A 72,089-nucleotide genomic window follows, 5' to 3' on the forward strand; every position below is an offset into this window, starting at 1 on the left:
TGTCTTCCATTGAGGATCTGTATACTGCATGAATCAAAAAGAAGGCTGTGAAGATATTTACAGACCCCTCACATCCTGGACATAAACTGTTTCAACTCCCACCCTCAAAACAAGGCTATAGAGCACTGCACACCAGAACAACTAGACACAGGGACAGTTTTTTCCCCCCGAACGCCATCACTCTGCTAAACAAATAATTCCCTCAACACTGTCAAACTATTTACTGCATTACTATTACTATTAATCTTCTCATAGTTTCTATCACCCATCTCCTCCTACTTATGACTACAGGACTTAACTTTGTTGCTTGCATCCTTACGATTTATATTGTTTCCTAGCATGATTTGATTGCTTTTTTTGTACTCTATGACTATTATTAAGTGTTGTGCCTTATGATTCTTGACGAATGTATTTTGTTTTTTTATGTATACTGAGAGCATCTGCACCAAAGACAAATTCCTTGTGTGTCCAATCACACTTGGCCAATGAAGAATTCTATTCTATTCTACTCTACTCTATTATTCTATTCTATTCTGTTCTTCTATTATGTTCTATTCTACTCTATTCTTCTATTCTATTCTACTCTATTCTATTCTTCAATTCTATTCTACTCTATTCTTCTATTCTATTCTATTATTCTATCCTATCCTATTCTTGTATTGTATTATTCTCTTCTATATTCTAGTCTATGCTATTCTATATAAAAAAAGTTCCATCATCACCTCCTTTAAGGGTTGGGGGGGGTGTCTACCCCCCTCCCTTGGAGCCCCACCCACAGGCTGCTTTAAAAACTGGCTGGGGAATTCTGGGAGTTGGAAGCCCAACCCCTCTTATAATAAAAGTTACCAAGGCTCACACACTGCCTGAAAGGGAACGTTCCTAAAACGAAGAGCACATTTCGCGCCGAATTCCCAATTCCAGAAAAAGGAGGAGGGAAACAAGCAAATAACAACAACAACAACAATAATGCATTTAATGCAATATCAGAGAAACCCACCCACAAGCAGCCGACCCTCTGCAGCAAAAAAGGCGACAGCGCACGCGCAGCCGGGGAAGCCTGGGAGGGGCCGCCGCTCCTCCCTCCTTTTTTTTTTTTATTTTTTCCACCCCCCCAGGCTGCTTTGCGCCGGAGCGTGCTTAGCGGCGTTGACGCCTGCGTGGTGGCCGTCCCAATAGAAAAGGGCGGAGCTTCCCGTCGTAGCGCAAAGTGGGCGGGACAGGAGAGAGGGAGAGAGAGAGAGAGAGAGAGAGAGAGAGAGAAAGAAAAGCCAGCCCCTCCTTTTCCTCCTGCCCCTCCCCGCCGGTCTCGCGCCTTTCATTTGCCGGCTGCGCCGCTCGCGTGACGCCGCAGTTGCTGCCGCCGTTTTTTTCCTCTCTCCTCAGGCGCCTCTCGCTCTCTCTCGCTTCTTTTCTCTCTCGCTCTCTCTCGCTTCCCTCACGTCGTCTCCATGGCCAACTACATCCACGTCCCGTCGGGCTCCCCTGAGGTACCCAAGCTGGACATCTTCGTCAGCGAGAGGGACCCTTCGGGCGGCGGCAACCCGGGTTACCGCTACGGAGCCCTGGAGCTGCTTCGCCGGCTTAGGCCCGGTTGGAAGCCCGAGGAGGTGACGTTGAAGGTAAAAAAAAAAGGGGGGGGGAAACAGCTCAGAGGGCGGCGGCCGCTCGCCGGCTGCCAAAGGGGGCGCGGCGGCGGGCCCGTGAGGGGCTGCGGAGGGAGGGCGGGCCCGTGATGAAGCAAAGCCGGGTTTCTCCCCCTCGTCGTCGTCGTCGTCGTCCTCCTCGGTCGCCTTTCTCGGCGCTCCGAGGCTGAGCACAGCCAGCCAGGCCTCGCCGTTCCCCCACTCGGGCGCCCCTCGCAGAAGGCTATGCCCGCCCCAACGGGGTGCGGTGGGAGTTGGGAGTCTGGCGGTGCTGGAAGGCGGCGGGGAGGGGAGAGGGAGAGGGAAGGAGCCAACCCCTCTTTCCTCAGGAAGCCCCCCTTGGCCTTACACACAAACACACACACACACACACCGGCTCGTTCGCCGGGAAGAGGAGAAGGAGGAGGGAGGAAGGAGGCAGGCACCGCCGCCTCGTCGTCGTCTTCTTCTTTCTAGCCGGCCTACGAGACGCGTGTCAAGGGAGCTTGTCTGGAGGTTGGGTGGGGAACGGAGCGGGTCTCGCCTGCCCGCCTTTCCCGTTTCTCCTCTTGCTTTCCCGCAAAGGGGGGAAAAGGAAAGAAAAAAAAGGGGGGGGGAATTCCTTCTTCTCCCCCCCCCCCCTCCACACGCCCAAACTGGGGAGGGTTGGAAGAAGTTGGGCAGGGCTTTTCCCACCCATCGTGTCGAAAAGGATGATGTAGCTAGGGATGGGGAGAGACACAGAGAGAGGGAGAGAGTTTGGGAGGCATGAATGTGGGGTCTTTGCTACCCCCTCCCCTCAAAAGCATCCCAGTTCTGTTAGTGGTGAGAAAACACACAAAGTTTGGGAGGAATTAATGTGTGGGGGGGTCTTTGCTCACCACCACCCCATACCCCAGTTCTGTTAGTGGTGAAAAAAAGACACACAAAGTTTGGGAGGCATGAATGTGGGGTCTTTGCTCCCCCCCCCCCCCGTTCTATTATTGATGAGAACACACACACACAGAGTTTGGGAGGCATGAATGTCAGGTGGTTGCTTACCCACCACACAGCATCCGAGTTCTGTTAGTGGTGAGAAAACACACACACACAGAGTTTGGGAGGCATGAATGTGGGGTCTTTCCCCACAGCATCCGAGTTCTGGTAGGGGTCAGAAAGCAAGCTTAGCAACATGCCGGCTTCTGGGAGTGTCATCACAGCAGCCCCTATTTTCATCTCTTTTCAGGGAAAGTGACCAAAAGTGAGAGTGTGGTGTAAATGCAAAATTCTCATTTATTTATTTATTTTCGCACCCATTGTCCTGGTCAGCCTTCTCTTTCATTAAAGAAGTATTGGGTTCTGATGGAGTTTGAACGGTTTTCTTCAGTTGACCAAGCCTCAGTGTCTGCCTGAGCTTTTGCATCACAGCTCTGTTAATCTTTAAGATGCGTCTAGATTCACGCTGTTAATCTTTAAGCGTTAAAGCTATTGTTCTGCCATTGTCATACACCATACACGTGCACATCTTGGTGTAACACATCTTGGTGTAACTTGGTGTGAATGACGAAGAATGCAGGGTTTCCTGATTGTTTGATGCAAGTGGGTCTCTCCCATAAAGAGAGAATATGGGTAGTTTAGGATTGAACTATGGAGTCCTTGGTTCTCTCTGGGCTTGGTGGTTTAATGTTACATAGTTGGGTAATGGAAACATCTCCAGGCAGACAAGATCAAAGAGCACCAATGTCTCCACAAAATAAATCCCTCTATATTTTAAAGTTATAATGGTATAGATATTGAATGTAAATTAGAATGCTTATTGCAGCTGCAAAATAAAACATTGGCCTTTCCAGAGATAGCTGTATCTATCCAGGAGCTAATCACCTGGGCAAGCTTAGGCCATCACCTTTGTTTCACTAAAATTTCATTTCTTGAAGATGTGTCTAATATGGACAAAAGCTGCATTCCTAGCCTCTCATAGTCTGAAAATGGCCCACTGTAAATGTAGCCTTATATTCCTGCCTCACTTATCTGATTTCTTTTGTTCTACATGTAAAAAATGTTTCTAAAAATGTGACTTGTTCTCAGTAAAATTTCATATGGGTGTTAAAGTAATAATGAAAGTTTAAATAGTATATAATTAGTTTAGATAGCAATTATATTTCAAAAGTTAAAAATAGTGCGTAATAAAACTCTGAAACAATACAATTAGATTACAGTAAAATGTTTTCAGGGTCTGGAAAAAAGTTTATTATAAATGTAGTTCATAGACAACAAAAATTAAGCAGCAAGATTTATTTTTTTAAGTACTATGATGAGGTTTGTGATAACTTTTTAATGACTTGTTTTTTAACCACATTTTCTTATGAAATTTTTGATATCAAAATTTATAGAACCTTTTTGAGAATACAAAATATTTTTAATGTAATAATAGACTTTAAGTGAGTCAGTTAGCTATCAGATATACTGAAGAATTTATCCATGTTGCATATTATAGGGAGCACTGATTTCATATACTTGTTAAGTGCTAAAAACATTTTAATTAGGGTGCTCTGAAGGAAAGTAAAACTTTGTAAAGCATATAGTCCAAAACATTTTTCCTATTGGTTTTAAGCTCCAGAACATTATATAATCTCAAACAATGGCTTTCATTTACATCCAAATTTATACAAATTGAACATGTATAAATTTGGATATGTTTGAAATAGATACATTTGCACTTTCTTTTACAAGCAGACATTATCTATTACAACACTAATTAATTGCATTTGTTCATTCATATTGCTGTTTCAATGGTAATTGCTTCTATGCTTCAGTGACCATATTTAGAAAAAGATACCAAGTAGAAATGATAATTTTTTTATGTTAGGTGATAATGAACGTGGTTACTTTGGAAAAGGATAATTTACTGAATTATATCAATTTAGGAAACTGAGTGTTACTATGAGCTTAGGCACTACCTATTTTACTGGTTTCAGCTAGATTTTACACCACACTTGCTGAGAGGCAGCAGAAACAAATAATATAATGATAGAAAAATAGGTTGCATATTGTAATTGTAGTTTTGTTCTGCTAAAAGGAACTAAAAGTCATCACAAGGTTGAGGTTCACAATAAACAAGCAAAGAAGAAATAATGTACTTAAAGCAGTGGTGGAAACCTGTACCCTTGTAGGTTTTCCTACAACTCATCATGGATCATTGAATCACTTTAAACAAGTTTGCAACCTTTTTTCTTGTTTAGATCAAATATTTACACTATGTGTTTTAATTTTGATATGTTTATAGTTTTGTTGAAAATCAAATTATACACACACACCTCTTTCATACCAATCATACCTTTAAAGTTTAAGTGTCTGCTGGCCCTTGTCAGGAACTTACAAATACCATGATGAAGTGTTTCAAAATCTGTAAAATACACTTCTACATTATACTTATCTTTTAATAATGAATATTGGTGTCTTATTCAAAGTATTTTAAGCTATAAAGCTAAACATTTACAAAGCATTTAAGTGAATTAATAAAAAATACCTTGTTTGTGACTAAAGGCTGACAATCTTTGACGTGCCAGTTACTTATAAACAGGAGTATGCTTAGGGCAAGAAAAATGTTAGAAAATATGTTATGCTATTAATAGCATACATATTGCTTAATATACTGACTTGTATTTTACATCATGCCATAGCTGCTTTGCTAGGATCTAGTATCTAGTATTGTGTTAGACATGAGTCAATTAAATACTCATCACTACATGAGACATGTGAAATACTTATTTGCATCCCGCCTTTATTTTTATAAATATCTGAGGGCATACCTAATATTCCTTCTTCCTCCTATTTTCCCCACAACAACCCTGTGTGGTGTGTTGGACTGAGAGTGGCTGGTTTAAGGTCACCCAGTTGGCTTTCATGTTTTTAGATTAGATGTGCAAAGGTAATCCATCAGTGAATGTGGCTTTGTATTGAGGTCTAATGATAGAGTAAAAAAGGTGAAGGATTTTACTCCACTAGTCGTTGGTGACTATAGGGGGGCAGTGCTCTCTGTTTCAAGGCCATTGAGCCAGCGCTGTCTGAAAACATTTCCGTGGTCACGTGGCTAGTATGACCTCATGGGGTGCTGTTACCCTCCCACCAAAGTGGTACCTATTTATCTACTTGCTTTTGCATGCTTTTGAACTACTAGGTTGGCAGAAGCTGGGGCAAGGATGGGAGCTCACTATTTTAATGATAGTGTATACATGTAGAAAAAAAATGGCTTGCAAGCATCATAAGAGCTGTTAAGATTCTTGATGGCATGAAAGAGATGCTAAGGAGCCTTAAGGGAAAGAGTATGGCTTCAGCAAATGACCTTTCAATTTCAATACTATAGTAAATTCTTTGGTTAAGAATGAATTAATACAAGATGAGATGCTAGTTTTTTAAAAAAAGAAAAGCTCTCCCCCAAAAAGCAGCCTTTAAGAATCTCAAAGTAATCCTAAATCACACCATCATTATAGCTAAATTTCAGCAGACAGATGTTAGGTCAGAAACTGCAATATAAAGGTGGGAATGGAAGCATAAGAACCTTGAGAAACTACCAATTTTACTTGTAAACTTGCATTCCATAGAATTGGCCCTGATCTACTCATTATGTCATTACAATTTTTGGTTCTGATAGGTAGGGAGTATATCCATATGCACATACACAAACTGAGAACATAATTTAAAAATGAATTATATGTTTTATTTGTAAAGGTTTGTGTTTGGAGTCACACAGGTGAGATGGGAAATACAGGTAGTCCTTGACTTACAACAGTTCATTTGGTGGCTGTTCGAACTTAAAGCAGCACTGAAAAAAGTGACATGGCCATTTTTAACATTTACAACTGTTGTGGCATTCCCATGGTCATGTGCTCAAAATTGAGACACTTGAAAAATAACTTACATTTATGACAGTTGCAGTGTCCCAGAGTCATGTGATCACTTTTTGTGACCCTCTAATAAGCAAAGTCAACGAGGAAGCCAGATTCACAGAACAACCTTGTTACTACTAGAGAAACTGCAGTGATTCACTTAACAACTGTGGCAAGAAAGGTTGTAAAATGGGGCAAAATTCATTTAACTGTTTTGCTTAGCAACAGAAATTTTGGGCTCAATTATGATTGTAAGTTGAGGACTATCTGTAAGGAAATTGGATAAATAAATAAATAGTTTTTTCAGCCCAAAGGTGTTGAGCGGCTAATACTATATTCCAGTTATAATAATTAGACTTAAAACAACTCGGTGGGTAACACTGGTTCACTAAGCGCCCTCTCTCTCCAGCCTGCGGAACAGTTTGCATAAGCCCTGAAGAGCTACATAGCTGGGCTGTGTTCTAGTATGTCGAGAGAGGCAGGGCATCTTTATTTCAGAGTTAAGCTAATCCAAAAAAGGAGCTCTATAGCAGAAGGTTGTGTCCAGGGGGTCTGTCACAGATGCTACAAGGTGGGTTTTTTGTAACATGATCGTCCTGTTTTTATTGGATAGGCAGCAAATGCTAGAAATATTAATAATTTACATGCATATATATATACATATATTATATAATGAGTTAGTTTTAGTAGTTTCTAGTTCATTTGATGCAAGCATCTTTAGCGGTAATTTTGCATTCTTGAGTAAAATTATTTTTGCAAATAGACTTTATAACTCTTTTGTAAGCTTTGTTCACTGTTACTTGACATAAATCTATGGTATGCTATACAAAATGTGGAGCATAAGCATCCAAGTGAAACATAATTGCACTGTAAAAGAATAACTATGATAAAGCCTGGGATTCTATTATCTTAAATAAGGGAGAAAACAAATTATATTTTCTGTGTGTGAGAGAGAAATGGCTAGGTTCCTATGGAAATGCTTGCTATCTGTAGCATAAAGATAGGGGTATGTCAGGATTGATGTTTCATGAGGCAGGTTATACCAGCAACCCATTATTTTCTCTTCTATTAATATTCTCTCTTGGCAACCATTTCTTGAGCTTCTCGCACTTGGATTTACTGACATCATAGTACTGGGATAGTCAGAAAAGTACCACAGCAGCCTCTGCTGTCTGAAATATCTAACTGCCGGGAGGGGGGTGGGAGGAGAGAGGAGATACAGAAATATATTGTGGAAAAGTGTCACAAACATGTTCTGTATTAAGCAGATAGAGTGTTTATTACATTTCTTGCCACAGTTGTTAAGTGAATCGCTACAATTAAGTTAGCAACATGGTTGTGTTAAGTGAAACCACTGAAGAAGAGATCTAGTCCTAAGTTTTGGGTTGTGGCTTCGTCATTATTTCTTTTAATCTAAACTAAATAAGGCCCTCTTGAATAGATATCTACATTTGTTAATGGGCTGGCTGAAATCCAATACATTAAAACTTAAACTGATGTTGGATTTATGTTTGATTCAAGTATTGAATTTCACTACATTCTCTTCCTTGCCTAATGACTTTGTTGTTAGCATTCTTTCCTTTTTTTCCTTTTTTGTTCTTTCTATTTACTGGTACTCGATTTTGCTCTTAATAAAATAATTCTCTTTATTTGACAGCATACTTTCACACTTAGTGAATCTTTCTTTAATTATATTTGTTGCTATTGAGTTACGGTTATTCTATTAGACTAATAAATTTTATGATAAACTGGACTCTATAAAGTGCCATCATTTACAAAGATGTTTAAATTTAGCTGAGACATCTCTAAATTAGGAAATAATTTTACTCAGCTGTATCCCTCAAAGTGGGTTGTGTTATTGGTTGAGAAAAGTTAAATCTTAGACAAGTTCAGCATAACACTAGTGATTATGCAGAGTATCCATATCCATCCTGGGAAGAACATGGAAATGGTTTGTTTTGCTTTTACTTTCCTGATTAACATATAACCTTGGTTAACAAATGACTTAAAGTCTCTCAGTTAATTCTTGCCTTATGACCACAATAGAGTCCAAAACGTCTGCTGCCAAGCAAGATCGTTAAATGAGTTGCACCCAGAGGTGGGTTGCTCCCGGTTCAGCTGAACCGGTAGTGGTGGTTTCGCCTGGGTAGCAGAACCGGTAGCGACTCAGGCTGGCCACATCCCTGAACCCCGGTCTCTTATGCCATTGTCAGCATGTTTCTGCGCATGCGCAGGACAATTTTCAATCAATTGTGCATGCGCGAGCAACGTGTGACAGCCGTGCGCGAAGCGAACTAGTACCAACCGGTACAGGAACGCACCCCTGGTTGCACCCCATTTTACAACCTTTGCCACAGTTAAGTGAATCATAGTGGTTAAGCATCTCTGGCTTCCCTTATTGACTTTGCTTGTTGGAAGCCAGCTAGGAAGGTTACAAATGGCGATCATATGACCCAGGGACAGTTCAGCTGTCATAAACAAATGCTAGTTACCAAGCACCCAAATTTTGATCACATGACCATAGGGATGCTGCAACAGTCGTGATTGTGAAAACTAGTCATAAGTCACTTTTTTCAGTAGTGGTGTAACTTTGAATGGTCACTAAATGAATGGTTGTAAATCAAGAATTACCTGTATTAGCCAGGCCCAATCCAATTTACCTTCTGAACTCGGAAAAGGTCAACCAAATTCTGCCACGCAAACTTCTTTCAAGGCCGTAACCAAAACATAGCATAACAGTACTTAAGATATACAGCTATTTCACTAAACTAATAATCATTGTTTTTTCTTTTCAGATATTTACAGATGGAATCACAAATAAACTCATTGGCTGTTACGTGGATGAAAAAATGGATGATGTTGTCCTTGTTAGAATTTACGGGAATAAGACGGAACTCCTAGTTGATCGAGAAGAGGAAGTGAAGAGCTTCCGTGTGCTGCAGGCCCATGGTTGTGCACCCCAACTTTACTGCACCTTCAGCAATGGCCTGTGCTATGAGTTCATGCAAGGAGAAGCTCTGGATCCAGAACATGTTTGCAACCCAGAGATATTTCGGTAAACATTTTGGAATTCTTTTTTTACACACAATTTATTCAAAGAGGTTGCTAGCTACAATACCTTGCTTGTAGTGTTTTTTGATTAAATAAATTTATCTCAATTTCCAGAGAAATCAAGTGAATTATTGTTCTAAAATCCAGTTTGTTAATAGCTTAAAATCTTAGTTAATTAATGGTGTAGGCTTTAATGGATGAAACATCTTACACAATTATTCCAGTATCACCTTTGTTCTGCAGTACTGTTTTGTGCTTGAGTGATAGTGTAGCTTTTATGTATTTTTATTGTCAAATATTTTTTTTTAAATTCAGACCATGTCTTGAAATAACATTGTATTTTATATAATTTTATTGCATTTAAAAAATTTTATTAGCAATTATGAGTCTATAGATTTTATTGTTGTGCTTTCTGATCAAAAGGCTGTAATAAAGGTTTAATTTGATTTAGCAAATCTGCCAGGGACTTTCCTCATTTAGCTTTATTTATCGTCTAACATATTTTTCTAGCTTGAATTTTATTGGTAAAATACTCAAAGCTTCTTAGAATATCTTTTTCTTAGTCATTTGCCCCAGCTTGCTGTAAATTATCCCAGAACATATGTAGGGATATTTCTCTTCAAATATACATGGTTAATATTTTCAAGTTTCAAGTTTAATTTTATTTATAGGCCGCCCAATCCCGGAGGACTCCTGGCGGCTTACAGTGAGGGGAAGAAAACAATAAAAGAAAATAAAAATAGACAAGTTAAAAACAACACAGATACATTCGTTTCAGTCGGGGCTGGACCTCAGCAATGGGGTCAACAGCCCCAGGCCTGCCGGAATAGCCAGGTCATTTTGTACACTATATACAATTTCTTCCACGGTAATTGAATCAGCTGACTTTAGAAAAATAAATTTCTTATAGGTTTTACTGCAAAGAATCAGTTTGGTTTTTGTGGTGTGTGGAACTATTGGTATATTATACAGTGGATCCTCCTTGCTCTTTTGTGGATAGCCCTGCTTTTACAAGAAGGAAAATGGTATTCCTGTCCCCCTTTCTAGCTATCTGCATTTTGCAAAAAACTTATAGGCCTAAAGTTCAGGTTTTATCACCTGGTGGCTTCCAGGTGATGAGAACACAGAATCATCTTTTTGGGGTAGAAGCAATGCAGTTAGTAGAAAAATAATTTTGGGTTCCAGTCATAACCTAACCCTTCTGAACATTATGGAAGTTCTCACCATGGAACAGGTGATATTCCAGCCATCAAGATACACACCCATGTAATTAATCGTATTGAATTAAAGTCCTTTCTGGTTCAACATCCTCTTTCATGCAGCTATTTATCAAATATACAAGATTTTTTTTTAAATAACTACTGTGAAGTTTCTCATTTAAAACAAAATAATGTGCTAATTTCCTTCTTCTGTGCCATTGCTGTCCTAATAATATACAGCTAGCTGATTTCTCATTATTCTGAGCTGAGATTGATAAAAGCCAATGTGTTTGTAATTACAATGATTTTTTTTAGTGTAATTTTCATTTTACAGGTAATTCTCTAGTTATGAATGTAATGGAGCCTGCCAATTAATTACATTTGTAACTCGAGAATTCATAGGAGTGAATAAGGTAACTTGAAAGTGATCATGCATTTGCTATTCCAATATGTGAGTCGTTAAGTGCACGAGGTATCTCAGGGTGGGGAAGCCATGGGGGGAGCTAGTGGTGGAACAGGCCACCCAAGCCTCCCCGACCCATTGAGATACCTTATGCTTCCCCCCCTTCCATCCTGCTGTGCTGGGTTCATTTATCCTGCAAAGATCTGTCTCTTCTCTGCCACGCATCTGATCAGCTTGCAGATGCTTTTTGGGCCGAGAGTGAAATGTTCTCGGGGCGTGATCTTGAGTGACTTCAGACACCCATCCACATTTGCAGAGAATGGGTGCCTGAAGTCAGTCAAGATCATGGCCTTCAGAACATTTCACTTTTGGCCCAAAAAGCATTTGCAAGCTGATCAGAATCTAGAAGGGAAATCATCCTGGTTTCCTCTCCCTCAAAGGCAAAGAAACTGTTGCAGAGAGGAGACAGATCTTTGCAGGATAAGTGAGTCCAATGTGGCAGGATAGGAGAGGGAAGGAGTTGTGGGGAGCTGGGGGGAATAGGTGAATGTTGCAGTGCCTCTGTGGTCGTTCGAAAGGGTGAATAACTACCATGGTGCTGCAACATTCGTAATTTTGGGACTTAGACATAAATACTTGGGGTTATTGCATAACTTCAAACGGTCACTTAGTGAACTGTCGTAACTGGAGGATTACCTGTATTTCAGACTGATAGCAAGACAACTTGCTAAAATACATGCTATTCATGCGCACAATGGATGGATACCCAAGTCAAACTTATGGATAAAGATGGGAAAGTACTTCTCTCTTACACCAACAGAATTTGCAGATGAGGAGTTGCATAAGAGGTAGATACTTTCAACTATCTATGACAATTATTTCCAAGCTCATACATGAATATATCTCAGTATCACTCTCTGGTTTAAAAATGTAAAGTGAAAGTATAGTTTTAGAATATGTGGAGCTTAGAAAATTTTAACTTGCACCACCAAAATAAGAGAATCTTCATAAAATTCTGAGAAGTATCCTTGAAACTTTTTTTAACCGTTCTCAAATTCTAAAAGGTTTCTACAAGATGTGCCAAGTCGTCAAATTCTACAGGATGAAATGGCATGGATGAAGGAGAGACTCTCTAACCTAGGTTCACCAGTGGTACTTTGTCATAATGATCTTTTGTGTAAAAATATCATCTACAATGGAAAACAAGGTAGGTATGGAACACAGCTGTAAGTAACTTTTAAAAATTGTTTTATATTGCCTGATATAGAGCAACAGCTTGTGGAGGGTGGACAATTTCAAATCTATTTTAGAGTATTTCTAAATGTTGCTTATAAATTGCTTTAATAGCCATAACTGATATTTTAATATATGAAGATTTATAATATTTATAGTAAATATTATATTATTTTCCATATTGATATTTTTATTCTGTGTAGACAGCAGCAATTTAAGCATACATTGTTGTCTTAACTATATCTTTGATGAGTCTTGTTATTTCTGATAGCTTTGAGAGCAAATGTCTCTAGGTTATTGTGTATTATCTCTGTATTCTGAATTATCAGATATATTGATGTCCTGGAGGAATTCTGCATGGTGAAGTATCTCAAAAGATACTTTGCAAGTCTCTGTTTATACCTGCTGATGAGGTACATAGGTATCCTTAAAGTTGAGCATCTGTTTGTAAATATATTTTCTGTTGGAAGTATTTTGAAAATTGGCTTTTTGTCTTAATTTTCCATCAGTTTCAGAGGCATTCAACTTGAAAATAATTATGTCAGAATTGCCTATAATTTATAACATGATCCAATGGTATTAAAACATTTTAACATTTACTGTTTTCAGTGACATAACTTGGTTATTTGATAATAATGTGGACAAGCTAGCAATGCATGCCTGTTTCCCTCCCTCCTTTCATATTCATTACATTTTGGAATTGCATATATCCCAATTCAGATTATGGTCTTAATATAACCCTAAGACCGAAAGCATGGTTTGGAGTTCTCAAGACCATTTGAGATATCTTTATTTGCGTTAAAATCAGTACAAATGCAGTACTGGAATAGAGAAGAAAATTACTTTTGAGGTAATTTTATTTCCCATTCCAAATTCAAAATACAACTTCTGTTTAACCAGCATTAACTTGAACTAAGACCTTTGTTTGAATTAAATAAATCAACAAAATTCAAAAAAGTAGGAATTGGATGGGATGACATAAATCATAGAACATTCTGCCTTGAAGCTGATGCTTGCTTTATATCAGGGGATAAAAATAAATAGAATATCCCCCTTAAATTGTTTTAAGTAAAGTGCATGGAACTTTTTAATATTTTCTCTTTCTTTACTGGTATTGAAATAAGCAACTCCTTAAAAACTTGAAGTAGTATATGAAATTCCTAGATGAACACATGACTTCAGATTTCTCAAGTAATTATAAATATTTCAAGTATTGATAATTTTCTCCTATGTGGAAATTATACTTCTAAGCAAGCCATACAATGACAGTTACATTAGCTTTTTTTTTTTCAGTTGAATCCAAACTCTACATTAAAGAGACACCAGTGAAATTATTGCTTTTTCTTTTGACCCATCTGTGAGATTTTAATCACAGCCAGAAATTAAATGCCTCATAGCTCTTCTCTTGCAGCCAAGACCCTTACCTGTTGATACGCTAATGTGACTTATTGGCCATCTGTCTAGATTACTCTCCTTAGATTTGATGTTGAGTCCTCATGTAAGCTTGCATAAGAGATGTGAACTTAATTCATATCACTGAGAGTTATTTCATCAAATCTGAGGAAAGTGTCTCTTCTGTAGAGCTGATGGAACTCTTTTCAAACAAGTATCTTGACAAACAGTTCAGAACACTATCAAAGTTTCTAGGCGTCACATGCCTACTTTTGAAACAAATCTGCTGTCATTTTCTTTTGTGAACAGAATGGAGAATAAATCAGTGAGAGCAGTACATCATTTAAGAGCATTTCTACAAAAACCAGTGTGTGAGTGTTTAGTATTTGGGAACAGGGAGGGGGAGAGGGAGTATTCTCAATATGTAAAATTGCTTGCAACTTTTTAAAGGGGGGGAAAGTACCAAGCGAATATAGTAGCTAGAGTGTACCATTAAAGCTGACGTGTTTAAATGTTGCAGCACAACACATACACAGTTAGGGCAGAGTACAAGTCGATTATGCTATGGTAGTTGAAGTTAACAAATAATAGCCCTAACTATTATTTGTTAGTTCTGATTCTGTGAGCAACCCCATATGGTGCTTATTACTTCTACATTGCTGAAGTATGTATTGCTTTAACCTTGGAATAAGTAAACTGGAAAAAAAACTGTGTATTGTCTTGTACTTGGCAACAGTATTTATGAAACTGGTAACAGTATTATAGAGGAACCATTTATTTTTGCAGTGGAAACTCAGCTTTAACTTTAACTTTTGTGCTGTGGAAGGTAAATTCTTATACAGTGCTGTTAATATGTCATTCATGCTGAAATGTTTTGCAGGCTACTTGAAATTTTTTTTTTTAAGATGCACGATGCTCTCTCCTTATTTCTATTATTGACTTAATTTGTGTCAGTGACAAATCTTTTCCAGAGAAAATTGTTTAGATAATTTTTAAAGAAATGTAAGAATGTCTACAGAGGAGTATGAATCTGAACCAACTGATTTGTTTAATCTATGGTTTTGTGCAAACAGATCTGGATCTAGAAATCATGTTTTTTAAACTAATTACAAATTGTCCCAACTCATATTGCGATATAAGCAAACAGTTCAGATATAATGCTAAACAAACCTTAATTTGATTGCTTCCTCTTCCTCCTGTAGTGCAGCAACAAGGAAAAAAGAATCAAAGCACATTTGTTGTGACTCATTTATTAAAGCAACTGCAGGAAACATTTAATTTCTAATTTAGTCTTGTTATGCACTTTTTTTTACTCAAAGGACTTGAACTTAAATGTTACTAGATCATTTCAAAATGTGATTGACTATTCAGTTGATCTTTGTCCATAAAAGCTTATAAACACCTTTTAAAAGTATAGCACAACTTACAATTACAGTAGTTACCTGAAGTGCTTGCAAACATGTGTGAAACCCCTGCCCCATTTATTAAGAAGAAAAAATTAATAGGTCAGCAAATTTGAAGATGACTTTTCCTTTTGGAAATTTAATTTTTTGGGGGGATAAGGGGGGTAGTAAGTCTTCCTTTTGGATAAATAAGTAAATAATTCCTGCAAATGTTATAATTGAATCCAGTTAATAGGCTGTTAAATAAGGTTTAGGTGGCAGATGTGAAGAGAAATTTAACTGTAGAATTAAAGAGGAATGTGCAATCATTTTTCAAGAGCATTTGATGTCTTAATTTTGAGTTGTATTTTTTTTTTAAAGCTTCCTACTGGAAGATTATTTTATTTTAATGTTAAAATATTTTATATTTTTTAATTATATAAAACAGAAAAAGAGCTATTAGTAAAAAATATTGCATTGTCTTATTAATAATAACAAAGTGTTCAAATACAATTCCAGTTCCAATGCATCTGATGTCTAAACATCAGATCTAAATAACAGTCCAAATTTTTCCTTTCTGATTACATTTGTATATAAAAGCTTATCAGTGCATTAATCTGTTAAATTTAGTCACTGTAGCTTACCCAGTTGAAAATTAATACTTTTTAATGATCTCTAAAGATATAGTAAACCAAATATATTCTTAATGTGCCTTTTAAATTTGGTCTTTGGTACTTTCTGAATTCAAGCTAGCATCAACATTTTTTAAAAAATAGTGCTATCTTGGCTTACATACTACATCTATAATTATTTCTGAAAAAAATAACAGGCAAAAGTGCATTAGTGCTTCACAATTAGTAGCAAGTACTCAAAACTTTGAAGAAGTGGGAGTAGAAGACTAATTTTGACATTCAGTTTTTAATTTTCCTGAAGAAATACTCATAATTTTGACTACAGATGCAAGCTATTCGTATAGTTGTTTGCATCCCTGCTCTGTAAGAGGAAATAGACAAAGGCAATTAGCCCGAACTATTTTTGCATAAACCTTTTCTTTCGCTACATGCTGGATAGTCACATTGCATTGAATGTGTCAGACACCATAAACAGAATTTTAATCAGGATTTTTAAAAACATATTTGGAGTAGGGCTCTAATTACTCTGGGGATTTTTGGGGACCATGCTACATGCCATTTCCGTGAATATTTGGGAAACAACGCCTTTGCCTGTAATTATGATTCATTATATCAATTTTAAAAAAGCCCAAAGACTATTGCATCCAAATGATAACATTATGTCTGGAAGCAGCCCCTATTTCCTTAAGCTTCAAAATGAAACCGAGCCATGCATCTTGACGGCAGTAATTGAATTTCTTGCAAAACTTAAATTTAAGGCTGAGTTCCACTGTAATGTCAGTCTGTCAAAAGAAAGACCGGTGAAATGCAGAACTTTTCTCTTTAAAGTTTTGTGTCTTGTCAAATATGAGTTTGCCAAATTTTCTTCATCTGCTACAGATTAGGTATGCCATTGTTGCTGCCAAGTGGCGGCGTGCACCGTGCTACTTACAGGCACTGACTGGAGGTATTATCGCATCACTTGTTCGCATGCACCTCCCCCTAGGAGAGCACGGAGCCTGGTAACAGCCTCATCTGTATCTTAGCTTCATTTTCTTTCTTTCTGTCTTTTTGTTTTTATTTTTGTTTTGTAATATTGTTAATTATAACTGAAAGGTAGCAAGGGATTTAACGTATGGTGATAAGAGCATTGCAGACATAATTAACGTAGTATATCTTGAATACAAATAATGTTTGATTTACTTAGTATTGTGCATGCAGGCTTTTCACCTGCTACCTTTATTGGTTTTTGTTTTTTTTAACTGCAAACATTTGGATAAAGTATAATTCTGTTAAGGGTTAGCTGTATTGGATGGCAAAAGAAGAGTTAAACTGAGCGTGCATTTGTTTTTAATGAATCATAAGATGAGTGATTTGGGAAACAGGATTTGTTTAGGGGCCATCCAAAATATTTTCTGATTAGCCTGTAGGGTATAAAGTTCTCCCTGGCTTGTAAGATACTATTGTGAGAAACCTCTATATATGTTTTAACTATATTAGTTTGTTCCACCACCACCCACCCCAACTAAAAAAATATCCTAGGTCTTGTGGCATCTTAAAGTTGACCACATTTATTATGTATCTGATGTGAATTTTTCTCAATTAACTGTAATTGCAAAGAATCCTGAAATACGTAATGGTAGGTAGAATATTTGGAATATAGACCGACATATCCTCAGCCCTTTTATGGAACTATATTTCCCAGAGCTTCTTTGGAATGACTGATGAGGATTGCTGGCAATATATTCTAGCAGTGAGAACATTTAATGCCTCTACTTGCACTGCATAATGTAAACTACTTTTTATGATTGTATCGCCACATATGTGATATATTAAACACATTTAAGGTGAAGAAAAGCAGTTTTAATTGTTCAGGGGTTCAAAGTTCATAATCTATTGCTTGGAAATATATAGTGCTGCTTCCTTTTTTCACATTTTAATCTGAGATATATGTCAGGAGATATAGGTCAGGATATAATGACAATATGAATTCATGTTTGAATACAACCCATATGGCTTCATGCAGGTGTTGTTCTGATAGTAGGTAAATACTTAGGGAAGATGTGCTGTACTGTAAGCAAAATGAATACGTTTTGTATAAAGGAAGCAAAATAACAGCACGTATACAGTACCCCCTTTTGCAAAATGATAAGCATTCTATTAAAGAACCCCTTGCCTGTAACGGTACTAACTTATTTTGTGTTCAGCCCTGCTAACATTGGATGAGGAATAGTTTTAAAATGGTTTGAATATTATATTTAGAGACCAAGGCCTCCCAACTAATGGAATTTAAGATAACTGATGCCCCCCTGTGGTACAAAAGCAGAGGTTCTATCCCTAAGTAATTAAGAAAAAGGTATCTTTGATAAAAGAAGTTTATTCTTGTTCGTTAAAACAAAACAAAAAAAATGCAATCTTGGAATTTCCTAAAATGCATGCTATACAGAGCACAGCAGAGTGGAACACACTGGCAGATATTAAGGGGCACAGTGCAGATTCATAGCGCTCCGCTCTTACTCTTACCAATTTTATTTTTGTGTCTCGTGTAGGTGATGTTCAGTTCATTGACTACGAGTACTGTGGATATAATTACCTGGCTTATGATATTGGGAACCACTTCAATGAGTTTGCAGGTACGGTAGTAACCTGGCTTCTAATGGCTTGGACCATTAGCGCTGCATCAGGATTGGATGAGTGCCTCACAATGTGCAGCTGTACAAATGGAACCACTTCTCAGATTTCTTGAAGCATCTTTTGCAAGGCATGCGCAGGTGCTTTGAGACTTGTTCCGACTGCTTCCATGTGTTTGCACACATAGCTGCTTTCCTGGGAAGAAGACTCAATGACCTAAGATAAATCTTCCCTCTTGTCAGCCTGCAATGTCCCTGGACTTCCTTATTTCCCTTTCTTCATTGTCCCTGTAGTGGAAGCGAGGAGTCTTCCATTGAGAATTTAATACAGATTTTTGAATTCCTGGGAAGAAAGAGTATGTGGCCCATCCTTGGTTTCAGAAGCTCACGGGGACAGCCTTCCCCCATAGAATTGTGGGGGGAAATGAGAGGAAGAAGGAATACATGTACCCTTTTTGCTCCTCCACAAGGAGATAATGTAGCAGGTATTCCTGCTGAAGCATTAAAACTCTTAATTAGGGCTATATGAAAGCCTGTATGAATATACTCTAACAGAGCATTCTTTATGGTCTAATACACCATTTCCAGCTATGAAAATTGGGTCATAATGCATGTGAAATTATGTAAAATTGGAAGCTGTAGTTATGTGCACTTCATGCTCCATTTACTTAGAGGAAGGAATGTAATCTGCAAAAAAGAAATACCTAGATTGCAAAACTGTTTTTAAAAGTCCATTTTGATACTGCCCCTCCCTCCATTTCCAAGATGATTTACAGAACAAATGGGATTTTCCATTTATATCTGATTTGCTTCTCCTTAGTATTCCTGGGAGAAATGCAAATTCTTTTTCTTAGTATTGCTGCAGAGTCATCTTGAAATAGAAAGAATAACAGAATTGGAAGGGACCTTGGAGGTCTTCAAGTCCAACCCCCTGCTTGGGTAGGAAACCTTACACCACTTCAGACAAATGGCTATACAATATCATCTTAAAAACTATTTAAAAATATTTTGATTTGGTTCCCATCTAAGGAGGCCTCAATCTGCTTTTATAAAATGATATATCTTTGTCTTTTCTTTTAAAATATCACAAGGATATCTTAAAGTACTTTTGTGCCAATGTACAATGTGTTCTAAAAATATTTTCTATATCTGTGGAAGCTGCTCGTATTTTTAAATAACTTTGCATTGGTACCTTGAATTGACCTTAAAAATCCTTTTTGAAAAATTCTTTTGGGAGGACTACGTTTTAATTCTTTATTATGACCATTGGGCAGAATTCAAATAATTTCCAGCAAATTAAATAGAACAAAACATTATAATTTACAGCTAGATCATGATGTAATCAAAGTCTGTCTAATTTTACCAACAGTATAGCAAAATTGGGCTTTACTCATTGAAGTTGAACCATACTCATAAAAGTTATATAATAAATAAATCAGAATTGCCTGAGCATTTTGCTAAGTAAAGAGCAATAAGGATTACATTGTTATCAAAAATGCAGTATAGTAGGACAAGAACTGTTGGCCAGTTTTTTTTAACTAATTGCTAGGCTTGCACCTGTTGCCATGTTATTTTGGGGTTTTGTTGGGCCACATTTTGAATTCTGACAGTATATGTACGGTATATTTATCTGCTGTGAAATATACAAATTGGAGAAACTAATAAAGAAAATAAATGAATGAGGTGAGGAAAATATGCCTAAATCAAGTTTATATCTATGCTATTCACTACTTTATATTTTTAAGAGCCATCTTTGCACTAAATCCATATGCTGCTTCAAGCATTCTGTTTTATTTTTGGCTGCTAAAGTAGCCTCTAGCTTTGAATACCAAGCTCGCAAAGGATATGTAAGCAATCCTCGAGTAAAGCTTAAGTTTGGTAGTGCTGTATTGGCCAATTTGTGTCAAAACTTGATATTGTATAGTAGGGAATGCTGCACATGACAGCAGGTTCCATTAAGACTGCTAGCCTAGTTTCCATCTCTTAACTAAAAAAACATTATGCAAAGAACATGCTTTGTATTATTGCTCTCACAAAATTGACGCTATGGTAATTATGGCTGTGATGAAGATATATCACTAGCTTTTTTTGTGGAAACCTTATCTTTAAGGGGTGAATATTTTGAGTCTCTGAACCTGCCCTGATGACTATAGAGATTTTGAAAAGCGGGCTCGGGATTAGGAGCAGGGGGATGCAGAGCACAAGATGAAGGCAGAGAGAAAGTGAAAGGTGAAATAAAAAGCTGCTAGACTTCTATTCAGGCTTGAAAGAACCCTTGAACTCTTCAAAAAGGCTCTGAAAAATTTGCTATTCCCCTCTGGCCTTCAAATAAGAATGTTGGATGAGAAATAAAGGGAACAGTTATTGTATAAGAAAAGAAAAGGGGTTCCTAAATTTCTTCAGTTAAGACTGTCTTTCTGGACTAGTTTATTGCAGAAGGCAGAACCAAAATGTCTTAATCTTTTTTGTGGGACATTATGACTTAATATTTAAATAGAGTGAAACTTGAAATGAGACCATGCTTAGATTTAAACCCTGCCTGTGGAATTTTTAAAGCATAGCAGTGAATTTATTTATCTTTCTATTCCTTTCTTGTGTCTAGCAGTTGCCTCCCAACTGCTCTTCTGCCCACCACCACCCTTCTCTGCACACAGTCAGAAATCCCCTAGTACACCAGAGGCAAAAAAAAAAAAAAAAGCTTTGGCTAGTCAGCTCCCATTTTCATTTTATAAAAATATTTCTTAGAAGTTAATGCCTAAGGAATTATTGGGGGAAAATACTCTTAAGGCAACTACTTTGTTTTTTCCCCCTATCTATTTTTAAATACAAATAATCTTAAAAAAATAAAGAATGGGAAGTTTGATGGGTACTAAAGAATGTTAGGTGCTAAGACATGGATCAAATGAGTGCATACTTTCTGTTTCAGATTCTGAGATAAATAAAGAGCAAAGCTGAACACGGGAATAGAGAATTTGTTGTTATTATTTTGAAATTTCAATTTTTCTTTTTAACGAGTTACTGTTTTGTAGGAGTGAGTGAGGTTGACTATAACCTCTATCCAAGCAGAAAGCTGCAAAGACAGTGGTTGAGATCTTACTTGGAAGCTTACAAGGAATGTAAAGGCTTTGGAAGAGATGTCACTGAAAAAGAGGTTGAGGTACTTTACGTCCAAGTGAACCAGTTTGCTCTGGTAAGTTTAGATTTTATTTTGCTAACACCAGGACTGGGTGCAAGAGATCTTGACAAGATTTTCCATCCTGTTGTTCATCTTTCGTGGCAGTGAAAATTCAATGATTTTGCTTCTAGATTATAGTTGGTATATGCCAAACCTACCAGGAAAAAGAATGTTCTGTAGGATTGTGGAATGCTTGCTTTTTCCTCCAGGTCATACTTGTTGTGCAAGGGGTGCTTTGGGGGAGTGTTTGTGGAAAAGTTTTCAAAAAACTGCTCAATTACTTCAGGTATGAGAGTTCACAGGGAAAATAAAACATTCTCAAATTTTCCAGAGCAGGACAGTATCTTTCATGTGTCTAAAAAGGATGGTCATGATTTCTCTCTTGCGTTGGCCATACCAAATTTACAAATGCTATGCTTTTGTCATCTTTACTACTTCAGTGAAAATGCTTGTCTTTTTTCTCCTTAATTAGGAGCAAAAATAAACATTACTGTTGGGGATTTTTTTACATATTGAACAAGTGGGTTTTTCAGCATGGTCACTGTGATTTGCACACATTGTTTATGTATTTATGCTAAGCCCTCTTCAGAACCTTCTAGATTTTATGAAATTATTTCACCGGCGCCTTCTACACTTTCTACTCAAATTTCAGTGTGTTTGCGACCAGCACTTTCTCAGCACATTCATATTTGAGGTGATCATCCTGGTACTGTATCGAGTCCTTGGTGCTCTCTGAACTTGGTTGTTTTCTTGCAGATGTTTCATTACCTAAACTAGGTAACATCATCAGTGCTAGTCATCAGTAGCCCCTTCATAATGACCTCCAACTCCATTATCACCAGTTCCAGCATAAGACTGTCCAATTTATGCTATTCAATCCTCACTAGCTTTTTTTGGGGGGTAAACTATGAGTTCATCTGAGAAAAGAGGTCTGGGACAGCTGTGATCTATCCTGGATTACTTTCTTACTCATCAGGATAGTCCAAATTGAGACTTTTCCCTTAAGTTATATTGAGACTATCAAGATTGTAATTGGCCATCTCATGATTAGTCAACTTCCAAAGGGCCCATTTCTCTTAGTTCAGTTGCCTCCCTACCCACCAGGTCCTCTTTCATAATCCCCATTTCAACCTCTTTGAAATCACCTAATAGCAATAGCACTTAGACTTGTATATCACTTTACAGCTCTCTCTAAGCGATTTACAGAGTCAGCATATTGCCCCCAACAATCTGGCTCCTCATTTTTACCAACCTCAGAAGGACAGAAGGCCAAGTCAACCTTGAGGCTGGTGAGATTAGAACTGCCAAACTGCTGGCAGTCAGCAGAAGTAGCCTGTAGCATTCTAACCACTAAACCACCATGGCTAAGATAGAAGCAGGTGTGTCCAATTTCCTTCATGTTCTTGGTCAAAGGCATGATTGCTGCTCAATCATGTCTTTGACCAAACCACTTGATACCTTTTCCAAGTATCTCTGTGTTAGTCACAGGAATCTTCTCAAATAATTTTTATTCAGACAAATCCTGTATTTCAGATACAACCAATATTCTTTTGGCTTAAGATCTTATCCTTAGTGAAAGCTACATCTACTAAGTTAGCTTCAGATTCTTTCTATTGCCATCAATCCATGGGATCTGCTCCATTAATTTCTAAGCAGAACTTTTGCTGATCTATCTGATCTACATCCATTAGAAAGTTTGTTCCTACAACAAATTCTCTTGCTGTCTTCGCAGAGGATAAAATACTAAGTTTAAAGTGATATTGTTCCCATTCTCCAATTTCTAGTGCTTTCAGTCTTGCTGAAGACCCTAAGATCTCCTAGGCAAAACCACGTCTTGTATTGCTGATTTTGCAGTACAAAATTTGATTAATGGAATAGGAGATACTTTTTCTTATAGCACTAAATTCACATATTATATTGGGTCCATTTTATTCATGCTCTCACCATCATTAATATTTTTCATGTGTGGATAAGGAAGGCTGGAAAATGCATAGTTTCAGATGTAAGTTACACGCTTAAACAGATGTTTTCCCCCCTCTATATTTTCAATCATGCAAAACTGCATCAACTTTTTGTATGAGGCAAAACCCCTTTGCTCTATCATTTGCTGGAGATCAAGAGGCAAATTGTCTGCTGGAAGACATCCTTCCAAGGAGCAATTAAATACAATTTGTGATGTTGCTGATTCAGCAATCAAGGGTAGGTGTCTTCTGTCACACTGCATCACTGTGACTGACTCTGCTCCAACAGTGGTGATACATTTCATCTCCCCTGCATGGACTTAAAATAGCTTCTCCTCTCAATCCTACTCTGTGTACTGCTTTATCAGGTACAACCAAGATTATTCTAGTGATGGTATGCACAAGTGTTAACCACGTTGGCTTGTTTTCTTAAGTACATTCCTAACTAGCCTCTATGTTCTGCTATTATCGTGAGATTAAAACCAGATTATTTGGAATGTAGTTATTCATAAAACAGGTAGTGTTAGATGGTGACTGTAGGATCCCTCTACAGATAGTCCTTGGTTTACTTCATTTGCTTTTCTTCACCACAGAACACACAAGCATTTTACAGCATCGTCCACATATATAAAATAAATAGGTTGTGCAATTTGGGAAGAAGTAATTTAGGAGTACACAGCTTGAAGGAAGGATCTGTTTTGTGGTCATTAAAGCAGCTATGTCTGGCTCCAGGCCAGGGCAGCTGCTGTGAGGCTCCAGGGTATGGATACAGACACCGCTACTTCAATGATAGTCACCGACAATTGTGTTTACGCTGCCATATGTCCCAAAGTACCTATTTCCAGTCAAAACCAAAGCATCCATAGAAAATAGGAATCAGTGTGCTTTAATTGCTTGCTATCATCTGTACACAGTTCATTTGCAGAGAAAGAAAAAGTTTCTAGGGCTTTATCAGGTTGCCACCATGTCTATTCTGGTCATGGTATGCACAAGTGCTAATCACGTTGGCTTGTTTTCTAAAGACCTTCCTAACTAGCCTCTATTTTATGCCATCATTTTGAGACCAGACCCAAATTCTTTGGAATAGAATGAGTTGGAAAGGACCTTGGAGGTCTTCTAGTCCAACTCCCTGCTACCATTTCAGGCAAATGTTTGTAGTTATTCATAAAAGAGGTGGCATTTAGAGGATGACTATTCTACAGGTAGTCCTTGACTTACGACCACAATTGAGCCCCACGTTTCTGTCGCTAAGCGAGACATTTGCTAAATGAATTTTCCCCATTTTATGACCTTTCTTGCCACAGTTGGTAAGTGAATCACTGAAGTTGTTAAGTTAGTAACAATGGTCAAGTGGACCTGGCTTCCCCTTTGGCTTTGCTTGTCAGAAGGCCACAAAGATGATTGCATGACCCTGGGACACTGCAACTTGGATAAATTCATGTCAATTGCCAAGCATCGGTTTTGTGCCAAGCTATGGCACAAAACCGTTATGCTATGCCAAGCATAAGTTTTGATCATGTGACCACGGGGATGCTGGTCATACGTGTGAAAAACAGTCCCTTTTGTCAGTGTTGCTGTAACTTTGAATGGTCACTGAACACATTGTTGTAAGTCAAAGACTGCCTTACAATTCCTACTGAAATATAGCATGAAATAAAATATGGCACAAAATGCTATAGCTCTCAAGATAGCAAACTCACTTAAAAATAGCTAGTAATGTAAAGTGTTGTAGGAATAAGGCCATTTCCCTATACCAGGAAGTGCTTGAATATCTTCTGCTACTTGAAAGCGGTTTTATTGTTAGAAATACATCTTGCCTTACATTTATGAAGGCTTTACAAAGTGTCTTAAAGAGGTGCTCTACGTAATGCGTTAGAAGAAACAAATTACCTCTCTTCAAGAGGTAATCCCTCCTTTTCGCGACTCACATAGCTACTTTGAAGGCTGGCCCCATCTGAGCAGTTGAGTCACTAGCAAAGTGGCTGAGTGTGCCCAAGCTTGCAGCAGAATGGCTGTGTAGGCCTTCCAAAGGATGCAGATACTCCTAGGGAAGATGATTTACTAGTGCTAGCATGCAGAGCTGCTTAGGAGTTTGTGAACCTGTTTGAATTTTCAATATTTCTGTATCAATATGACCTAAAATATGATATCTTCTCCACACGGGCCTTAAAAGTAGGCAAAAGGAATCCAATTAAATCCATCAAAAACATCAAATTTATTCACTTATTTATTTGAAACGATGAAAGCTACATGTTTGTTGGGGCAAAAGCTTTTGTTTTCAGTAAGTGATGTAGCAGTTTGGGTAGCAATAACTGCAATTAAACATTTACAATGTCTGTTGATCAAATTGGACATCATCTTAGAAGAATTTAGGCCATTCCTCCTTACAGAGCAGCTTCGACTTCCTTGAATGAACTTCCTCCTTTGGGCCCTTTAACATAACTTTTGTAGTCTCAGTCCTCAACAACCACAGTTGGGCTGGAATTTTGGTCACCAACAATGCATTCATAAAATAAGATCAGTGGTGGGATTCAGCCAGTTCGCACCATTTCAGGAGAAAAGGTTGTTAACTTTCTGAGCAGTTTGGTGAACTGGTTGTTGGAAGAAATCATTAGGGCAGAGAACCGGTTGTTAAATTATTTGAACCCCACCACTGAATAAGATGTCACATGAACACATGATCTAGTGATCGCAATAAATGTAAATTTTGTTAAGCAAATGTTACTGATCATCAGCCAAACCAAGCCATTCCAGGCCTGGTCCTTCCCAGCCCTGAGCAGGTAAGGTACTGCCTCTAATTCCACCAATAAGGCAGAATCTTCCATACTTGACACCTGATTATCCCCCTTAGATTGAAACACTTGGCTGTAATTTCCCATTCAAATAAACTGATAATTGTAGAAGTTCACATACGTCCCCCCCCCCCGATATGTAACTTTAGATGATTTTCTTCAATAAAGAAATGAACAAATATAATGTTTTTTTGAGTCTTCTGTTTAATTGGGTTGTCTCTAGTTTTAGGATTTGTTTGGAGAACAGTTCATATTTTAGGTGGCATTTATGGAAAAATATTAAAACTTCAAGAGGGTTCACGAAATTTTAACCACTCTACTTGTGCGAGTCCTAATGCTTACATGTGACTTTAATAAACTACTTGGCTAAAAATATTTTCCATAAAATACAGTTTATTGACTATAAGTCTAAAATGTACATTTCTGTGTGTATATATTCTTTGATTTTTGCACTACAAATTTTATAAGAACTTTCAGGTTAGATTGTAGAATTGAATGGGACTATTTAGTATATTACCTGTAAAATCTTTGCTTCATAAAATGGGTTATTGTGATATTGCCTTAGTGTGTGTCATGTTGCCACTTCAGATTATTAATGTGTAAGATCTAATTTGCAAGTTACATGTGAACAAATTTGAATTAAGTTGTCTTTTGTGTTTGAGGTATCACACAATAGGGTAATATAGAAAAAACAGGAACTGTTATCAAGCAACTATGAAATAAGGTGATAAAAACAGAAATACATCAACTGTGTATATAAGGGAGATTTGGTATCTTTCAAAAAGTATTTTGGATGTTAGATATTGCAGCCTTAATATTTAAGAATAAGAATACTTTATTGTCATTGTACATATATACACAGTATACCCGTACAACGAACTAATGGAAATATGCCTCTTCAGTTTTAAGTTTTCAGAAAATTTTCATTGTTGTGATAATGTGTTTAAAACTCATTAACCATATCTGTTAAATTGTGGTTTGATATTGAAAATTACACTGGAAGCTCTTCATGTCAAATGATAGAGAGATAAAATAGATGTTTTTGTTAACATTTCCATTAAATTATATGATATTGTATTTTTTTTCTTTGTAGAAGTCTTAAATACTTCAAAGGAAACAAAAGTATAGTACAATTAGAGCCTTCAGAATTTGAGGTTGTGCGAATCGAATTTGGGGAAAACTGGTATCATAGTATGAGCATTCATTATTTTACATTGCTTTTTCTAAGTAGTCTCTGAAAACAAAACCATTCTGACTAATTTTACTGATCAGGGTTATTTGTCTTCCTCTGCAGGCCTCTCATTTCTTCTGGGGATTGTGGGCCCTAATTCAAGCCAAATACTCCACTATTGACTTTGATTTTCTAGGGTAAGTAATTAACAGAGTCACCTTATGTTAGATACATAAAATATTCTGTAATCATAGGATTGTATATTAAAAATAATTGGCTTCATCTTTCAAGTAATATTTTTTTAAACATTTCTTGATTTAAGATACAGATCTTTAAATTTGAAATAACCATAACTGACTGTGAAATAGATTTTTGTTGATACAATTTTTTTGTCAGGATATTCATTTATGTAAAAGTAAAATAGTAAAGCATAAACACAAAGAGCTGCTTCTTTGATTAAAAGTATTAAAATTTCATTTATTCAAGAGTTTGATGAATAGCTGCTTGTGATCAAGGGCTAATGATTTATGAATACAAACTATTTTTAACCCCTCTCAGAGAATTGCAGCTCAACCAAATTAACTTTTAAAATGTTTAAAAACCCATTATAACTGAGCAAGTAGAGTCTAATTTAAATCATTTTGAATTAAATTAATTTAAATAGATTAAAGAGAGCGAGAATTGTCCAATTTTCATGCTTCTTTTTCCTGTAAATCCAGTGCATCAACCTTTCCTAACCTGGTATCCCTTAGATGTGTTATTTGAATTTCCATAATACTCCATCCAGCATGATTATGTACCGCATTGGCTGAAGTGACATGGGAATTGAAGTCCCAACATATAGCCCCAGATATATGCCTTGCTTACCGGAACCATAATCCTAATCTTATTAAGGCTGGGTAAGCACGCCGGTTATAAATACCAAGATATTTGGATACATAAAATCAAAACATAAATGCTGAATGGGTTAGATTTGCTAATCAAATTGACCTGGGATTAGGTTGAAATGTCTGTGGAAATATAACTTTAATCTGCTATCCATATCATATAATCTGGCCCATATATATTTTAAAAAGTTGGAAAAGCTGCATATCTCTGGCAATTTTTACAAAAGCATTACATAACCACTAGATGGCAGGAAAAACTAAAAATAAGTGGGTATAAAAGTTAAATATTGTGATTTGTGGAAAACTGGACCCAAAATCATATTTCACCGAATGCTTTTGTTTGCTCACATAGGTATGCAGTTGTTCGCTTCAATCAGTACTTCAAAATGAAGAATGAAGTAATGGCATTAAAACTTCCTGAGTAGAATTTGAGAACTTGGTTACCCGCCTGTTGAGAAGATTCCTTACTGTTTTTGTCATGAGTACATAATAGGAAAAGCTCTACATTTGTATTATTCCTTCCTTCTTCTTTTTTTGTTTTTCATTGTCTCTAAATAACAATCTTTCAATGGTAAACTTCAAATGAAGGTCTTTTCTGATATTGTGGAAGGATTATAAGCTAATGGATTTCTGAAACACAAGGAGAGCAAATTTAATCCTTTTTCTTGTATTTTTTTTTAATGTGAGACGTGAATTATTTATTATGAGTTTAACATTCCATTGCTGCTGTTTATCGGTCCTCCTTAAGGGAGCGGGGACAGGTGAATATCCTGTAAAAAAATTTTACATCTCAAATTGGTACAGCATTCAGTTGTTTAACTGGGAACCACATGGAATTTACACAACAAAATAGCGTGTTTCCCCGAAAATAAGACAGGGTCTTATTTTCTTTTGCCCCACGAAATATGGCCTTGGGCTTATTATAGGGGAGGGCTTATTGTTTTGGGGTTGCCGGGCAGCTGCTTCCTTGCGAGCGGGCTCCCAAAGAGCCGGGCACAGCCTCATGGGCGAAGCAGCCATGAGGTGACCATGCTCATGAGCAGCCACCCAGCAAACCCCCTCTCCAGCCGGGCAGAGTGCCATTCACTGACCTAGGGGGTATCCCTAAGGCACCAAGCCACCTGGCACTTTGCCCAGGCCCCAGCTCTCGTGGCTTGGCACATTAGGAATACCCCCTAAGTCAGTGCATGGAGCTCTGCCCAACTGGAGAGGGGGGTTGCATGAGTGCCTGTTCCGCCCCCCAGCAAGCATGCCTCCCAGCCTCACCATGCCCTGGCTCAGATCTCCCTGCAGGGCGCTGCTGCTGCGCTCCGAGCATAACTTCTTCTCTGGCTTCCAAACTGCAAAATTCAGCTGCCGAGTCTTCCAGCAGCGGCCGCTCTAGGAGTGCACTCTATGGTTGTGGGCTGGCTGCCGGACAGAGAGTCTTCTGGACAGAGAGACAGCTGGGGGGCGGGCAGAGTGCCATGTGGCTTGGTGCCGTAGGGATACCCCCTAGGTCAGTGAATGGCGCTCTGCCCGGCTGGAGAGAGGGTTTGCCGGGCGGCTGCTCGTGAGCATGGTGACTTCATGGCTGCTTTGCCCCTGAGGCTGTGCTCGGCTCTTTGGGAGCCTGTTCGCAAGGGAGCAGTTGCCCGGCAACTCCCTCCTCCGGCCAGGCAGAATGCCACTCCCCAACCTAGTGGTATCCCAAAGGCAGCAAGCAACGTGAGCGCCTTCCCCCCCCCCCCCCCCCCCGGCTTCTGTGGTTTGGTGCCTTTGGGATACCGCTAGGTTGGTGAGCGGTGGTCTACCTGGCTGGAGGGGGGGTTGTCCAGGGGGCTTATTTTAGGCGGTGGGCTTATATTTTTGCCCATGCAAAAAATGTGACAAGGCATTAGTTTCAGGACAGGTCGTATTTTCGGGGAAACACGGTATCCCAGTTTGTACTCGAGCCACTGGTGCTGACTGGAGATTATATCAGGGTGGAACAAAATAATTTTCATTCTCTTGTTTCTCTCACCTCTAGCAAGCTGCTGTATGGGGGGAAATGACCGTTCTTGTATATAGTGGAAGCAAAAATTTTGGGGAGACCTGCTTATTGCATTAAGGAAATGATACTCACTCTCTCTCGGCTTTTAAATTTGAAGAGGGATCTTATCCTGAAATGTAAGCTTTAAGTGACCACTCATCCAGGTGTTGTGTGTTTTCCTCCCTAGCAAGTTTTTTGAAATCTTCGAACACCTTGTTATATAATCTAGGGATAAAGATATTAGCTAGAAACTGTAGTAAAAACCAACAGGGTTTTTGTTAAGAAGTCCTATAATAATTGGGAGCAAAAGTGTACCACTTAAATTTTTATTTCTTTAGGCTTGGTGACTGCTCATATTTTTCTTCGTTGACTCCCTTACCTTGATTCCACCTTCTTCGACCTCTTTTCTTTAGTAAATGGTAGTGGCATTTGAAGAATGAGAATTGGTCACAGACATTTTAATCTTCTTTTTCAAAAGCCATCCTACCAGGAATGGTTTAAGTTTCAAAAAAAAATGTGAAATGAAACACAATGTTTACTTAGCTAGCGTACGTGTATGCGTGTTTAAGAATGGGGAAGTTGCGTTAAACTTTGAAAGTTGTGACATTTAAGTTCAATAATAGTTTCTGTAGGTGTTATATATTTTTTTGTCCATTTTGGTCACTTAAGTGCCCATATATGCGAAGTCTGTGTGTTCATATGCATTATGTGTAAATGCAAATGTACCTTAAACAGCAATGAAGTGGGGAACCTGTTGCCCAGACTCAGTAAAATATTTATTCAGAAATATTTTATGGGACTCTGTAAAACAAACATTGGCTAAAAAATAATCCTGACTTGATCTGATGTAGGATATGAATGAAAAAATTATACTGATAACATCTGTTTACGGAAATAAAAACATGACAACATGCATTTTGAAATATTTAAAAGCATTGTCTTTAAATGCCCCAAATTAGAATAGTGATACCTCAAGTGTCCCATTATTCAGCTAATTAGTTTAGAAAAAGTAGGGTACAATCTGTATTCTGTGGTCAGTTTTCCCCAGTGTGGTGCTGAATGGGTGTGATGAACATAACTGTGTGGATAGTTCTGAGGTTCCAGGTTATCAGTATGGTAACAGGAATTATATTCTACTTAAAGCTTTCATATGGAGAAGGGTAGTTTTACTTTTAAGATACATTTCAGCTCTTACCACAGTTGTACATAAATTGGGCAGCTTCTCTTGATGATCAGTGTTGAGCCAATTATTAAAGAAAACTTGTAATTTATCAGGTAAAAGGGTGTTGCTCGAGCTCTAGAAAATAAGAAAACAGCCCCTTCTTATGTCTGTGCATTCATTTTATATATTCTTCAATGTCATTTTACGGTGAGGCCCTTATAAATTAGGCAGAATTAAGTTACAGAAAGCTTTAATTTTCAAAAGCCCAGAATTGCTTTGCTCAAAATACTCTCTGAATTAAACCTTTATAGATAGTTGGTAAAACGTAAAAGTTACTTTTCAAGCTAGGTTTTTCTCCCCCATCCTGGCAAGGCTTAAGGTTTAGTAATATTTTTGAAGGTTATTTTAGTTCATTATCATAATGGCTATCTCCCTTATTTTTGTTACATAAAAATGATATCCAAAGTATCAGCTCCTCTGTTAAGCTGGATAGAGAAGAATGTGCCTCACTGGATGAATCTGCAAATATTGATAAATTTTTATTACATTTCAACTGAGCTTAATATGAACCAATTAAAAGTTTTTCTTTAAAAATAATAATAATGAGCTCTTTAGAAGAGATGTATTTTGGCTTAGTCTCCAAAGTGGCTGGATTTCAATCATGTTCCCATTTTTGCCAGAATGGTGTGAGATTGAACATTTTCCAGCACAGTGTGTTTCTGAATACATTGAAGACATATAAAAATAATTAGTGGTTTTAAATCATCTTAAGAGAAAATGTCCATTTACCTTAAAGACTAGTACATGTAGCTTAATATAGTTACATTTTGTTATTTCAGAAGCTGCCATTTTCTGCTCTCCGCTTTTTTAATTCTCATTTTGGATTTTTGAGATGACTTTGTCACGCTTTCCAGCTTGCTCTCATTTTTCAAGTACTTGAATCTTTTATTTTCCAGAGCTCTAGAAAACAACCTCAGGTAATTCTGGTAACAAACTAATCTGTTGCCTGTACTATTAAGCTAAAAGATCCTAATGCCATCACTAGTGACATTGTTGTAAAATGTAGTGAAAAATAGGGAGTTACTAGAAACAGCATTCAACACTGTAAACATAAGCCTACAGACCATAGTGGCCTAGTAGCTTTTGTAAAGCAGAAATGCGTGAATTTTTCATCACACTGGCAATCAGACCAGGTTAATCAACCTACCCGATGGATTCTGACATCGAAGCTTCCTTGGTGTAACAGTGGTGGATTTAAAAGAAAATTGGCATTGTTTTGAACTCTGGGCCTGGGGTTCTTAATGTGAATTTTGTAGAAGGATGAGCTAATCAATTTATGGTAACCGGGTCTGACTGTGTATATATAATAGTGTAAATAACCATTTGTAAATTAGTGTGAATTGTATGGTACCTCGCATTTATGAATTTATGTATTTTTGTTGTATGTTCCTTTTTGTAGAATTTGGATGTAAACCCAAATATCCAGTTCTTAACATCTGTTGAACTCTTTTTGTTAAATAGGCTGCCTTCAAGGGAATTCCCAGTTGGAAAACAATAGGGTTCAGTACCTGAGGATGCATATTAGCTTACATAAGGTGTCTTTCTCATGGTGTTTGTAGTGTCTGCCTTAGTATTCATACATTTTTGTTGGAAGAGCTAATCAATCTAAACATGGGTTAGCACAACAATTGCTTTCAAGTGACAATATCCATTCTTCTAGTAGGAAGCAGGTTGGCTAATTAGAAGGGGGGAAAAAAAAACGATTTTCTCTTCTGAGATATAATGAAGGTCCACTCCAAGTTGGGCTTGTCATGCACAGGTAACTCTTGCTTTGAAAAACCCTTGTACAAATTCCTAACAGTGGAGGCTCCTGCATATAAAACAGCAACATCATCAAAACGTGAGACATAGAAATAGAATTCACCACTATTGCAAATAGAAACATCTCATGCAAAAAGAAAGATACACACACATAAAACTGCAGCAGCAAATGATACAATCAAGTCCTTAACGTAGTTGAGACATTTCAGTAAGACACGCTTAAGAGAACTTTGTTTTATTCCTGATTCAATCTGAGCTTTTCATAAAATCTGGATTTGCATCCTCTGATTCATTGACATTCTTCAAAAAAATTTTGTATCGCATAGAGGATTTGTGGACACCCTTGAAAGTTGTTAAAGTTGCTTTAAGTTCAAGGGTGCTTTTTGTTGGTTCTGTGGAACTGATGAAATTGAACATTTTTCTCAATTTCTCCTAATTTCCCTTTTGGATTAAAGAAACCCTACCCCTAAAAGTGAAACTTTTGTCCTTGTCAGTCCTGGTACATGTTCTTGAAAAGTTGTATTCTGTTGAGCCTACTTTTTAAAAATTAATTTACCTGTGATTCTTAAAATTTCCTTCACACGTACAAAAGTTGCGAGGGCTTGAACAGTTAAACCTAAAGGTTTTTTTGGCCTGGAGTTCAGTTTCTGTTTAATCAGATTGGCCACATGCAGAGAATCTGATATCATTATGGACGAATAATTGTCCACTGCTGCATCATTATAGATGATAAATAAAGCAAACTTTGGCAATTTTAAGACGTGTGAATTTCAACTCCCAGAGTTCCTCAGCGAGGGGGAAAGAGAAGACCCATAGGAATTATTTGCATATAACAATGCTAAGAAAAGGTGATGTTTTTGTTTGCAAAATTAATAAATAGTGGCATAGGGATGAATTGCCAAGTCCCTGCCTATTTGAAATAAATTAGCAGAAAACAAATTCTGATTTTGGCAATTTTCTCCAGCAAAGTTAAAAAAAATTCCCCTGCCCAGTCTCTAAAGAAGACCCTTACTTTGGTTTTGCTATTGAAATATTGTTATATAAGATCTTCATATAGTAGACTACATTGATATCCGGTGTGCTTTAAATGATGAATTGATATTTGTGTTGTTTTAGAATTTTTTAAAAAAAATTAAAGCTTTTTGGGGGAGCCTGCCATTTTGACAACATCCTGAAACCCAGTTGAAGTATGGTGGCTTTCCATCTCCATACTGCAAGTGCTAATTAATAGATTGATTGAGATAATAGATAAGCACTTAAATGAATTGTAAGCCTTTGCTGCCGGAAAGTGCTGTATAAATTCTAAATGACAGCAAAAGCAATTCTCAGTAGTTTGAAGACAAATACTAACGCAGACCAGCAAACGCAGGGGCTCCACTGTGAAAATACCGATTTAAAATATCAGTCACAAGGATAGCTTGGCAACGTTACTGCCGGGCTTAATTTCAGTACGGTTAAAATTCCTTGTGTTTCTGATAAATGCCTATATCCTGTTTATTTTCAGAGGTGGATCCTAGTTGTGTAAGAAGCCTTATCTTTCATTGTGAATTGTGTCAGCGGGATAAAATATTTTTTTTTAACATCTTGGGGCAATTAAATTTTTTTGCATTTACACGGATTCATTTCTTGAGGCTGAGCATCCATGTGTGACAACGACAACAACAACATCATATAGGAGTAGACCACCCCTTTGGCTCTCCTTTCTCTCCTTGCATTTTAAATCTTTTGTTTGTTGAGTCAGTCTTGTCCTGTGAAGGGTTGCCTGTCCAATGAAAGGGAGAGGAAAAATCCCTAATCTGTATGTTATGAATGGAACTAAAAATTGTGCTTTTCTGTTCATTGGCTTGTACTGGAGTGAATTTTTTTTTAGCTAAGCATTGTTGAAGCTCTATATTAAGGCCTTTTATCATTGATTTCAATGAAGGAATGTATCTTGCAAAGAGATTTATATTATGTAAATAATTCAAAATTGGTTGTAACAATAAAGCTGGTTTTTAACTGCATTTCAGTTGTTTTACTTTTCATAACTTTTTTGGGGAAAAGAAAGTTTCTCAGAATCAACCATTTCCTGACTTCTGAATCTTTTTCAAGATTAGAGTTTCAGTTCTGAAATAAATTAACACCTTGACTCTAACACTGGCCCCTAAATCCTCCGATGTTGGTTATTTTTAATATCAGAAAAAATGAATCATGCTTACTAGTGAGCTTTTAAGTATATTTCTGATATGAAAATCCAGATTAAAATATTGGTAGCACCTCTTCCCCTCCCCACCATAAGCAAATATTACATCGATGTCTCACATTTGGATCAAACAACACATCTTCATTAGTAGGCTTTTATTTGCCTAAAACAACTCAAACCTCGTCGGATTATTATACTTTGCTCAACTGCTTCCTGGGGAGAAACAGTAGCTCAGAACTTCAAGGTTCAACTTCAACTAAAGAATGTCTTCTTGTGGGAAAAGACATGACACCACTAGGCGTGGTGGTCTAGAGCAGGGGTCTCCAACCTTGGCACTTTAAGACTTGTGGACTTCAGTTCCCAGAATTCCTCAGCCATCAGCTGGTTGAGGAATTCTGGGAGTTGAAGTTCACAAGTCTTAAAGTTGCCAAGAGGTTAAGGCGCTAGGCTTGTCAACTGGAAAGTTGGCAGTTCAAGACCCAAACACCATATGATGGGGTGAGCACTTGTTCTTGCCCCAGCTCCTGGCAACCTAGCATGCAAATGCAAGTACCAGTTCGGTGGGAAGGTAACTCTTCCACGCACCTTGGCATATAGTCGTGCTGGCCACATGCCCATGGAAAGAGTCTTCAGAAAACACTGGTTGTGTGTGTGTGTGTTGTATTTGTGTGTATTTGTAACTATCTCTCTCTCTCTCTCTCTCTCTCTCTCTCTCTCTCTCTCTCTCTCTATATATATATATATATATATATATATATATATATATATATATATATATATATATATATATATATATATATATATATATTTGTTATATTTATGGTGATAAATAAATAAAGGGAGACTAGTATAGATCTATTTCAAGCTATTTAGCTCTCATCAGCTAGCCATACCCATGTTTTGGGAATCGAACCTGTGCTCCATTGCCTCCCAGGCAGGGAGTTAACCATTTGAGCTACAGAGAACGACTCCTTATCAGCCAGCCAGGGTGGGAGGTATATACTTAAAGTCACAACCCCTCACAAGAGACCATCCAGACAGAAACCCAATATTTTTTACTGTTGCCTTTTTGTTACATTTGTTATATTTATGCTGATAAATAAATAAAGGGAGACTAGTATAGATCTATTTCAAGCTATTTAGCTCTCATCAGCTAGCCATACCCATGTTTTGGGAATCGAACCTGTGCTCCATTGCCTCCCAGGCAGGGAGTTAAGTATATACCTCCCACCCTGGCTGGCTGATAAGGAGTCGTTCTCTGTAGCTCAAATGGTTAACTCCCTGCCTGGGAGGCAATGGAGCACAGGTTCGATTCCCAAAACATGGGTATGGCTAGCTGATGAGAGCTAAATAGCTTGAAATAGATCTATACTAGTCTCCCTTTATTTATTTATCAGCATAAATATAACAAATGTAACAAAAAGGCAACAGTAAAAAATATTGGGTTTCTGTCTGGATGGTCTCTTGTGACGAGCCTAATGACAGAGAGTGGAAGTGTGACCTTCCTCCCATACTTGGGCATACCAGGGGTTGTGACTTTAAGTATGTGTGTGTGTGTGTGTGTGTGTGTGTGTGTGTGTATATATATATATATATATATATATATATATATATATATATATATATATATATATATGTATATATATATATGTGTATATATATATGTGTATATATATATATGTATATATACACACACACACACACATACATACATATATTGAAGTCCATATATATGTATACATACATACATACATACATACATATATTGAAGTCCATATATTTTATTTTATTTTTATTTTTAAAAAAATATATTTTATTCATTTTCACATTCCATTTTACAATCACTTATATACAGGGTATTTGCTATAAGAAAAAAAAGAAAGATAAAAAAATAAAAAAAAAATAAAAAAGAAAACACAACTCATCATTCACAACCCCACCTGACACTTCCATCCTCCATACACCCCATCTACCCCCTCCAACTTTCCTTTCCTCCCTCTAACACTCCCCTCCTACTTCCCTTTCCCCTCAAACCTTCCTTCTCCCCTTACTCCCAACACGCCCTCCTTACATTCCCCTTACTCCTTCCTTACTCCTCCCTCTTCTTTCCCTCTACCTCCCTCCTTGGTGTATGCCTTTATTCAAGTGTTGTTTAATCTGATAAAAAGTAAAATAAACCAAGGAAAAAAAATATAAAGAAAGAAAAGAGAGAAAAAAACGGAAAAAAAAAACAACCGTATATAAGTGCATTCTTGTTCTTATTGAGACTATGTTAACACCCACCCACCCACCCCCCATAAATCCCCATCCCTAATCCTCCCGACTTCCCAGGGCCCACACCTGGCACTGCCTTCTATCTAAAGTATCTTGTGTTCGTATGGATTAAAAATAAAAGTAATATATTAAAGGAAAGAAAAACAAGAAAAAAGAAAGAAAAGAAAAAAGAAAAAAGAAAAAGGAAAAAAAAGAAAAAGAACTCTTTGTGTTAAGCTCAGCCCCCCCATCTTTATCTATGCTTAAATAGTGTAAGTCATTCTATCTATATTTTATTCTCGTCTCTTGCTTCTTTGTTATTTACCCCAACCTCCTGTAGACTCTCCCGTTCCTCTTCCTTAACCTTGTATTCAGATAAACATTTATACAAATTTGTATAGGCATCAATATACAGTCTAACTCAAAAGTAATCCCTACCAGTAAAATTTAAGCAGCGTGGATCATTCCACATATTCAAATATTACTTTACAGAAGAATAATCAAACTTTCCCTTCTAATAGGATTTAAACAGCGTAAATAATCTTTCTTAACCTTATTTTCAAACAGTAATTCAAAATAATCTAACCAAACCTTCCCTTCTTAGTAAAATTTAAGCAACGTGGATCAAGTATTACTTTACACAAAAATCAGTTTACATTCTATCTTAAGATGATCCCGACCGGCTTTCCCTTCTAATAGGATTTAAACAACGTAAATCATTCCGCATGCATTTTACCCTCATCCCTTGCTTGTCTGATATTTACCACTATCAAATTTATGCAGACATTAGTTTAAGATCTAGCTCAAAATAATTTCACCAAACTTTCCCTTCTAATAAGAATTAAATAGCATGGATCGTTCCACATATTCAAATAATACTTTCAACAAGAATCAGTTAACCTTCTGTTTTAAAAAATAATCTCGTCCAGCTTTCCCTTCTAACAGAATTTAAACAACATAAATCATTTTGCATCCTTTTACATATATACATTCAATATCACCCCACCAATATACGTAAATCATTCCGCATGCATTTTACCCTCATCCCTTGCTTCTCTGATATTTACCACTATCAAATTTATGCAGACATTAATTTAAAATCTAACTCAAAATAATTTCACCAAGCTTTCCCTTCTAATAAAAATTAAATAGCATGGATCATTCCACATATTCAAATAATACTTTCAACAAGAATCAGTTTACCTTCTGTTTTAAAGTAATCCCTTCTAACAGAATTTAAACAACATAAATCATTCCGCATTCATTTTACATATATACAATCAGTATCACCCCACCAATAAGTTCCGCTTTTTCTACCGGAGAGAGGTCGCAAACCCCCATTCAGTCCACAACTTTGGCAAATATTTTAAAATGTCTAAATCCTCGATCTCCGCTTTTCTGCTTCTCCGAGGGAGGAAAGGCTACCCCCTCCATCTTGCAGCCATGTGGTCTGTTGCTTGCCTTCTCCTTCAGCTTGTCTCTCCTCTTTCCCAAGTGAATCAGGAAGTCCCGCCTTCAAAGTCTTGTAATAGAAATCTCGAGCCTCCGAAACAGAGTTAAGACAAAGTCTTTGATTCTCAAATGTGACCGTAATGCCGGCTGGGGCCTCCCATCTATATTGAATCTGTTGATTTCTAAGCTCTTTTGTTAAAAATGCATAGTCTCTTCTTGCTCTCAACATCTGGAAAGGTATTTCTTTGAAGACAATCAAGTCCTGGTCATCAACTCGCAGACTGTTATTATGAAACTTTTGCATAATCGCGTTTCTGGATTCTTTTGTGGAAAAGTATATAATTATGTCCCTCGGGAGCTGTCGCTGTTCCGCTACCAACGAGTTCTGGCGATAGATTTTCCGAATCTGCCAATCAAAGTTCAGTCCCGGGCTTCCCACCGCATGGCTGAAGGCTTCAACAAAGGTCTGTTTCAGATTCTCTCGCTCCTTTTCGCGGAATCCTCTGACTCTTATTGCGAATGCCTTCTTATTAAAATTTATCATCACGAGCTGTTCTTGAGTGTCTCTAATTTTTTGTTGTAATATTTGAATATTAGTAGTCAAATTAAAATTAGCCTCCTCCAAGCTTTCCAATTTATTCTCTATTTCAGCAGAATAATCTGACAGGGCAGACACGGCTGCAAACGTATTCGCCTTCATTTGGTCAATTTTAGACTTTAAATCATCATATAGCTCCAATACAAATTCCTTAATGTCTTGTTTAAAATCATTAAGCATTTGAAAGAAAAATTCCTGTGTTAAAAATTCTCCAGTAGAGGGCGTAGGAGACAAGGGCTGCGATTCCAGTATAGATTCTTTAGATTCTTTAGGCACATTTGTAGAGAGACGCTTCGATTTTGACCTGGGTGCCATTATAAATAAACAAATAAACAGCGCTTTCGCTCCCCTCTGTTTCCAAAAAAAAAAAAAAAAAATTATTTTGTTAAGGAGCGGTCTGCAGGAAGGTAAAACCGGCTAAGTACATCCCCTATCAGTCACCAACAGAGAGAAATCGCCATTTTGAAGTCCATTTAAACAAAGAAGCTTCTAAGACAAATGGTGCTGGTATTTAAGATAGTAATAAAAGCATAAATCTCACAGGAGTGGGACCCGCCCGTATTAATCCTAGCTTCAAACAACTTTGCTTTGTCCTGGGGGGGGGGGCTCGCCTGTCTGGGGCTGCAAAAAAGGCAGCTGAGAAGAACTGGCTGGAGATAAAAGCTCCGCTCACGCTGGGTCTAATCTCTGTCCACAGCCAAAAAAAAAGAGAAAGGCTGTGGATTACGAATAGACCCTAGCACACAGAGCTACTCCCTGCCCCTTTCTTAGCCAAAAAGGGGTGATATCTATGATCTTATTTAGATATACAGACCAGATCTCTGAGAGGAGCTCGGTTGAGCCCTCCTCGGCAACAGGCTCCGTCCCCCCGGCTCTCGAAGTCCATATATTTTAAAGTGGCTAAGGTTGTGAAACATTTGGTGGCACTGTTTATTACACAGTGTCTGCTCTAAAAGGTTGATTGAAGTCAAGAAATAATGCACCTAAAGCTATATATGGGATGTAAAGATGATCATCTATACCAAGGGTGTCAAACTCAAGGCCTGCAGGCTGGATGCGGACCACAGGGTGCTTAGATCTGGCCCACGGGGCCGCCCTGGAAACAGCAAAGGACCAGCCCATGGTCCTCTGCCAGCAAAAACGGAGCTCCATTTTCACTGGCAGAAGGTTGCAGGAGGCCGTTGCGGCTGAAAACGGAGCCCGAGAACCTGTTTTTGCTGGCAGAGCGTTCGGGCTGTCACAGGCACCCTAGCATGAGTGACATCGAGCTGGCCACGCCCACCTAGCCATGGCTCCATGCACCCCCTGTAGCAGTGGTGGGATTCAGCTGGTTCGCACCTATTCGGGAGAACTGGTTGTTAACTTTCTAAACAGTTCAGAGAATCGGTTGTGGAAGGAAATCTTCTGTTTTTTATTCCACTTTGCAGGGCTAATCCTGTAAGGAAGGCAGGAAGGAAACAGTCTGGTGTTGTTTCTAGCCTCATCTTTATTGCCCTGCTTGCAGAAACTGCCTCTCTGGTTAACCCTTATTACATTGTAACAGCTAAGGTGGAGCACCCATTGACCTGAGTGACATTGAGTTGGCCACGCCCATGCGGTCACATGTCCAGCGAGCCCCGCCTACCCAGTTGGTCATTAGGGCAGAGAACCGGTTGTTAGATTTTTTTAATCCCACCCCTGCCCTGTAGTCCAACAAAACCCTGATGTGGCCCTCAATGAAATCAAGTTTGACACCCCTGATCTATACTAACCTCATATCCATTTCTAAGAAGCCTTGAAAAGACGTGCATAACAAATACTTGTAAATTACGATATACATTCTTTAGGATCTTAGGAGCAAATCAGTGGTGGGTTTCAAGAATTGTTGGAACCTACTCTGTGGGTGTGGCCTCCTTTGTGGGAGTGGCTTGCCACCCATGTGATTGGATGGGAGTGGCTTGCCGCCCATGTGATCGGATATGAAATTATGAATTAGTACTTAGGTCGGTCCAAGAAGCTATTCAGAAGTTAGTGGTTAGAAGCAATCCTAAAGCAAGATATGGAATTAAAACCAGAAATATTCTGTTGGCTATTTGAAAGGGATTATAATATATATTTAATTTTACACATGTTAGCAGCTGCTGGAATTGTGTTTGCACAACAGTGGAAAAACAGAGATATGTAAATGAATAAATATTACAATGTGCATGAATAAATAAATTGACAATTAAAATCAAAAATCAAGGCCTTGAATACTTTTTCACGTGGGATTGGTTTTAGCAATTGCCAACTAACGGAAACAGAAATTAGAAATCCAAAAGTATGAAAGAAAACACCAATTATGTAAGGAAGGGTCCCTAAAATGTATAAGGAAATATTACTAAATCATTATTAATGCGTAGATAACTGCAGGACATTACACACCCAAATGTCTAAGTTTCATTAACTGATTCCACACTGGCTGGTGAGAGTCAACCTGGGTGGTTGAAAATTGAAGCGAACTTTTTACTGCTGAGCTCTGACCAAAATACAGAAAGTGAAGTCCCCTAGAACGGAAGTCACCAACCTTGCGGACCTCAGGGATCACTAAATTCATAATTTTAAATCCCATGGACCACTAATATGATCTGCCTAATGACTGGCTGGGTGGGCGTGGCTAGGTGGTCATGTGACTGGGTGGGCGTGGCCAACTCGATGCTAGTCACATCAAGAGGCCTCTCACTAGCCTCTACTCGCCACTCCTCGCCTGCCCGCCTGGACTCCTTAGGGCCCCAACAGGAAGCAGTGGCTGGAGCTAAGCAGCCACCATGAGGAAGAGTTGGCAAAACAGCTGGCTCAGTTCAAATTGGATCTGACCGAGAAGCAGAAGCACCTCACTGAGGACTACGAGCATAGGCTTTCCAAGCAGAGGGAAGACCTGCGGGAGTGCAAGGCCAGGTACCAGTGCCTGGAGGCTTAGTGGGCTGAGAAAGTCAGCCAGTTCCAGGCCATGATGCAGTCCCACTGGAACAAGGCCCTGTGGCTCTTCGCAACCAGCGGCGCTTCCCTCCAGCCTTCGCCCAAAGCCTGCAGCAGGAAGTCAAAGCAGACCCCAAGTCAGAATTTCTTCTCCCCTCCGACCCGCACAAAAGGACTCCGAAGGAGGAGACTCTCTGCAGCAACACAAACGTTCATTGCACGTCTCCATCCCAGGGGCCGTAGTTTTGAGGACCCCTGCTTTAGTGCAATATAAACAATGCAAACAATTTTTCAGCGTACCACCAAAATTTTCTTGCAGACCACCAGTGGTCCACGGACCCCCTTTTAGTGACCACCAGGGGTGGGTTTCAACCAGTTCGTGGTGGCCCCCGCGAACCGGTTGGTCGACGAACCTGGAAGTAACTTCCGGGAACGGCAAAGGGCCCACCCGCCCGCCCGCGCTCCTTAACAGTCTTTGAAGGCTTCTGCGCGTCCATGCAGGCGCAGGGCACATACAGCACCTGCGCGATTCTTCGTGAGCAGCTGGATGGCACATACAGCGCCTGCGCGATTCTTCGTGAGCAGCTAGATGGCACATACAGCGCCTGCGCGATTCTTCGTGAGCAGCTGGATGGCACATACAGCGCCTGCGCGATTCTCCGCGAGCAGCTGGAGCATCGCGCAGGTGCTAAGACGCATGCGTGAACTGTGCGCGTGCACGAGGACGCCGCCGGCCCCATTCCAACCGAACCGGTTGGAACGGGATTAGCAACCCACCACTGGTGACCACTATGCTAGAAATCTGTCATGGATAAGGAGTTTCATTGCCTGAGGTGCTCCAGGAATCCAAGCCAGTATTGCAACCCCAAAATCTTTTTGAAGACACAAGGTAGAAAGCCGCGGCGAGAGACAAGTTGTGTGCCATTCTCGCCACCTGCTCTTTCCAGTTGCTATCAAAGGTACCTCGATGTCTTGTGGGTGAGTTGCTAAGAAGAAAGTGTTATTTTTCTCCTTTTCTCTCCCAATGAGTTGCAGCCAAGATCTGTAATTGCCTTGCTCCTAATGTTGCGTAACTGTTAGCAAGACTCAAGCCAAGCATTAATGAATTTCCACCAGAACTTCATTTTTTAATGAGCATCATTAATCGTTAGTCAGGCACGTTCCAGCCTACATTTTGTGAAAGTGAAGGATTGCCAACTGTGTTGGGCTATAAAAACAGCATATTTTCCCCCAGATTTTCAGATAAAAATGAAACCATTTTTAAAATTATCTTAGGAGGAATGTGCAAGCGAGACGTTTGATTTTTCTAAATGGGCGTAGCAAATGGTAGTCCGTTTTGGCATCTCTTTGCAACAGCTAGCCTTAAAATATCCCCTTTGGGTTTAATTCTGAAATTGTTTTTATCGGTGATGCTCATACTGATAAACTACCAATCTTACAGTAAAGTTTCCCTTTCTCTTAGTTAGAATTGGGCTGAATTCTCAGCTACCAGAGAGAATCCTGAGAATTCGAATTTGCCTTTAAAACAAATTCTCCATTATGAATTTTTCTGGCCAATTTTAGCCAATTTTTAGAATAGAATATATTTTTTTTTATTGGCCAAGTGTGATTGGACACACAAGGAATTTGTCTTTGCTGCATTTGCTCTCAGTGTACATAAAAAGACAAGATACATTCGTCAAGAATCATAAGGTACAACACTCAATCAACACTCAATCAATCTCAATCATCCAGGTCATGGTTGTCCCAAAGGTGCTTTTTTCAAGAGACAACTGGACTTTCTGGTTTTTCTTTTAAAAATAATAATAATAATAATAAAGTGTTATTAATTTTCTATTGTTTAGAATAGACTGGAATGGAATAGAATAGAATAGAATAGGAATAGAATTCTTTATTGGCCAAGTGTGATTGGACACACAAGGAATTTGTCTTTGGTGATTTGCTCTCAGTGTACCTAAAAAGACAAGATACATTCGTCAAGAATCATAAGGCGCAACACTTAATGATGGTTCCACCACAAAACCGCGGTAGACTAAAGCGCGCTCGACGAAAGCGCGTACGTGACGTCATCACAGCGCGACGAAAACAGCACGCTGTGAGCGGTAAACTTAAAATTAATGCGTAAATCTAAACCTAACCCCCCCAAACCTAACCCTAAACCTAACCCTAAGCCTAACCCTTAACCTAACCTTAAACCTAACCCTAAACCTAACCCTTAACCTAACGCTAAACCTAACGCTAACCCTTAACCTAACCCTAAACATAACCCTAAACCTAACCCTTACCTTTATGTGAATCTGCTTGCTTTAATTTTATTTTTATTTTATTTTAATTTATTTTTAATTTTTTTTGTCGCGCTGCTGATGACGTCACGTACGCGCTTTCGTCGGGTGCGCTGTAGTCTACCGCGGTTTTGGCATGCCACGCTTAATGATAGTCATAGGGTACCAATAAGTAATCAGGAAACAATATCGATATAAATCAGAAGGATACAAGCAGCAAAGTTACAGTCCTGCACTCATAAGTGGGAGGAGATGGGTGATAGGAATGAGAAGACTAATAGTAATAGTAATGCAGCCTTAGTGAATAGTTTGACAGTGGTGAGGGAATTATTTGTTTAGCAGAGTGATGGCGTTCTGGAAAAACTGTCCTTGTGTCTAGTTTTGGTGTTTTTAGTGCTCTATAGTGTCGTTTTGAGGGTAGGAGTTGAAACAATTTATGTCCAGGATGTGAGGGGGTCTGTATATAGGGAGCCTTAGGGAGTTTACCACCAATTTCTTGTCCATTTCAACAATTGTATTACTGAAGGAGCAAGAATCTGCATGGTTTTTCTGTCCTCCAAACGTTTGACATATGCAATTTTGGCTGGAGGGCTTATTGAAATGAAAATACATACATACATACTAGGTATTCATTTTTAAAATTAAAAGTCTTCTTATCCGAGCTGTGAATGGAATTCACCTGCCCACCCCCCAAGTGTGAATTAGAAATCAACAAAGAGATAAAACTAGAAAGAGAAAGAATAGGTGAGAAAATAATTGTGTGAATGCTCAGATACCACTTCTTATTAGTTTGATGGAATTCTGTAGAGATTCTCAAGTCCTCCAGGTCCTGGTTGTCCCAAAGGTGCTTTTTCAGGAGGCAACTGGACTTCCTTGTTTTTGTTTTTGAAGATGTTTTGCTTCTCATCCGAGAAGCTTCTTCAGCTCTGACAGGATAATGGGGAATGGAAGGATTTATACTCCTTGCAGACAGCTGGTCATTTGCATCCTTTTAGTGTCATTGAAGCACTTGGAGAAAACATCTTCAAAAGAAAAAAACAACAAGAAAGTCCAGTTGCTTTCTGAAAAAGCCCCTTTGGGACAACCATGACCTGGAGGACTGAGAATCTCTACAGACTTTTAGCTATACAATTGGAGATGGACACCCTTTGAATGGTGTGGGAGGAGGAATGGATTTCCAGAGGAAAAAATGGCAGACTACAGGAACCATTTGCACCACTCAGGTGACCCTGAGGACAGAGATAAACCCCCAAGTGCTTCCACGACCCCTTAAAAGGATGCAGATGACCAGCTGCCTGCAAGGAATGTAAATAGGGGGTGAACCTATTCTCCAATCCATCTGAGAGCAGAACAAGAAGTAATGGAAGATCAATACGGATAGATCCCACCTAGAATGAAGGAGAACTTTCCTGACAGTGAGAACAGTTAATCAGTGCAACAGTTTACTTCTAGAAGTCTTGGGTGCTCCATCACCGGAGGAGAAGAGAATGGTATAGGGCAGGGGTGTCAAACACAAGGCCGCGGGCCAGATCTTGCCCATGATGTGGTCAGATCCAGTCCGTGGGGCCATCCTGGAAAATGTAAAGGGTTGGCCCATGTCGCTTTGATTTGGTTTACCCAATGTGAAGAGGAAACATTGGGCCAGTGTGGCTTCAGCCCATAGGGCGCGTGCACAGCGAACTTGTATCGACCAGTCAGGGGTGGCTTCCGGCCAGTTCTAACCTCTTCTATAGAAGAGGTTCCACAAATCTACAGTGCCATTTAGAACCGGTTCCAGCTCCCTCCCCCTGCCCGTCTGCACATCATCAAGATGAAGAGCGAGAGGAGGAATTCTGGGAGTTGAAGTCCACAAGTCTTAAAGCTGTCAAGTTTGAACACCCCTGGGGTTTTTTTTCTAAAGGGTTAGGGGTGCAAGGGTCTTGTAACTTGACAGCTTTAAGACTTGCGTGCTTCAAATGCCAGAGTTTCTGAGCCAACATTTTGGTTGCTAAGCAAGAGCGTTGTTAAGTGAGTTTCACCACATTTTACAAGTTGGCCATGCCCACCCAGTCACATGGCTGGCAAGCCACTCCCACCCAGTCACATGGCTAGCAAGCCACTCCCACCAAGTCACATGGCCGGCAAGCCACTCCCACCCAGTCACATGGCTAGCAAGCCACTCCCACAAAGCAGGCCACACCTATGGAAGATGTTTTTGAAACCCACCACTGCAACTGGTATAGAAACCCATCCCTGCTCCAGGCCCATGTTCCTCCCCAACTTCCTCACTGTCTGAATCTGCTGCCAGCTCCACTGGCTTCTGGCGGGCCACAACAATGTAGGGCTTTTTAAAATGGTTACAAGACATTTGTCTTGTTTTTAGCTACTCGCTCGCTCAATCTTACATTAAAAAACATGGCGTGCTGTTCCATTTCGTATTCTGATACAAGGTTGGATACTTAAGTGAAGAACTGCCTTCCTCTGCCCTTGGCAGGGACCGTCTTCCTAATGGCATGAGATTGCCTTCTAATCACAACCATAAAGGAGAAAGAAGACCACGTGTAGGTGGATGGAGTGACTGGCCGCCCGCCAGGACCAGCTGTGCGGAGATGGACTCAGAACTGCAACCTGTGCAGAATGAACAAAGGGACAATCAGCTCGCCTATTTGGGTAATGAGAAGGATGATGAACAGAATGGCTGGTGCAGGAAGCACAACAACACAAATGAACCAGCCAAGACGCAGCTCTCGCTTTGGCCCCCTTTTGGCGTCTTCAAGGTGCACCAAACTACAGCCCCCATCATCCTCGGCCATATTGAGTGGGATGATGGGACTCGAAGCCTGACATATAGGTAGTCCTCAGAAGTGGTGTGGTGGCCTAGAAGCAGAGCTCTTGCCAAACAGGAGGCGGTGGGTTCGATCCTAGGTAGAGGCAGATATTTCTTTCTCTGGGCACAATGAGAATATATCTGCTGAACAAAACTCCGCATTGGTGACAGGAAAGGTATCTGGCCAGTAAACACTCAGCTCCATTCAGTTGCCCAGACTCCACCCTACAAGAGATTATGGGGTCATTAAAAGAAGACGATCTAGGTAGACCTCAACTGACCATCATTTGTTTAAGGACTGTTCAAAGTTACAACAGCACTGAAAAAAGTGACTTGTGATCATTTTTCACACATATGACCGTTGCATGGTCACGAGATCAGAATTCAGGTGCTTGGCAACTGACATGTACTTACAACAGTTGCAGTGTCCTGGGGTCATGTGATCACCTTTGGCGAACCTTCTGTTCAGCAAAGTGAATGGAGAAACCAGACTCACTTAACCATGTTACAAACTTAACAGCCACAGAGATTCGGTTAACATGGTGGCAAGACAGGTTGCAAAATGGGGCAAAACTCACGCTTAGCAATGGAACTGTTGGGCTCAATTGTCCTTGTAAGTTGAGGACTACCTGTATTATGGTGACAGACCCAAAGTAAAATAAGATTTTTTTTTTTGTAATTGTCCTTATATTTGCTGTGAAGTAAATTGGAAGCTTCCTTCCTTTTCCTTTTCCTTTCTTCCTTTCTTCCTTTCTTCCTTTTCCTTTTCCTTTCTTCCTTTCTTCCTTTTCCTTCCTACCTTCTTTTCCTTTTCCTTTTCCTTTCCTTTCTTCCTTTCTTCCTTTTTCTTTCTTCCTTTCTTCCTTTCTTCCTTTCTTCTTTTCTTGCTTTTAATCTTTAATAGTTTGTATTACTTTTTCTGTTCTTTTAAAACTTTCAAAAAAAATTTGTCAAATAAACTGTTTGAAGAAGAACATCAATACTTGGATCTCGCAGTGACTTATACAGAGGATAGAAATCCAGAGTGCTATAAGAAAATATACACACATACATAAAATGGTAAAGGTTCCCCCGCACATATGTACTAGTCATTTCCGACTCTAGGGGGCGGTGCTCCTCTCCATTTCAAAGCCGAAGAGCTAGCGCTGTCCGAAGACGTCTCCGTGGTCATGTGGCCGGCATGACTAAATGCCGAAGGTGCAAGGAACACTGTTACCTTCCCACCAAAGGCGGTTCCTATTTTTCTACTTGCATTTTTACATGCTTTCGAACTGCTAGGTTGGCAGAAGCTGGGATAAGTAACAGGAGCTCACTCTGTTACGCAGCACTAGGGATTCGAACTGCTGAACTTCCAACCTTCTGATCGACAAGCTCAGCATCTTAGCCATTGAGCCACCATGTCCCTTACATACACACAAACCCACGTAAATTTGTAAATTATGTCTAAAAATGTATGTAAATATTCATATATAACTTCTTAAGTCTCTCCCATTAATCTCCTCATGTAAACACGTCTTATGCCTCTTTGGGAGGATAAAGTTTAATTGTCATAACTGCTACAAAGCCATGGTAGTCATTCTTCCTTCTTTGTTTTCCCTCTTCCATGCTCTCCACAATTGACATTTCAACTTGAATTTCCCTTGGATAAGGACCTTTGCTATGTCTTCGTTTTACCCCCAAAGCCCTCAAATCACCAAGGCTCCTAGGATGGGGTAGCAAGCGTATCCTTATTGACTTTAAGACGAAACGCAGAAAAGATTGTCGTAGCCATCTTAACTGTTGTCAACCAGATCTTCTCATTAGGCACAATTAATTCACTCCCCGAGTGAAGAGAAACACACAGCCGTTTTAATTCTTCTCTGATTTAATTAGGTGCCCCCTGTAGCACTCTATTCCACTGGAATATTTTTCTTTTTTTTTTAATGGAAGGCTCTGCGATCTGCGGCGTATTGCGATGGCGTGTCTGCTTTTGCGTGGCGGCTCAAATGCCACACGGGATTAGATCAGATGGAAGAAGGGCAGGGTGTTGACAGCAAGCCTTTTACTCAATTATGAGAATCAATGGCCTTGCTATGGCCCGGAATATAGAAATACGGGGACATCAAAAGCAATCAACTTTTTCCTTGCAAAGATTTTGTTTGACCTAAATTAGCGATACAAAACATGGATTAAGTTGCTGGGTTCAAAAAGAAAGAATTGCTTTTGCCAATCAGAAGCGATACGCTTTTAGTAAGGCTTTGTTCTGGATTTATATATACTTTTTCCAAAACCGACAGGCACTTGGGCACAGCACAGAGGTGGTTTCCTACCAGTTCGCACCTATTCGGTAGAACCGGTTCGTCAAATCTACCGAACCGGTTAGAAGAGGTTCCACCAGTGGACCCGGAAAACAGACCACACCTACAGAAGAGGTTCCAAATTTTTTTGAAACCCACCACTGGTCCTTGGATATGATTATTCTACACTATCATGCTCCTATTTATAAAACTCAGTGTCTCTGTGAAAGGTAAGGATGATTACTGCATTTGTGGTGCAATCAGAACATTGTGTGTGTTGAAGTTGTTTTAACGCAAACCAAAGATGCCTTTTAAAAAACAAGTTTACATCATATTCTTATGCATGCCAGTGCTGGGTGTGAGGTAATTTAAGGTGGTACTGACAAGTGTCGTCGGCATCTTCATATCTGGTCACATGGGTGGCAAGCCACTCCCATCCGGTCTCATGGGCGGCAAGCCACTCCCACAAAGAAGGCCCCACCTACAGAGTAGGTTCGAACAATTTTTGAAACCCACCACTGGCACAGCAGCAGCCATTGCTCAGTTAAGGCTTCTAGGCGAGGCGAGAATTCATGAACGTGAACAATCTTACAAAATACTTCCTGAGATGGACCAAAACTCCGGAAATATTGACTTGAAACTCCTCAAACATCAAAGATGGTCTGCTAGAAAGCAAAGCGTATTTGTTTCCTTGTGTTTGATTAGGCTCTAGACTTCGAAGCTCTTGAATTTCCTTGTGTTTGATTAAGTTCTAGAATTTTCCATGAAGAACTGTAGTATCCAAGACTTAAGCGATAGTCTTCCAAAGAGTATAACCACAAGTAACACTGTAAAATGTGGGGTCCTTGCAGTGGTGGGTTTCAAAAATTGTTGGAACCTACTCTGTGGGTGTGGCCTCCTTTGTGGGAGTGGCTTGCCGCCCATGTGACCGGATATGAAATTATGAATTAGTACTTAGGTCGGTCCAAGTAGCTATTCAGAAACTCTGGCATTGAAGCATGCAAGTCTTAAAGCTGTCAAGTTACAAGATCCTTGCCAGTGGTGGGTTTCAAAATTTTTTGGAACCTCTTCTGTAGGTGTGGCCTGCTTTCCGGGTCCACTGGTGGAACCTCTTCTAACCGGTTCGGTAGATTTGACGAACTGGTTCTACTGAACTGGTGCGAACTGGTAGGAACCCACCTCTGGGTCCTTGATGCTCTCTGAGTTTGGTTGTTTTCTTGCAGACGTTTCATTGCCCAACTAGGGAACATCATAAATGATAGAAGGGAAAGTGGGGTCCCACAAAGTCTTTCAAGGGAGGATTTACAGTCACAGACCTTATCTGGCTTGGAGAGCTGACAGGCTGATATCTGCAAAACTTGGCATGGAGTCTCGGAGAGTCACAAACCAATTATGCGAACTAACTGCCTCCTGCCAACTCCCCTCCCCTTTCGCTCCTCTTTTAGTTCCTCTGGGAGGGGCTATTCATCACCCACTTGTGGCCTTATTCCCAAGTCGACCCCTGTTCTTTAGCTGTTCCCTTCATCTGGCAACTCTGAGCATGCACCCACTGGGAACAGGCTCCAGCTGTTCATCTGCCTCACTGATGTCTGACTCTGAAGGCAGCTGATAACTGGCATACGGCTCTGGCCCCCTCTCTGCCTCCGACACAGAGCCCTCATCAGAGCCTTCCCAGACTCCAGGATTGGCCCATGTTCCTCCCTAACCTTCCCACTGTCCGAATGTGCAGCCAGCTGCACTGGCTGCTGGCGGGCCACAAATATAGCTGGAGTGGGGTAGCTGGGATGAAGCAGGAAGGGCCAAGCCATTACAATCAATTGTCCAGTTCTGATCTGTGAGGTTTAGCACCCCCCCCCCCCACAAAGCTGTGCACAAATCTGTGTTTCAATGGCAACAGTGTGATGAGGGTATTGCGTGTGGCACCTGTAAAGAAATACCTTGAATGAAACTCACCATTTCCTGGCATCCCATATCAGCTGTGAGAAATAGTTGAAAGTGCTTTAATGAGTTCCCAACAGCTGCTACACACCCACTCACAACCCGTTCTGCATTGCATTTACCCTTTGAATCTGGATTTCTGCCCATTCGTTCTCTAGTTTCCCCTCCGCTCCCCACAATTGTGCTGTGCGTGGATTGTAAAGGTCGCACGCTGACTGTTGTGTGTTCCGAAGAACTGTGGCTACATAAAGACCGAAGGGCTCTTTCGATGAATAAAAGTCTCTCTTTCACCACAATATGGCAACATGGTTGAAAGAAGGAATTTCTTACCCTGGTCGTTTAACATCTCCCCGTACAAAATCCTTTAAATTCTGACCTACCTCTTGCAGACAGTTCTTGACATATGACCAGAATGGATGCTAACATTTCCACTGCTAAGCAAGACAGTTGTTAAGGGAGCGTTAGCCCGTTTTATGACCTTTCTTGAGGCAGTTGCAATTGTTCAATGAATCGTGCGACCATTAAGTGAATTTGGCTTCCCTCGTTGGCTTTGCTTGTTGGAAGCTTGCTGGCTGATGATGTTATCTAGTTGGGTAGTGAAATGTCTTCAAGAAAACAGCCAAGCTCAGAAAGCATCAAGGATCCTCCCTCAATTCAACCCCGAGCTACAAATATTCTCTTTTTTTGGAAACAACTGTAAAAATGCCCTCTTAGGAGCAAAGAAGAAATTATTAGCTATGTCATAATGATTTGTCCTTCGAAATGTCACCCTTAAATAATTGCTCACTTAATCATCAAATGATGATCACATGACCCCGGGACAGTGCAACTGTCATAAGTATATGGCAGTTACCAAGACCCCCCGGAATTTTGATCACATGATCTCTTCTCTTCTCCTCCCTTTTCCCTTCCCTTTTCCTTTTCCTTTTCCCTTTTCCCTTTCCTTTTCCTTTTCCCTTCCCTTCCCTTCTCTGTAGACGACTGATGCTGGGTGGGGAAGGGAATAAGGGATTGCAAGACTGGCTGGGAAACTGTCTGTCAGGCCTGCAATTATATTCCTTTTAGAATTTTGGCCTGCCACACTTTCTCTTATTTCATTATGCTGTTTCTTTAGTATAGTTGTTGGGAAGGAGGAATAGACAGGAGTAGGATTGTGGAATGTATTGTTTTCATTCTTTACTAGAAGCCAAGGTCATCTTTTGTCTCCGCACTTTTACACCTGATCGGAAGCAGCTGGGTGTGGATGCCAGTGTGGAAGAAGAAGATTGGACCATGTGATGGATTGTGGGTATGGGGACAAGATCATGAACTTTTAACTGGGTGGGATTCTGATGTCATTTCCAGTATTGGGATTTCATAGCACAATGCCAAGATGCCTGCTTTATTAAATTGGAATTTTATGGATCGTTTTGCCTTGGACTCTGATTTAATTCTACATGATACTTGGAACACTGACACTGTCATAGAATATTGAAACTGAAGATCCCTTAACCACAGCTGCACCCACAACTTCACTAGCCGCTGAGCTCACAAATATTATTTGTGATAGTTCTGACATCTTTCTGATCATGGAAATGGATAGGTCCTAAACAGCGTCTCCATATTTCATGAGGGCACCAACGTATCTAAGCTAGGTCCAAATAGGGTACATGTTTGCCCTCTGGATTATTCTTTAAGAGGAACAAATGCATTTGAGTTCTCCATATCTGACATTTCTGAGCTGAAATGTATTGTGGTTGCTATGATTTTTTTTTTCAAATCCTGCACATTTGAGAGAGTTCACACTTGTCTGCAAAATATGTGTTAACAGGTTTAGAGCAGTGCTAATAGCAGTTAGTTTCCTTTTCCACCAACATGTCACACTGACAGATGTGGGAAATAGTGATAGGGAGGAATTACACCATAATGTACAGTGGTGGGAAATGCAGTGGTGTGCCTGTATATATGTGTTAAAACAGGTGCAGCCATGTTGCAGCGGGGTCATCCATGATTTTGGATAATACAGATAGTCCTCGACTTACGAACACATCTGAGCCCAAAATTTATGTTGCTACCGTAAGTGAGAAATTTGTTTAAGGGAGTTTTTATTCCATTTTACGACTTCTCTTGCCACATTTGTTGAGTGAATTACTGCAGTGGTTAAACTAGTAACACGGTTGTTAAATGAGTCTGGTTTGCCTGTTGACTTTGCTTGTGAGAAGGTCGCAAAAGAGGATCGCATGACCCCCGGGGACACGGCAACTGTCATAAATAAGAGCCAATTGCCAAGCATCTGAATATAAATGTCAGCGTTCCAAGTATCATGTAGAATTAAATCAGAGTCCAAGGCAAAACGATCCTTAAAGTTCCAATTTAATAAATCAGACATCTTAGCACATCTGTGTTAATCCCAATTCTGTAAATTACATCAGAATCCCACCCAGTTAAAAGTTCATGATCTTGTCCCCACACCCACAAATCCATCACATGGTCCAATCTTCTTCCATGCTGTCATCTCCACCCAGCTGCTTCCGGTCAGGTGTAAAAGTGCGGAGACAAAAGATGACCTTGGTCTTCTAGAAAAGAATGACAACAACACATTCCACAATCCTACTCCTTTCTATTCCCCCCTCCCATCAATTATACTAATGAAACAGCATAATGAAATAAGAGAAAGTGTGGCAGGCCAAAATTCTAAAAGGAATATAATTGCAGGCCTGACAATAAATCACACGACCATGGGAATGCTGCAGCAGTCATAAGTGTGAACAATGGTCATGTCCCTTTTTTCAACGCATTGTAACTTTGAACGGTCAACAAATAAACTGTTGTAAGTCAAGGACTATCTGTAATAATGTTGGTTTTGGCTTACTCCATTATAAATAGCTATTTACTGAAAATCATAAATCATGGTTTCTGATAGTGGAGTCCATTACAAGCAATGAATTAGCGAACACCTAGAAGTAAACAAAGTAACAGCCAAAAGTCAACATGGGTTTATCAAAAACAGATCATGCCAAACTAATCTTATTGCATTCTTTGACAAAGTGACAAAATTAGTGGACCAGAGAAATGCCATCGATATAGTTTACTTGGACTTCAGTAAGGCATTTGATAAGGTTGGCCTATAACCTACTACTAGATAAAGTAGAAGAATGTGGGTTAGACAGCATCACCACCAGATGGATTTGTAACTGGCTGACCAACCACACTCAACATGTAGTCCGTGTAGAATAAGAAGTAATGGGTGGAAACTAATCAAGGAGAGAAGCAACTTGGAACTGAGGAGAAATTTCCTGACAGTTACAACAATTAATCAGTGGAACAACTTGCCTCCAGAAGTTGTGAATGCCCCAACACTGGAAGTCTTTAAGAAGATGTTGGATAGCCATTTGTCTGCAATGGTATAGGGTTTCCTGCCTATGCAGGGGGTTGGACTAGAAGACCTCCAAGTCCCTTCCAACTCTGCCATTGTATTGTATTGCATTGTATTGCATTGCATTGCATTGTATTATTAACCTAGCTTTGTTGGCTTAGTCAACGAGTTGATCACTCATAGTGAACAAAGCAGAGAAATATTGCAGTAGGTTTCACATCTTAATCAGGGGTGGCCTGCTGGTTGTTCGCAGGGGCTCAGGAGAACCTCTAGCTAAGATTCTATGCAGTTCAGAGAACCCCAAATCCTAATCCAGGCTAGCCCCGCCCACCCCTCCCCTCCCTGGAGTCCCCACACAGCCCATTTTGGGTGCAGATAAATACAGGCCCCATGTGGAGGCTCTGGGAGGGAGAAAAACGGGCCTACCAGAAGTTCCAGAAGTCTAGAAATGGGCCCATTTCTGGCTTCTGGAGGGCCTCCAGTCCCCATGGATGCAGTTTTCACCCTCCGGGAGGCTCAAAGAAAACCTCCGTATCATTGGGAGGGCAAAAATGCTCCCCCACTACCCGCCATGAGGAGTAGGCCACACCCCATGGCCACGCCCACCCAGCCATCAGTCAGAGAACCAGTTGCTAAAATTTTTCAATCCCACCCCTGTAGTAATGGATTACCAAATCTGCATTTCTAAAGGCTGGCCTCAGTTTAGGATCTGCTTGGGGGGCAGGGAGCTGAAGTGTTGCGTTTCTGTCTTTAGAAACATCTTTCTCCTTTAGGGAAATATAACATTCTGCCTTTTTAAATATTTCTCAAAATACTTCATTCCTCTAGGAGGGGTGGGTGCTAACTTTCTACAATATCTTATAGTATTAATACCTAAACAAGCAATATATATATATATATATATATATATATATATATATATATATATATATATATGTGTGTGTGTGTGTGTGTGTGTATGTGTATATATATATATATGTGTGTGTGTGTGTGTGTGTGTATATATATATGTGGGTTTACATATATATATATATATATATATATATATATATATATATATATATATATATATATATATATATTTTTTTTTATTTGTGCTGATAAATAAATAAAGGGAGCACAAATAAAAAAACACAAATATAACAAAGGCAACAGTAAAAATGTTGGGTTTCTGTCGTGATGGACTCTTGTGACGAGCCGAATGACAGATGATGGAAGCAGTTAGCTTCCTCCCATAATTGGGGCTTACCAGGGGTTGTAAAAATCTAATATATATATATAAACCCACAAGTTTTGTTAGCTGTGGTTCCACACGGTTGTGAACGACTGTTATCCGAAGGCATCCGAAGAGCGTCAGCTTAGAGAAAGGATACCGACGGCCAAAAGAACAGATCGTACTTTGGACTCCTAAGTCGAAAGCTAAATGGCTTTTGAGCTTAAGCCTTCTCAGGCGCTTGCCGCTGACTGCAATCGACTGTTTATTGTTTTTAAGGGCAGGTGTACTCCAGCTGAGTTGGGTGTACATATTGAGTGAGTTGACTTGGAACAAGGCAATCACAGCCTTGAGGGCAGAGGAGAGTGGTTTCCTTGGGATCGGCTGTGAATACGCCACACAATACTCAGGGCACAAAATGTGGAAAGCTCGAGGAAGAGTGTGGGCGTGAAATCAATGACCTGAAGCTTAAGGAGATTCTGTTGGATGGCAACAGCTCTTTTGCTGTTATGCCTTGAAAAGAATATATATATATATATATATATATTTCAAAATAGAAGGCCCCTGAGCTGATTTTCAAACGATCCAGTTCCCTTGCATTTCCTGGGGTGAGGTGTGGAGTGGAGTTTGAATGAACAAAAGGCTTCCTTTTCTTGAAATACTTTTCCGGCATCGTATTCTGCAGATTAAGCCACATACAATATATAAGCGATGAAATCAAACTTAGCTTTGTGCTGGTTGGAAAGATGATTGCAATAACACTCAGTGTACTGATTTTATTTGAACTATGAAAAGAAGGACCAGGGGAGACATGATAGCAGTGTTCCAATATTTCAGGGGTTGCCACAAAGAAGAGGGAGTCAACCTATTCTCCAAAGCACCTGAGGGCAGGACAAGAAGCAATGGGTAGAAACTAATCAAGGTATTGGTGGTATTCAAAATTTCTTACAACCGGTTCTATGGACATGGCTTGGTGGGAAGTGGTGGGATTCAAATAATTTAACAACCGGTTCTCTGTCCTGATGACCAGCTGGGTATGCGGGGCTCAGTCATGTGATTGGGAGGGCGTGGCCAACTCAACATCACTCACATCGATGGGTGCTTTGCCTTGGCTGTTACAATGTAATAAGAGTTAACCGGTGAGGCAGTTTCTGTAAGCAGGGCGAAAAAGATGAAGCTAGAAACAACACCAGAATGTTTTCTTCCTGCCTTCCTTATAGGATTAGCCCTGTAAAGTGGAAATAAACAAAATGAGATTTCTTCCAACAATTGTTCTTCAAACTGCTTAGAAAGTTAACAACCGGTTCTCCTGAATAGGTGCGAACTGGCTGAATCCCACTACTGTTGGTGGGCATGGCGTGACTTGGTAAGTGTGGCAGGGAAAGGATACTGCAAAATCCCCATGCTTTCTCCAGTCCTGGGGGAAGGTTACTGCAAAATCCCCATTCCCTTCCCACCCTACTAACCTGCTTTCCAGCTCCGTTCTTCTGTTCAGGGCAACAAAAGAAGATCAGTTGGGAGGCTGGGAGGTAGCGGGGGCGGGGCCAGCCTATTTGCCGGTTCTCCAAACTACTCAAAATTTCTGCTACAGGCTCTCCAGAACCTGTCAGAACTGACTGAATACCACCTCTGAATAAAGGAGAGAAGCAACTTAAGACTAAGGAGAAATGTCCTGATGTTAGAACAATTAATCAGTGGAACAACTTGCCTCCAGGAGTTGTGAAAGAGTGGGAGTTTTTAAGAAGATGTGGAATAACCATTTGTCTGAAGTGATGTAGGGTTTCCTGCCTAAGAAGGGGGTTGGATTAGAAGACCTCCAAGGTCCCTTCCAACTCTGTTATTCTAATTCTAATTGCAACTAGTGTATCAATCATGAAGCTGGACCTCATGGTTCCCAGGGCATTTGTGGTCCCTACAGAGATCCTTTACGGATCTTTGTTTCTGTCAGGTTTCAGTAGCAACGAATCAGGCCGCTATCATAGTTACAGTCTTTGATCTGAACTGGAAGATCATGTGCCAAGTCCATACATGGTCACAAAAGACATTGCGTAAATTTGGACAGTAATTTTTTCTCTCCTGTATCGCAGGATTGTTGCGCCCCTGGGTGTGTACATTCTGTGCATCTGCCTTCTTTAGCAACTATTTGCTGTTAAAGGTAAAGGTTCGTCTCGCACATATGTGCTAGTGGTTCCCAACTCTAGGGGGCGGTGCTCATCTCCATTTCAAAGCCGAAGAGCCAGCACTATCCAAAGATGTCTCTGTGGTCATGTGGCCGGCATGACTACACGCCAAAGGCGCATGAAACGGCGTTCCCTTCCCACCAAAAGTGGTCCCTATTTTTCTACTTGCATTTTTACATGCTTTTGCATTGCTAGGTTGGCAGAAGCTGGGACAAGTCACAGGAGCTCACTCCATTACAGGACACTAGGGATTCAAACCTCCGAACTGCCAACCTTTCTGGTTGACAAGCTCAGTGTCTTAGCCACTGAGCCACCATGTTCCCTAGAGTTGGGAACGACTAGCACATATGTGGGAGGGGAACCTTTACCTTTATTTGCAGTTACAGATAGATAGATACAGATTAACAGAGTTGGAAGGGACCTTGTAGGTCATCTAGTCCACGCAGACCCTACACCATTTCTGACAGATGGCAGCCCAGTCGCTTCTTGAAAGCCTCTAGTGATGAAGCTCCCACAACTTCTGAAGGGAACTTCTGTTCCATGGGTTGACTGCTCTCACTGTCAGAACTTTTCTCCTTATTTCCAGGTTGAATCTATGACTTCTATGCTGATTGTTAGGAATATAATCTAATGGTTGGGTTGGCAATATATAAATCATATAGCAATGCTGTACCTGTTTCTTTAAATCATACTGTAAAATGTGATTGGTTGCTGTTTTCCTCAATTGGCCATAAGAGGGAGCCAGAACGACTGTTAGCTCTCTGTTTGTTAGATGCTGGGCTGATCTGATCTGAGTGTTTTTGGAAGCTGGCTGTTAGAAAGTGCCGTGAGCTATTGTAAGTTTTGCAACTGCTAGCAAACTTTGAGTACTGAATTGATTATATGATACTGGACTATGTTATTTGGATTATCCCTTAACTGAAAGGCATTGATGATTGACTGTCTTATTGGTGTATGACTTGGACCGTTTGATGGTTTCAAGGTTTCAAGATTTATTAGCACTTGTATGCCGCCCACTCCCTAGAGACTCTGGGTGGCTTACAGAAAAAACGGGGTTGGGGGGAGGACATATATAAAAATTAAAAGAAAACAAACATTAAAATTCCACAACATGCATACAGCTTGGAGTGGGGCTGGATAAAATCAACAGCCCCAGGCCTGCCGGAACAGCCAGGTCTTAGTCGCTCTACGGAAGGCCGGAAGAGTAGTAAGGGTCCGGATCTCTACGGGGAGATCGTTCCATAGGGCCGGAGCAGCAGATGGACTCTGATACCTCTATTTCCACGAAAGTAAAAGCCCATTTAAACTGCAGTGTCTCTGAATGCTGGTTTGTGTGTTCTCCAACACAACTCTCACAACCCTTCTCTGAGTGCACTCGCTCTCCCAACGGGGAGCTAACCTAATACTGATCAAATATAACTTTACCTTAATCCTAATCTTTGGAGGTCTGTAAAGTAAAGGAAATCTGAATTTAGATTGTATGCACAGGCACCATTTCTCTTAAGGATCACGTTGCTTAATGAGCAAGTTAGAGGGTCCCTATTGCGGTCAGTAAAAAAGGACTATCTGTAATGAAATTAAGTCTGAAGAACAGTGTGATATGTCTGGTCAAGGGTATTTACCGCTGCTCTCCGTCCCTCCTTTCCCTTCTCAAAGCAGCCTCTTTGTCACCAAATTTAAATAGATAGACTGGAAATGCATTTGTCCGGAATGGCAAAGAATCGCCTGCTTGAGCAGGGGGTTGGACTAGAAGACCTCCAAAGTCCCTCCCAACTGTGCTGTTCTGTATTCTGTATTCCTCCTTCTGCACCTGCTTGATATGTCTTCTTGCTCAGTTGCAGAAAGTAAAAATAAAGCCTTCACACTTAGTGACACTTCTATTCTTATCCCACGTTGATTGACATGTTTGCATCCCCTGCTGCTTCCCACTTCCCATGTTCCTACTTATTTGTTTATTTACTTGGTAAAGAGGCAGATAGGTTTGCATTGCTACCATCTCAGATCTCTCTTCCAGGTTAAGATTGTGGGCTGCTGAGATCCATAAGTATTTCCAGAAGACTCCCGAACACAGAGAAATGCTTTGAGGTTGGCAGTGCCAGGGGCAGCTGGTGCTCCTCAGAACTAGGAAGGCAGAAGAAAGGAGAGCCAACATGAAGGGTTGACTCTGCCATTAGACAGTAGGAGGCTGTTGCTTCAGGCTACCAATGCTGAGTGAGATATGTTAGAAGACATAACTGTGAACCGTTCAGCCTGCCTGCACACCCTGACTTTGTGCTGTCTCATTTTCTGATATTTTCTGAACATATATATATGTGTGTGTGTGTGTGTGTGTGTGTGTGTGTGTGTGTAGATTTTCATGGGTACAGGTATGCAGGTTTTGGTGTATTCGGGTCTTTTCCCATGTAAGATTGAGAGTATCTTGGCAATGTTTCGACGAGGTCCCACTTGTCATCTTCAGGCTGGTGTCTTCGGCCTCGTGCCAGTGCAAGCAAAGTGTGATCGGAGCTGCCATCCCTCTATAAATACTGGTGTGTGTGGAGTGCTAGCTCTGTTGCTGCAAGCAGATTTTATGTACATATATACATATATACATATATACATATATACATATATACATATATACATATATACATATATACATATATACATATATACATATATACATATATACATATATACATATATACATATATACATATATACATATATACATATATACATATATACATATATACATATATACATATATACATACATACATACATACATACATACATATATACTTACTTAGTGGTTAACACATCTGCCTAAGATGTAATACAGCACAGGTTCGAATCCCAGTAAGGGTATGGCTAGCTGATGAGAGCTAAATAGCTTGAAATAGATCTATACTAGTCTCCCTTTATTTATTTATCAGCACAAATACAACACACACACAGACACAGACACACACACACATATATATATATGTTTGTGTGTGTGTGTTTGTGTGTGTGTGTCTATATGTATATGTATATATATATATTCGTAGATTTTTACGGGTGTAGGTATGCTAGTCTTGTTGTATTCGGGTCTTTTCCCGTGTAAGATTGAGATTGTCTTGGCAACGTTTCGGCTTAAAGCATGGTTGGAGCTGCCGTCTTTCTATAAATCTTGGTGGGAGTGTGTGAAATGCTGGCGTTATTTCAGTAAGTGGATTGATTGGCTGTGTGGCTGTATCATGATTGGTAGATTGGTGCTGATTGGTGCTGGCTGTGTGTCCATTGCTGTTTTGTGTTGTAATGGTCTGGGTGGTGGGTGGGGCTCGTTTGTTTACCAGAGCTGGTTTCCAGATGTCTGGCAGGCGGGAGGCATCGTCACGTTTATTCATGTTGTGGGGGTGTTTCTCTATTTCGATAGCTTCCATAATTATTCTCTTGTTGAAGTTCGTGACCAGGTGGGAGTAGCTTGCCAGCCATGTGACTGGTGGGTGTGGCCAACTTGTAAAATGTGGTGAAACGCACTTAACAACGCTCTTGCTTAGCAACCAAAATGTTGGCTCAGAAACTCTGGCATTTGAAGCACGCAAGTCTTAAAGTTGTCAAGTTACATGCATAAGAATATGATGTAAACTTGTTTTTTAAAAGGCATCTTTGGTTTGCGTTAAAACAACTTCAACACACGCAATGTTCTGATTGCACCATAAACGCAGTAGTCATCCTTACCTTTCACAGAGGCCCTGAGTTTTATAAATATGAACATGATAGTGTAGAACAATCATATCCAAGGACCAGTGGTGGGTTTCAAAAAATTTAGGAACCCCTTCTTTAGGTGTGGCCTGCTTTCCGGGTCCACTGGTGGAACCTCTTCTAACCGGTTCGGTAGATTTGATGAACCAGTTCTACCGAATAGGCGCGAACTGGTAGGAACCCACCTCTGTCCTGGGGTCATGAGGTCATCTTTTGCGACCTTCTTTCAAGCAAAATCAATGGGAGAAGCCAGTTTCACATAACGGCCATGTTGCTGATAGGGTTTCACTTAGCGACTGTGGAAATAAAGGTCGTTAAACAGGGTAACCCTCACTGAACAGCTGTCTTGCTTAGCAATGGAAACCTAACTGTGGTCATAATTTGAGGCCTACCTGTATACTGCTTTCTTCATTTATCTTTTTTTCCTTCTCTGTCTTTTCTTGTCTTTATCTTTTACCAGTTTAAACATTTTTAATAATTTTTTTTAAAGGGAAACAAGCTGGATCCACTCTGGGAAAGGTGGCCCCACCCATTTTGGCTCTGGCTCCTCCCACACAGACTTTAACCCCGCCCTTCCTGAGCAGCCCCGCCCACCCTTTCCCTGCTTAAGAAAATGGTTTCGATTGTGGGAGGGATCAATCCAGTTGCCTCCTCCTTCTTCTTCCGGTCTACAGGAAGCACCCTTTGGCATGAGATAGAAAGGAAGCAGTTAAAAGACTATTTTTTAAAACAAAATTTTTAAAAAAGCCCAATGCAGCAAGCTGTATACAATTAACTGCAATTCAAATATACACCTTGTTCCAATCGGAGCCATTTATCAGATAAAAATAGTCTGCTACAAGAATGTCATGATTAATGAGGTGAGACTCCAGCTAATTACTGTTTCCTCCAGAAGTAATTAGGTTGGCATTGCTAATCAAGATGAATGAACACCCTGACCCGCTTTTTAAAAATGTGAAACTATGAGACGCTGCCACCGTAACACCATTTAGTTGAGGCAACAAGAGTCTTTATTAGGTTGGTGGTTTGATTAAATTATTTTGTTACACTCGGCTTCTGCACACGCGAACAGATGAATCCCGCGACGTTCAAAGGGTTTGTCACCCTTAATTAAAGACTGCAAAGGTTTCGGAGGACTCTGGAGGGCAACGCACACACACACACAATCGCTCCCCACGGATCGCTTTTTAAGTAAGGGAGAGCTGGCAAAGTCACGGAGTTTGCCAATCTGTGAGAGGCGTTCCCTCCGCTGGCTGTCATTTCCCAAGCAAAGTGGCAAGGGCTGAATTTCCGATTCTGGAACGGTGGTTTATCCAGCCCAGAGGTGGGTTCCTATCAGTTCGCACCTATTCGGTAGAACCAGTTCGTCAAATCTACAGAACTGGTTAGAAGGGGTTCCACCAGTGGACCCGGAAAGCAGGCCACACCTACAGAAGAGGTTCCAAAATTTTTTGAAACCCACCACTGGTCCTTGGATATGATTATTCTACACTATCATGCTCATATTTATAAAACTCAGTGCCTCTGTGAAACATAAGGATGACTATTGCATTTGTGGTGCAATCAGAACATTGAGTGTGTTGAAGTTGTTTTAACGCAAACCAAAGATACCAAATGGATATATTCAAAACCTGTTGTCTATTTCAGACATTTGAGGCAGGGGTAGCCTTCAAAAATTTCAGCAACGTATTCTCTGCCTGGTTGCTGGGTTGGTGTGGCCAAGTGGTGCCTAGATGGCCTCTTACATCATGGTGGGGCCCCCATTTTCACCTTCCCCAGGCTCTGGAGCCTTTTCTTGAACTTCTGGGAGGTCCGGTTTTCCGAATCCCTGAGCCTCCACATGAGCCCTGCACTTACATTGCATCCAAAATGGGCTGTGTGGAGACTCCTGGGAGGGGTAGGGTTTGAGGGGCAGGGCCAGCCACAGGTGGGATTTCAAGCTTCTGTGAAAAGACCATAACGTTAGCTATGGGTTCTCCCGAACCCGGGGTGAACCTGTAGCAGCCCACCCCTGATTTGAGGAGTGGACAGGATCCCAACTGTCCCTCAAGGGTAACTCCTGCGGAACCTCTGATTGATTATTACAGCCTAATCTCATTTGCGCCATGACCATGCCAGGAATATGAGCACTATGGTGGGTTTCCATCACTCTGGGTAACAGCACTAAAAATGAAACTGTTTCAGTCTTCGTCTATTTTTGGAAACCTAGTCTTTATATAGCTGTAAGTTGCCGTGGTTTGTTTAAAGTGCACATTAATTGGAATGTACAGTTTGATTCTACAAATTAGCATTGTCTCAAAGTTGGTTCAATTCATAGTCCCAGAACAATATATCTGTAAAAGAAGTAATTAAAACCATCTGTTTCTGAATAGCTCTATTAATATTAAAGCAATCTCTCTCTCTCTCTCTCTCACACACACACACACTTGCACGCACCACACAAACACACCAGAGGTGGTATTCAGCCAGTTCTGACCAGTTCTGATGAACTGGTAGCAGAAATTTTGAGTAGTTTGGAGAACTGGCAAATAGCACCTCTGGCTGGCCCCGCCCCCATCTATTCCTGCTGATCAGAGTCCCAGCTGATCAGAGTCCCATCTGAACGTCTGGGTCTTCTTCTGTTGCCCTGCACAGGAGAACGGAGCTGGAAAGCAGGTTAGTGGGGTGGGGAGGGAATGGGGATTTTACACTATCCTTGCCCTGGAGTGGGGTGGAAACGGAGATTTTATAGAATCCTTCCCCTGGAGTGGGGTGGGGTGGGAAGGAAATGGATATTTTACACTGTCCTTCCCCTAGGAGGGGGGAGGGAATGGGGATTTTGCAGTATCCTTCCCCTGCCACGCCCACCAAGCCAAGCCACGCCCGTTAAGCCACAGCTACTAAGCTATACCCACCAAGCCACACCCACCAAGCCACACCACGCCCACAGAACTGGTAGTGTATTTTTTTTGAATCCCACCATTGAAACACGCTATATGGAAAGCTCACTCTTAATACTATTTAATGAATATCAGACAGAAAATTTAACGGCCATTCAAAGTTACAACAGCCCTGAAGAACATGACCAGTTCTCACAGTTAAGACTTTTACAGGTTTAAAAAAAAATCTGAAGAAAAGGCAGTGACAAACTACATTGTTGTCAAGAAATCGGCCTGGACATCTCCATGTAGTCACGAGGAAGGAGAATAGGGGAACTCAGCAATTAAAGGAGAGCATGGAGACTCAAATTTCTCTGTCAGTGGAGTAATACCTTGGTCCTCAATTATTTTGAAAGTTTGAATTTGTTACTCGGTGCATTTTGACAGGAAAATTTTGTCCCGGTACTCATCATTTGTTTGATACTCAACGCACAAGCTAGAACTTGCTGGTGTCACCTTCCTTGTGACTCACTACATTATTCCTCATGGGTAAACATTTGTTTGATACTCATCGTTCTTGGTACTCATTGTGCCTCCTCGAACCAATTAATGATGACTACTGAAGTATCACATGTGGGACGCAGCAGCTCAGTGGCTAAGACGCTGAGTTTGTCAAACAGAAAGATTGGCAGTTCAACGGTTTGAATCCCTAGCATCGCATAATGGAGTGAGCTCTCATTACTTGTCCCAGCTTCTACCAACTTAGCAGTTCGAAAGCATGTAAAAATGCAAGTAGAAAAATAAGAACCACCTTTGGTGGGAAGGTAACAGTGTTCCGTGCGCCTTCGGTATTTAGGCATGCCATCCACATGACCATGGAGACGTCTTCGGACAGTGCTGGCTCTTCGGCTTTGACATGGAGATGAGCACTGCCCCCTAAAGTTAGGAACGACTAGCACATATGTGCTAGGGGAACCTTTACCTTTACGTTATTGAGGTACCACTATATAAACCTGCCTGGAAAGTGAAGCTGGCTAGTCATTTTTTCTTAGCCCAATTTACCTCACAAAATTGTTGTTGCGGGGAAAATAGGAGGAGGAAGGTGTGTTGGGTATGTTCACTACAGGAGTGGGTTTCAGGCGGTTCGTGGCGGTCCCCGCGAACCGGTTGGTCAGCGAACCCGGAAGTAAGTAACTTCCGGGAACGCCGAAGGATCCACCTGCCCGCCCGCGTTTCTTACCCGGTTTTGACGAGTTCTGCGCTTCCACGCATGCGCAGAACGCATACAGCACCTGCGCGATCCTCCAGGAGCAGCTGGAGCATCGCACAGGCGCTAGTACGCATGCGTGCACTGCGCGCGTGCACGAGGACGCCGCCGGCCCCGTTCCAACCGAACCGGTTGAAACGGGGTGAGAAACCCACCCCTGGTTCACTACCTTGAGTTACCTGTAACAATAACAATGGGGGGATATAAGTAAGTGAGTAAGTAAGTAAATAAGTAAGTTAATTAATTAATTAAAGGTTCTCTGCTGGTTTTGATGTGCCTTCTAAGAGGTGTCTCTGAGGAAACAGAGTTGGACTCATGACTCCTGTTGTATGGATGGTGTTCTGACCTAGGCTTCCTCAAATGGCATGAGGCAGATTCCTGGCCCCAACAAAACCTCTTATTAAACGAATGTGAATTCCTCCCATTCACATACAGCAAAAGCCTGGGAAACAGTCTTTCAAAGGTGAATTTATGACCACAGACCTTATCTAGCTTGGAAAGCTGCCATGTAAATATTTTCCAAATGAGGTGCTGTGCAAGGGAAGACTGGGCACAGAGTCTCTGCGATTCATGGACAGATCTTCACACTCCTGAAATGAATGAATGAACGGTTTCCTGCAATAGCCCACTCCCCTTTTGCTCCTCTTTTATTTCCTTTGGAGGGACTATTCAACCTCCACCTGTGGCTTTACTCTCAAGTTGACCCTGATTTCCCAGCTGTTTTTTCCTTCTGCCGGCTCTGCGCATGCGCACACTGGGAACAGGCTCCAGCTGTTCCTCTGCCTCACTGCTGTCTAGCTCCAAAGGCAGCTGAGAACTGCCAGACGGCATTGGGGCCACCTCTGCCTCCAACACAGAGCCCTCTTCTGAGCCTTCCCCGGCCTCCAGGACTAGCCCATGTTCCTCCCCAACCTCCTCACTATCCAACTCTTCTGACCAGTTCTGCTGGCTGCTGGCAGGTCACAACAGATGGTTGGAGGCTACGGCTGGTGTACCTCTACTCCTGGGGTGGGGAACTATGGCCCTTTTATGACTTGTGGACTTCAGCACTGACAGAGGGTTGCAGGAGGCCATTGTAGCAGAAAACGGAGCTTGGGAGCTCATTTTCGCTGGCAGAAGCACCTTTGCTTCTGGTCCTGTGGGCCAGATCTAAGTACCTACAGGCCAGATCTGGCCCCTGGGCCTTGAGTTTGACACCCCTGTTCTAGCTATTCATAAAAGTGATTTCATCCCCATGCCTACTACATTTATTTAAGAGCCTTTGATGTAGGGGTTTGTTAAAACTTACTTGAAAACCCCCAAATGGAGTGTTGACAAGGTTATGCCTCCATTCATGTGTCTGTTGACACCCTCAAAATAGCACAACAAGCGAGTCCCAGAATAGTAACCTCTACTCACACATTTGGGGCGTCATTTTAAAGAATATTCTGTTTGGCTGGTAAAAAAAGGAATAATGTCAGACCCGAGATCCTCTAGGCCTAGGAGTAAATCAGTGGAGAAACACGTTATTTTTAAAGGGATATTCTCAGCTGCCACCAGTTTTGTACTGGCAGCCCAGCACGTGAAGTCATCCTTCTAATTTCAAATTGGTCACCGTCCAAAAAGATATGCACAGTTTTATCATACAAAGAGTAGGTTAATGAGACAGCTGTTAGGCAGGATGGGTGGGTGGGGGAGACCTCCCTTGAGAACCCCCCCCCCCCGGGAATATTGTTAGCAAGCAGACCCGCCCCTGAATAAAAAAATAATTAACTTTATATTTCCCGGCAAGTACCTGTTTGGAAAAACATTTTGGGTGCACAGGATTTTTTTTTAAAGAAAAAAGCAGCAATGAAAGAGACCATGTAAATGTAATGTAGATAATCCTTGATTTATGACAGATTGAAGTTACGACAGCCAGGCATCTCCACAGTCATATTAACCTGTTTTGTATGCTCACCAACTGGCCTGCATTTAGGACTGTTTGCTGCGATCCAGAGTCAGGCAACTGTGATTGATGATGGTTTCCAGCAAACAAACAAAAATGGGTTAGGGTTAGGGTTAGGGTTGCTGCATTCACTTAATGACAGTGGAATTCACTGAACAGCTACTGTATTTGCTTAACGACCCCTGCAAAAATGGTCTACCCAATGTGAAGAGGAAACATGCCAGCAGTTTGGGGGTGTCAAGCTGACCACACCCACCCACTTGGCCACACACCCCCTTTGGCCATACCCATGCAGACGGCCACACTGCCTGCTCTCCCCCACTCACTCCCAGGGTCAACCACAGGTCTGATGTGGCTCTCAATGAAATTGAGTTTGACATCCCTGATCTATATCTAATAAAAGGATGCTTATGAATATTGTGAATTGTTTTAGTTCTTGTTTCTTGCCTTCCTATTTATTATAGTCGGTTCACCCACAAAACCGCGAAGCGCTTATCCGCACCGACAAAAGTGCGGAGGGCAAATCCGCACTGTCTGAAGCGCTAAGGAAAAAGGCGACCCTACCGCGATGACATAACCGTGGAGGGCAAATCCGCGCCTTCCGAAGCACTCAGCACCCTAAACCTAACCCTTAACCTAACCCTAAACCTAACCTTAAACCTAACCCTAAACCTAACCCTAAACCTAAACCTAAACCTAACCCTAAACCTAACCCTTAACCTAACCCTAAACCTAACCCTAAACCTAACCCTAAACCTAACCCTAAACCTAACCCTAAACCTAACCCAAACCTAACCCTAACCTAACCCTAACCCTAAAGCAAACCCCTAAACCTAATCCTAACCCTTACCTTAATTTAAATCGGCTTTCTGCCGCCACGCTGTTTTAAAGCGCCCTTCTGTCACCGCGCTGTTGTTGCGGCGGTGATGATGTCGCGGTGATGACGTCGCAGCTTTAGCGGCGCGGTTTTATCACCGCTATTTTGACGAGCGCGGTTTTGTCGTGCCACGATTATAGTAACCTTGGACTCGCTTACATGTCAAGACCTATGCGATATCTTGAGTGACATCAGGGGTGAAATGCTCTGAAGTCTGCTACCGGTTCGGTTCACTACTGGTTCGCTTCATACATGCATTCCCGCCAAATGCATGCTTCACATGCATGTGCATAGCATGTGCTGCCATGCAGCACTGAAAAAGGAGGATGAAGAAGCCTTTCCTGAGCCTGCAGAAGCAAGTAGAACAGCGAGGGTGAGGGGAGCAGCAGGATTTCCTGCTTTCTAGCAAATATAAATCACGCGGCACAGCTTATTGCTGCACAGCTGATCGTCGGAACTACAAATTTGCCCAAACCGGTAGTAAACAAAGTGTTAGTTCCAACGATCAGCTGTGCTGTGCAAATTCTAAATCGCGCAACACAGCTGTTGCACAACTGATTGTCGGAACCAAACTGGTAGTAAAAAATGCTACTGGTTTGGGAAAACCAGTTCTGATGATCAGCTGTGCTGTGCAATTTCTAAATCCCGCAGCACAGCTGATTGTTACACAGCTGATCGTTGGAACCAAACCGGTAATAAAAAAATGCTACCGGTTCGCCTGAACTGGTAGCATTTTTTTACTACCGGTTCAGGTGAACTGCTCCAAACCGGTAACATTTCACCCCTGAGTGACATCTATCTTATTTATTATTTCCTTGTTTGATTTGTGTGGCTGACTCTCAGCAAGCAACTCAAGTTGCTAACAAGAGTTAAAAATAGCAAATACACAGTAGAACGATGACATAATGAAAACCTGTTGAAATGAAACATCTTGCAATAGGAAGCAGACCCCAGACCCGTAGATCTGAATTGGTCTGTAACAACTCGCTGCAGCTAACTTGCTGCAGCCAACTTGCCATCGCCAACTCATGGTAGGGCAACTTGCCATGACCAGCTTTCCGCAGAATAACTCTCCACAGGACAAGAGTTACATGAATACTGAAGAAATAATCCACTGGAATCATTAAAGAAAGGATGCCAAAGGAGGAACAAAATGAAACGTTAAGGACAAAAATTAAAAGTGGTGAGTTGGCTGTGATGAATTGGCTGTGGGGAGTTGTCCCATTCCCTAAGTTGTCCCATTCATAAGGGAAGCAGTGGCTCAGTGGCTAAGATGCTGAGCTTGTCGATCAAAAAGGTTGGCAGTTTGGTGGTTCAAATCCCTAGTGCTGCGTAACGGAGTGAGCTCCCATTACTCGTCCCAGCTTCTGCCAACCTAGCAGTTCGAAAGCACGTAAAAATGCAAGTATAAAAAATAGGAACCACTTTTGGTGGGACAATAACAGCATTCAGTGCACCTTCGGCTTTTAGTCATGCTGGCCACATGACTAGAGCCGAGGTGGCGCAGTGGTTAAATGCAGCACTGCAGGCTACTTCAGCTGACTGCAGTTCTACAGTTTGGCTGTTCAAATCTCACCGGCTCAGGGTTGACTCAGCCTTCCATCCTTCTGAGGTGGGTAAAATGAGGACCCGGATTGTTGTTGGGGGCAATATGCTGACTCTGTAAACCGCTTAGAGAGGGCTGAAAGCCCTATGAAGCGGTATATAAGTCTAACTGCTATTGCTATGAACATGGAGACGTCTTCGGACAGCACTGGCTCTTTGGCTTTGAAACGGAGATGAGCACTGCCCCCTAGAGTCGGGAACAACTGGCACATATGTGTGAGGGGAACCTTTACCGTTACCTTTATAGCCACATATTGCCTTCCCAACTCCACATCTGTAAGAACGTTTTGAGACAAATCCTGTGGAGCCTTTGGTGCTCTCTACACTTGGTTGTTTACTTACAGATGTTTCATTACCTGAGTGGATAACCTCGTCAGTGCAAAAAGGGAGAGGGGTTTGCACTGTGTTTATATGTAGTAGCTTCCCCCCCCCTCCACCAGTATCGATGGGGGTATAGTTTTCTCCTTGGTAGTTTTTTTATTAGGGTTTTGTTTTCTGCGCGATTGTTTTTCTGGTGTTAATCCCTGCTTATCTGCATGTTCTTGGAGGATGTTCTTTGCTTCTTAGCCTTTTTATTATCCCTTTTGAATAGGGTGCAGATGTGCATTATTTCTAAGTGTCTATTTGATGGCTGATTTGTCTGAATATCAAGCTTCCGGGAACTCCCCAGTGTTTTTGGACTTGGTTTTGGTTTAGGATGCTCAGTTTCTCTCTTGAAATGAATTCTTAAGCCTGCCCAGGTGTTGTGAGATTAAGGAGTATTCCTTCTGCCTTCTGACTGTGAGCTGGCATTCATGGATGTGCTCTGCTAGACTTCGGCCCGTCTGTTCTACATAGTGGCTGTTATAGTTCTTACACTGTAGGTGGTAAACAAGTTCTCTTTGACCTTCTGGGATGTGGGCACTTGATGGGGATGTTCCAATACAATAAGCAGATCGTCAAGTCAGAAGCTAGCCTTCTACTTCTACCGGCAATATTGAAATTATA

General features: G+C 40.5%; 1 protein-coding gene across 1 annotated transcript; it reads left to right on the plus strand.

Moving 5' to 3' along the window:
* Positions 1 to 1,277: 1,277 nt before the first annotated feature.
* ETNK1 (ethanolamine kinase 1) lies at positions 1,278 to 29,199 on the plus strand. Its single transcript, XM_032220575.1, has 8 exons — positions 1,278 to 1,619; positions 9,283 to 9,542; positions 11,848 to 11,988; positions 12,205 to 12,347; positions 18,308 to 18,391; positions 21,418 to 21,578; positions 27,611 to 27,684; positions 28,727 to 29,199. Exons 1-8 carry the CDS (start codon positions 1,449 to 1,451, stop codon positions 28,797 to 28,799), a joined length of 1,107 nt encoding a protein of 368 aa, XP_032076466.1. The 5' UTR covers positions 1,278 to 1,448; the 3' UTR covers positions 28,800 to 29,199.
* The last annotated feature ends 42,890 nt before the right edge of the window (positions 29,200 to 72,089 follow it).

Source organism: Thamnophis elegans, chromosome 7, assembly GCF_009769535.1.
Source record: "Thamnophis elegans isolate rThaEle1 chromosome 7, rThaEle1.pri, whole genome shotgun sequence".
Lineage (NCBI taxonomy): Eukaryota > Metazoa > Chordata > Lepidosauria > Squamata > Colubridae > Thamnophis > Thamnophis elegans.

Coding starts and splice junctions, on each gene's coding strand:
- ETNK1 (XM_032220575.1), top strand. CDS start 1,449: ATGGCCAACTACATCCACGTCCCGTCGGGCTCCCCTGAGGTACCCAAG. Junction 1,620..9,282: donor CCGAGGAGGTGACGTTGAAG/GTAAAAAAAAAA, acceptor TTTTCTTTTCAG/ATATTTACAGATGGAATCAC. Junction 11,989..12,204: donor GATGAGGAGTTGCATAAGAG/GTAGATACTTTC, acceptor AAATTCTAAAAG/GTTTCTACAAGATGTGCCAA.